Consider the following 71125-nt stretch of genomic DNA (forward strand, 5'->3'; position numbering starts at 1 on the left):
GGCAACAGTGTCTGCCTCTCAGTGCTGGCACACTTAGGTGAGTGAGGGGAGGTGGCAGGCCCGTCTAGGGTCTGCCGCTGCCCACATCCTCTTCCTCTCTGTCCCATCCACCAAGTTATCTTTTTTTTATTTATTTTTTTACTTTTATTTATTTAGCTTGGCAGCACAGGAACAGGTGAGCTACATACAGGACAAGTATAATCAGAGCAATGCAGGTAATACAAACATATAAAGCAAATTCAAAACCAGTTTGTGCACATGTGGCAGACATCCAAGGTGGGTGTGGGGGCAGTGAGTGAACAATTCCGGAGGTTGTGCGGGAATAGCAGGGGGAGAGGACTGGAGATGTAGAGTCCGAGGCAGAATCAATGGGAGCCATGTATGAACGAAACCTTGACCAAACATCTCTGGGTCTTTAGTGGGTTGGCTGTTGTATAGCCCAGGATTCTTCGGTGTCCGATGCCCATGTGACCGCCCTGAGCCACTGTGCATGGGTGGGTGTGGTAGGCCGAAGCCAGCAGAGTAAAATAGAGCGTACAGCAAGTGGCATGCAAAGTCCAGCCAGGTTTTTGGAATCTCAGCGGAGCTCAGAAAAGTCATGGAAAAGACAACTCATTGGGGATAGGGTAATAGGGTGATCGAGGATAGCTGACATAGTAGCACATACTGCGCTCCAAAATTGAGTGAGACGGGGGCAGGACCAAATCATGTGGATATAGCCAGCGTTGTCGCAGCCACACCTGGGGCACCTTGGGGACAAGTCATTTGAAATGTGGTGTAGTCTGCTCGGGGTGTAGTGGTATCTGTGGTGCACCTTGAATTGGATCAATTTAAAGCGGGAGTTAAAGGATACCTGATGAATACATGCACACATTCGGGCCCATCGTTCATCTGTGATTTCGAGACCAAGGTCATCCCCCCAGGTATGTCTTAACTTGGTAAATGTAGGGGCCGATCTAGCCTGTACCAGGGTGTAGAGTCTGGAAACTTTGCCCCTCATGGGGGTGGGAGAGGTAAGCTCCGTAACTGCAGGTTCATCAGGTGGCAGCACTGGGAAACTGGGGTATTTGTGTTTAAGGATTTTCCGGAGGGGTGACTACTGAAGCCAAGCGGATGGTCTCCGCTTCAAGGACAGTGGAAGATCTGGCCACTCTATGAAGTTACCCTGTTCGAAGAAGTCCCATAGTTGTTCATATCCAGGCTCTGCCCACCGGCGAACGATGACGGGAGGTACATGTGGGACCTCCGGGAGGAAGTTCCAAAGTGGAAAGTTACCATGAAAGGGGTGGGCGATGCCTAGTAATTACCATGTTTTAGATAGGGCCAGAGAAGTAGAGGCCGCCGGGTCAAGTGAGTCTAATACCCTCGGCATGGGCGTGATAACCAGGGAGCAAATATCACGATCGCTGATCGATAGCTTTTCGAGTCTGACATGAGGTGGGGGGTCCAATGTTTTAAACAAGTGTGAAGTGTATTGGAGTTGGGACACCAGCCAGTACTTAAGGAAGTCAGGAGCACCGAAGCCGCCAACCTCCATCGGGATGGTCAAGGTCTTGAGTTTAAGCCGGACCATGTCTGAGTGCCAAAGAAAGGTATTAAGGGTACGAGTCAGCACCCGGAAGAACCAGCCGCTCGGCCACTGGGGGATATTGGCGAACCTGTACAGAAGCTGGGGTAATACTACCATTTTTAGTATCCCTATCCTGCCGGCAAGTGAGATCGGGAGCCTACTCCAGCGACTTTTGTCGTAAGGCTAGTGAGGTATTTTTGGTAGTTCTCTTCAAAAACCTGTTCGAATCGGCGAGACACTACTATGCCCAGGTAGGTAAAGCTTGACTGGGCCCATGTGAATCGCTGGGTATCAGGAGGGGGGCGTGTGCAGGCAGTGAGCGGCAAAAGGGTAGATTTAGAGCAATTTACTTTGAGGCCAGAAACTTGTCCAAAAAGGATATCTTCCAATATCGGAGCCAAATTGGTGTCGGGGGAACGGATGAAGAGAAGGGCATCATCAGCATACAGGGTTACTATGACCGCGAAAGGTTCCATCTCTATGGCAAAGACCAGAGGAGAGAAGGGACAGCCCTGCCTAGTGCCCCTAGTTATTTGGAAAAGGGGGGAGCATCGGTCCTCAGTACGAACCCTGGCCACTGGGTTGGAGTACAGCAGCCCGACCCAGGAAAGGAAGCGGGGCAGAATTTGCATTTTTTAAGAACCCGCCAGAGATTCTCCCACGAGACAGAATCGAAGGCTTTTTGCATATCGAGTGCCACTGCTACTGCATGCAGATTTGGGTTAATCCTGCTTATAATGTTGAAGAGACGCCTCAGGTTCAGAGAGGTGGAGCGTCCCGGAATAAATCCTGCTTGATCGGGGTGAATGATATGCGGCATGTAGGGGGCAAGGCGTAGGGCTAGTAATTTGGCGTACCCGTTGATAAGCGAGAGTGGACTATAAGAGCAGCATTGAGTGGGGGGTTTACCGGGCTTCAGCAAAACGGTTATTGTGGCTTCACAGAGCGAAGGGGGAAACAGACCTACCTCCACTGATTCCTCCCAGAGGGCCATTAGGCGAGGGAGTAGGAGTGATTTGAAGTGTTAATAGAATTCAACGGGAATGCCATCTGAGCCTGGGGATTTCCCTGATGAGAGTGAGTCTATGGCATCCAAGAATTCCCCGGTGGTGAATGGATTCTCGAGACATCCAATGGTCTCAGGGGAGAGGATCGAGAGGGGAAGCTTATCTAGGGAAGACTAGATCTCCGCTGTCGGGACATTGTCTGCATTGGCATATAGGGATTCGTAGAAAGAGAGGAATTCAGAGTTAATATCTTGCAGGGACGTGGCTAGGGTACCATCGGGTCTCTCCACTCCAGGGATGGGAGGGGCACCAAATTCTCGGTGGAGAAGCCTGGCCAGAAGATGGCCTGGGCGTTGACACTCGCCGTATTTCCTCGCAAGTCCCGGGCTGTCCAGGAACCTCAGTTCGCGGTCCGCAAGAAAACGGAATGTGTCAAGTTCCGTACCGATTGATGCCAGGAGTTCCGGAGTTTGGTGTAGCGAGCATTGAGCTTCCAGTGCGGACAGCATGGCTTTGCTTTCAGCAATATTTCTGTGAATTGTTTTAAGGATGCTGTTCTCCTTAGACAGGGCAATACCTCTTATATAAGCTTTGAAAGATTCCCAGAGGGTGGCCTGTGAGGACACTGTGTTGGTGTTAATTTCGAAGAACTCCTCAATGGCGGTCTCCAGCTCTGAGCTGAAGACGGGGTCGAGGAGAGAGTGAGGTTTCATTATCCAGTGTCTGCTGCGGTCACGATCCGGGCCCCAACAAAGGGTAATAGTCACCGGTGAATGAACAGAGAGGGTTCTGGGAAGGATCGATAGGTGAGATATGTTCCTTATAAGTATGTCACACACTAGCCATCTATCGATTCAGGAATATGAGTCATGCACCGAAGAGTAGAAGGAGTAGGAGCGGGAGTCGGGATAGAGAAGCCTCCATGCGTCCACCAGGGAAAGACTGGGGAGAGATGACAGTGTAGTGTAGGCTGCTTTGGAAAGTCGGCGAGGTCTGGAGCCGTATCTGTCAAGGTCTACGTCAAATATCGTATTAAAATCACCTCCCCAGAGGATTATTGTTAGCAGGAAGCTGTCAAGGAGAGACGTGAGATGTGAATAGAACTCCAGGTCGTCGATATTGGATCCATAGATGTTTAATAGGACCACCTCCTTATTCTGCAGACTACCATGGACTAACACATATCTGCCCAGGGGGTCGATCTGTGTAGATATGGGGTTAAATTTAAGGCTCCTGTGAATTAGAGTCATAACTCCCCGGCTTTGGGTAGAATAATTAGTAAAGTACCTCTGAGGGCCCCACATTTTGGCAAATCTTTCACAATACTCGGTGTAGGCGTGCGTTTCTTGTAAAAACAGTATTTTGACCCAATGGCGTTTGGCCTGAAGCTGTAGTTGTTTCATCTTCTTATAGTTTCCCAGCCCCCGCACATTCCAACTCATGAATGTCAAGTTATCCTCAGTTGACAGTCCAGAGGTGGTCATTAGAAGTGACGGATTAACGGGGTGGTGCTCCCCATGATCGGTGCACCATTTGATCAGCCTTGCAATAATAACTGAACAATATTGCCCCATACTCTACCTCCCCTGTGGATACCAAGCCTTTTTTAACATAAAACCCAACAACGCCCACCCCCTCCGACGTCCCGCCCCCAAACAAACAGAGGAATGACAACCCCATGCCCAAACAACCAAATCCAAACCAATGGCATCAACGCCGGGGGGCCTGTGAGCTGGCCTGGCGGCGGTGCTCCGGACCGGAAGGCAATTTAAGGATAAGCATGGTGCCTAGTGATGACATCTTGTGCCACCCGGGTAGGACTCCACCTGGGTGGAAAGGGCATGATCGCAAAATATAGAAACAATTTTCTCACGTATGGGGGAAGTAGCCCCCTAATCAATCAACTAGACCAGGAAGGTGACTGAATTTAACAGCAACTAATAGAGTAAACTAGCAACAGTGGATGAGCGCTGCGGAGAGAAATTGAACCAGAGAGGCGTTCAGTGATAACTACGAGAGTCTCCCATGGGATTATGAGGCCAGCCCTAAGGACCAGAACATACATGTCATAGACCGAAAAACTCGAGTAGGCGGAAGACAGCCCCTTCTCACGCTCATCCACCGGGTAGACATTTCTGTACCAAGTCGGAGTCCCAAATCATGAACAATCAGCCAATAAACATAACATTGACAATGTGTGTTTCAAAAGGGGGTCAGCCGGGGAAATGTTCATCGATAAATCTGGAGGCCTCCTCAGGGATTGTGAAGAAGTAGACCTGGTTGGAATGTTCAATGCTCAATTTAGCGGGGTATAACATGGAGTATTTGACCTGCAGGTCTCGAAGCCTCCTCTTTACTGCCAGGAAGGTTTTGCGTTCACGTTGGACTGCCACCGAGAAATCAGGATATAGATGGATCCTGGCAGCGCCCAGAATGAGTTCACCCTTGGCTCTAGCCGGCCTGAGCAGGGCGTCACGGTCACGGAAGTTTAGAACTCTACCTATAATGGGTCGTAGTGGTGCACCCGGTCTGGGCTTTGCAGTGAGGGCACGGTGGGCTCTCTCGATCGCGAACTATGGGGAGAGTTTTGGAGTCTAACAATTTTAGTAGAGTGCACTCTAAGTAATCCTCCATGGGTACCTTTATGCCATCTTCGGGTACTCCGATAATGCGGAGGTTGTTACGTCTCCAGCGTGATTCGAGGTCCTCGTTCTTTTTCTCAACCTCGGCGACACGGCCAGAAAGTGTGGAGACCTCCGCCCTTAGAGAGCTCAAGTTATCCTTGGTGGTACTCACTCGTGTCTCGATCTCGGCAACCCGGCCGTCGGTCCTCTCCATATGAGCCTTGATAGAGGATATAGTGCCATTCATGTCGTCAAGCTCTCTGTGGAGCGTGGTGAACACCTCCCGGATGTATTCCATCATTTTTTGAGCGTCTGCCGGGTCCGAGGTCGAGGGGTTAGATGGTTCCTACCCGGACACCTCCCCCACCGGCCCCAACGGGGTTTTTGTGAAAATGTTAATTGAGCATTGCTTCTTTCCAGCTCCCTTGGTCATGGCACCAGGCGGAGGGTGGGCCCGAAGGCCTGGGCGGGCGGCAGGAGTGTCGAGGCAGGTCGGGAGGCAGAGGGCAGGACACAGAGGATGGTCGGACAGGCTATTCAGAGCATTCGGGCGCCCAGAGGACGACAGGGTTGAAGTGGAAAGTAGTGCTGTAATAGGATGTGGAGTCTCTGGTCACCACTGCCCGCCAGTTCGCAGGTCCGGGGGGGATCTCCCTGGCCGGCAGTGGTATGAGGGCACTGAGTGGTCAGTGAGTGGATCCCCTGGTGTCGACCGCCCCGAAGATCACGGGTGAAGGCCAAGAACCGGAGATCAGTGTGCCGTGACAGGGGTGGAAGTAGGAGCAGCTATGGGCACTGATGTGGTTGAGCAAACTGGGGAGTCCACTTCCTGTGTCGGAGGAGAGGTCCGCCAAGGCTCCCAGCAAGGCAGTGGTGGACCACAGAGGGGTTAGCAGGACGCCCACGGCCAGGCAGCGAGGAGACAGTCACTGCAGGGGTCTTCGATCCCAGTATATCCAAGTAAAGCAGAGGGTCCAGTCACTGCGCGCCGCGGTAGGGGGGACCAGCCTGGTGCACCACTAACCATGGTCTGTGTGGTGTCCCAACTGATATATGTGGCGCAATGAGCGGGAGGTGTATCACCACGGCGAATACCCCATGCAGGCACTACGGTGGAGAGCAGTAGGATCCACACCAAGAGAAGAGGTCCCAATCCAAGGGCCAGCAGCGGGCAGCGTGTGCCAACACCTAAGTGGTGCACGGGTTAATAGATGACGGCGCCCGAGGAGTCTGTGTCCCCCCCGACAGGGCCCACCAGGTCGCGTTAGGAGCGGGGGCCCTGTGCGTCTGGCAGGGTAGCAGGGCAGCGGAGCGTGACGACAGCCACAGTGGGTCCCGGCACAGAAGGTCCAGGTTCCGGTCGTGAGTCCAGGGAGGGAGGCGACGCGTGCCAGCACCGGCAGCACTACAGTGCGGATGGGCAGAGTGTCTGGTGGGACCCGAAGGGACTCACCGCAGTAGCCAGGAGCGGGAGCGTCCCGCAATCCGGTCCCAGAACAGGAAGCCTCCTCTCCGGATCCACAAGAGGCACTGATAGGCAGCACGCCGCCCTGGGAGAGGCGGCGGAGCAACAGCTCTACATTTGGGGTTGCACCCCGGGGTCCAGTCAGGGGGCTGGTGTCTGCGCACAGGCCGCAACGGTTCCTCGAGGAGTGGGGAGAAGGTGACGCCGCACCGCACAGTGCCCCTCCCCCCAGTAGGCCCCGGATCCTCAGAGTCAAGCCAAATGACTCTGGAGCAGAGGAGCGGGGCAGAACGGCGCCAGCTCCCGGCCCAATTTCAAAGCACTGGATCTCTGCGATAGGGTTGATTCAGGACGCGGGGTTCGAGCAGCACACGCCCGGGTCCTGCAGCAATTTAATAGGGTGGCTGGCCCAGGTTTTAATAGGGCACCAAAGGAGGATTCAAACAGGAAGGCGCCCCACGAAGCGGAGTTCACAATCAGGCGGCCATCTTCTATGAGAGCTACAGCGCCCCCCTCCCCAACCAAGTTATCTGAGTTGTGATGTGATAGAGATGCACAGAGGGATACAGAGAAAAAAAAGATTTCAGTACAGGGAGACAGGATTCAGAATGAGAAGGCAAAAGAGTGGGGACATAATTGAAGAATGCATGAGGAAATAAAGTGGACTGAACTGGAAAACAAAAGGGATTTATACTGAATGGTAAGTGTTATTACTTGGCTAGACTAGCTAATTTGGTTGCATCCTGCCTGAAGCTATTTTCTGACATGGCATTGCATTTTTACTGGCATCAAGGGTAAATTAAAGCCAGTATGATGAGCGTTCCTATATCGCTATACTGGCATATATGGGTGCAGCCAGTCGTGACATGTTTTCTTATTGTGGCATGGCATTTTTACTGACAACGTCAGCAGGACTATGTTCTTATGTATGGATACTGGCATATAAGGGCAAACCACATCAAGGATAGTGGCCCATCACAGCCTCTGAGCGACTAGATCTCATTGCAGTACACTTGCTGTGGAAGCAGACACATGCATGTATGTACGCATGTACAAATGCGTAGACTGTGGCTAGTGTCTGCACTTTGCACAACCACATACACACTCTAATTTCACTTTCTTCTATCATTGGGCTTTGGTAGCTCTGCACTAGTGGTGGAGTTATGAGCTATTAATCCGCGGATTTATGTGCCTCTATTGCTCTTCTTAGGTACTCCTCCACTTATCGATGCTCCATGGAATGTGTCCCTGTTGAGTCTAGCATGATCTCTAGATTAAAAACTGTTACATAGTACCCACTGAACCCTTGCTTTTCAGCTCTTTTGTCTCATCACAAGTATAATCATCCAACCGATTCTTGAGGCCCTGCTTCGCTGTAGCTGTTCCAGGAGACACCTGGTCCTTTGCAAAAGAATAGTGCGAAAACCGTACAGAAACATCTGACCTCTTGAAGACTGGTGTGCACCTTACTTCCTCCCACTTTCCGGCAGGAGATTTATTTATTGATTACGGTAGCGCCACCCACGCTGCAGCATCGCGCTCTCCCTCTGTAAGGCGGCAGAGGTCCCTTAGCATCTACTCTCTTCTTGGGGCACATTTCTTCTGACCGGCGGCGGATGCCGCCTCTTCTGCATTTTACTTTTGCAGCGGATGCTGCTTCATGCGTGTTCTGGTTTGGAGCTGCTATCGCGGAGCTGGGCACTTTCTCCCTCGGCGGGAGCAGGCAAAACACTTGATGGCCGATGCCGCAGTGCTGCAGGCTGACCCGCACTCCGGCTGCACAAGCACTCTCTTCACACACGGCTGCGGCCAGGGAGGGTCTGCCGGTGGGTCACTGGGCATCCACTCTCTCCTTTTCTTGTGGCAGTGGGTGCTGCTTCCTTTTCTTTCTCCTGCGGGCAACAGATTGTGCTGCAGGGGTCCGTCTTCCTCGTCGCCATTGGTGGGGGGCGACAGTGGACACACGGCCAGCATCACAAGTGCTGGGGGTGCCAGCATCTTGGTAGATTGCCGGGATCACCCAGACTTTCTGTTGTTGCAGGACAGGATCCCAATGGCCCATGGGGACATGGGCCTGGGCGCACTGTGGATGCCGGGAGCATCCTGGATGGAGGGTGGCCTGGGTGGACCCAGGGCACCATGCTGAACTGGGGGGCCCCTATGGGACTCCCGAGAATGGGAACTTACCACCGTTGCTGGCACCCGTAATATCCCGGTAACACACGGATTTCAGGCACCGGTAATGGTAAGGTGAGTTTGCTGGTAGCCGGCCGGTGGCTCAGGCGGGTTACCGGCCAACTCATAATGAGGCCCAATGTCTTTTGGACTGACATACTCCTGCCCGTATTGGAAGTGAAAGAGCTTGAGGGACTGGTTAATCTTCTTTATGGCCAAAGCTGTCTGAACTGGTCAGGGTGCGGAGTAACAGCTCTCCTCTAGCCCTACACCAGCTTAGGTTTCCTAGGAGTCAGCCGTTAGTAAAACTCTATGTATGGAGCCACTGGTGATGATGGTTGACCAGCTGGGATTCTTCATGAAGCAGTGTGTGCAAGATGCCCATATTTATCTAATGGTGTCAACCGAGGAGAGCATCCGGCAGCTCAAACAACCCTCCCAGAACATTAGAGACTGGAAGAGGACAAACGCAGCCCTTCCAAGACTCAGTTCTTGTTCTATCCCTTAGCTCTGCCTGGGAGAGTTCACTTTACATATTGTTTCTGCGCCAATATATTCTACAGTTAAGTCCTGGGCTTCTTTGTGTTCCCAGACTGTCCCTTGCAAAGCATGTTGTATTCACTATCTAATCTGATGAACAAAATCTACAGCTACTGAAATGTATGTCACCTCTTTGCCTAAAGATGGTTTTAGGACAGTAGTTCAGGGACTGGTGTGATTAAGAGTGGACTGTATGAATTATCTTCTGTATTTCCACGCAAAGTCAAATCTGGCACCCCTAAGGCGGTCTAACATACTGAAGCCCTGCTTGTATATGCATTAAGGATGTTAGGTCAAATTTCTCCTGGTCACTGCGTCACAATGGGGGGCAAGCAACATGATAAATAAAGCTCTATATTGTTTTAAAAACTTTACAACTGTTCAGCCCAGTGTTTCTGTCTATTTGGATTAATTCATATTATATGTAATCAGGTCATCTAGAAGAAAAACGTTGATTCTCTATTAAAAACAAACATTAAAAAGTGGATCCTTTCCTTTTCTAAGGGGGCTTGTGCAGTGTGGAACGCATCTGAACCTGTGCTGTGCACTGTTACCGTGCACTCTGAATTCTCGTCCACCATGTTTTAAAAGACTTTTTGAGGAGTGCTCCTGCAGCTTGAATTGCAATTGGATGTTTTGGATTTATTAAGAAATTACTGTATTTGTGATTATTTAGTACGTGTATGTTGCAGTTCTCTATTTCTCTGGAAATTGCCCTCTGGTTCCTTTTGGGCGGGAAAAGTGTTCACAATACCAAATAACAATAATAAAGACAATTCCCTTGCATAAGATTGCTCAGGCCTGCTGTGGCCAGCACACAGCCATACTGCCCAGGCACCCTCTTGCAACCAACTCGTTAAAATGCCATTATCGGTCACAGGTTGATACATCTGTAGGGTTGGTCACAATATGCACAACCAGAAATACACTTCACACACGCATGCTCAAGCCCTCTAACGATATTCATTTTCTCTGAGACAAGTGATGACATTCAACCAATGGCGTTCCTGGGCTGCTGAGTTACTGGGGTGCCTTCTGGCTGCTCTGTGGTAATTGCATCGGCAGAGCCCCAAACCAACACATGGCAGAGGACACCTGGGAGACAGTCACACAGCTGTCTATTGAGTCTATGTGATGCTGGAAGCTCAAACAGGATGCATGTCTTTAAAGCACCGCATCCACGTGCTTCTCTCTGTCTTCCTCTGGCACGTGCACTGCTGTGCTATAGCCGCCATCCTGCGCCCCCTGTGTCATACTGGGCCCCCTATGTGTCGTCCTCTTTGGGTGTGTGATTCAAATTCATGTGGCTCTCTGGGCATTGCATTTTCCAGGGAAAACAATATCTCTTCTGTTGCTGATAAATCGTTCAGGTGTGTGGCGCATGGTATGAGGTGCATAGGTGGTGGTAGTGATCTAATACAGGGACACTCACCTGTGCCAGGTGCGGGCACAGGTGGTTGATGCAGCACTGGAGACAGATCCACGTTTACAAAGGATTTTGGATTGATTTGGGGCACTCAAAATGAAACAATACATTCCTTTAAAACTTCAAAAGATGGGGAGTGTCCATGGAGTAAGACATATATATTAACGGGATCTTGGTCGCAAGTTTAATCCAGTGTACAATGATCTGTCTGACTTCACTGGCATGGAAGGAGCCAGCTGGCTTAAATGTTACTGTGTTGATATGCCGTGCTTCAGCACCCCCTTCCATGCGCTATCATAATAATGGGAAAGAAAAGCACACGTACAGTTCCGTTTCCGTAGTGTAGTGGTTATCACGTTCGCCTCACACGCGAAAGGTCCCCGGTTCGAAACCGGGCGGAAACACTTTTAGCGAAAGCCTCTTTAATCCTCACTTTTCATCTTCCATAGTGAAGTCCATATGCACAACGTGATATGAACGAACACTATTTTAAAAACTATTTAGTAGCAAAATTAATACAGATTACATTTTTTATAGTGATAGTATGTAAAGAACACGGAACAAAATAAAGTCAGACGAAACTAAGACCGACTTTCGTTCATGATGTATTCGAATTGTAAATACTAGGAGCGGGAATGAATGAAATAAAGGGAAATAAAATTGAGATTCCGAAAAGCGTCTCATTTCAGTGAAAAATGTGAGGTTCCACCGAGATTTGAACTCGGATCGCTGAATTCAAAGTCCAGAGTGCTAACCATTACACCATGGAACCATACACTTAGTGCCACGGTACCCCTAATTTTTAGCTAAGCACAGGTGCCCTGAAATCTGCAGTACTACGAGATTTATGATAGCCTAATACACCCTTTCCCGATATCAGTAATTCTTAATCATTGGGACTTTGTATTATACTTATGTCTTTGTAAAGAGCTTGTCACGGAGAATGAGTACCTCAGGGAGCACTGAGCAGAGGTTGAAACCCCTTAACATATGCACCTTACCATCTCACCTGCATGGGATTTCATGACTCTTTCTTGCCTTTGGACCAGTCATAGAATACAGGCCTGGAACATTATGTTTATTCCCCATTGCCGTCATGATGCCATTCTGGAAAATGACTTGAAATGGCTGTTGCATTGGGCTCTGTTCAGAAAAGACTCTTGGGTTTTCTCCTCAATTACCATATCTCCAAGTGAGATTAGGCAATTTAGTATCTAGCACAGTCTCTGAACATTTCGAATTTTACAGCTTGTGAAAGATTGATATGATTGTATGAGTGTGGATTATACACAACAGTATGATGTGTTGGCCTTACTACAATGAAATAGGAATAATGTAAGGAATAGTTGAAAAGACTCTTGCTGGGGTGGACTGGGTTGTTGGCTCTTCTGCCGAGTACACCAGGCTGCCCCAGTGCCCACCCATTGGTCTAGCACAAACGCAATCTCACTAGAACCCATTGCTTGGTTCAAAACGGAGTGAAGATCCCAGGCACGTACCCCATATGTTTCAGTAAAGAGCCAGCCTCCCTTTGAACCATGCCTGCTGAGCCTCCTTAAAGCCCCACATCTTGTTCCAGTAGAGATTCAGTATTCTTGGGACACCCCCACCCCCTTGCCCAGCTGCCAAGTTTTCAGTCTATGTATGTGTGACATTTACATATTTGGAATGTACTTAACTGTTGGGGGGCCGCAGGTGGACACACTGCCGGCCTCTCACGTGCTGGGGGAGCCAGCACCTTGGTAGTTTGCCAGGATCACCCGAACTTACTATTGTTGCAGGCCGGGACCATGATGGCCCATGGGGACATGGGCTTGAGGTGCCGGGGGCACTGTGGATGCCGGGAGCATCCTGGGTGGAGGGTGGCCTGGGCGGACCCAGGGCACCATGCTGATGCAGGAGGCCCAGACCAGCGAGACCTGCAGGACCGTGATCACATGGTGTGGGCCTGCAGGCCAGGGCTGGGGACTGGCAGCTGAAAATATTTAACTGTTTCCAAAATCCAGGTCTCACTCCTGCAACCTTCCTGAACCTCCCGCTCAGGACGAATTGTGTATCTCTGGTTTTGGGCTGTGGGGAGTGACATTATCTAATTCTTTTCACCAGCCGGGGCTGGAAACTGCAAACGGGGGCTGCTCTTTTTCCAGCCCTATGTGTCCACCTGCCGTGTTAGGCTAAACACGGGGCTAATTGCTCGTGGTCATTTCCTCTGTAAAGAGGATGTTTCTCTGCTCGATCGTTGGTGTGACATCCATCGCTGACAAGACATAAACAAAATGGCCCCCGGGTCTCTGAAGTCACCTGGAAGGTGTGAAGAAGACCTTGCCCTTCCAATCGTGAGTCCCTCTCCCTCGGGACAGCCACCCCTTCCTGTCCTGCTGCCTTTCTCCACCTGGGTTACCTTTGCTTTGTGACCCTTGTGTTTGCCGCCCTGTGAATTGGAGTTGGAGGGGCCTTGGCCCTCCACCATGTTATTGCCTGGTGCCCTCATGCCCCCCTTTCAGGGTGGGTGTGCCATCTCTCTAACATATGACGTCGGGTGCTGCTATGCCCTCATCCCGAGCTTTAACCTGCTGTTGGCCTGGCATTTATCCTCGCCTGAAGCCCATAACAAATTAAGCCCAGGCATAATTATTTACAAAATATTAATATTCAACATGCAAGTCCACACAGACGATCAGTAGCGTACGTGCTTCAACACTTCTGTCCTCCAGCACCCAGCTCATTCTAATGCCATCAGCTCTCTTTTCAACATTGTACTACTTTTGACTGGCCGCAACGGCCAGAAGGGGTTGTCGCCCCTTCGCTGCCCCCATCCTCCTCCTCTTTGCTTCTTCTTTTTTTCTTTTAATAAAACCATGCTCTCTCAATCCGTCGTTAAAATTCAATAATATGTCTGAGCCCACCTGAGATAGGTCAACCCCATCTTTATCGTAGTATCCTGGTACACCCCAATTTATTAGGCCATCCCTAAACATTGAGAAACATGCTCCCCTGCAAAACTTTGTCATGTCCATATTCCATTTTTTCTGGCACTTCTCCACAGCCATGTGTGAATTTGCACCCCTCCATATTTATCTGGGCACGATTCTGGCCATATGAGTCCACAAGCGCCCCCTTCCTCGCTCAATGCCCAGAACGTGGCGCACATTTCCTTAAGCAGCTGCCTTCTTCCCAGCTGTGCCACATCGTTCCCCCCCAGATGGGTTATTATTGTCTCTGGGGGTCACTCTTCACCCAGTAGCGGCTCTCTGACCTCCACCCGGCAATCCATGTGGGACCTTGTCCCAGGAAGCTCTTCTTATTATGCCTCTGAAGATGTTAACACCTCCCATCAGCGTACTGGAACTCTCTACCGGGAGGTCCCCTGCGAAAGAGTGTTTCACCGGCAGCCCTGATATGACAAAGCCACTGTCACATTAGGGTGTCGATCACCAGAGTCATTTTGAAGCATGCAGACATGGATAGTGGGTGCAGTTAGAGTACCACGAGATCAGGCTTAGGTCAAGAGAGGGGTTTTACTGTTTTGGATTCTGTCAGGCCTCCCTACGCATCCTTCCCTCTCCCCACTCTCTGCAGACACAGGCACTCTATATATGACATTGGAAGACAAGGTACACATGTCATAGCAGCCTGGATTGGACACTGACTACATTCTTGTTTTGGGCCAATCTGCTGTAGAATGTTGCCTTTATAAAGGCAGGAAATGTGGTCCTCAGTTGATTCATCTTTGGATTCTCAGAAGAAGGAGAGGAAGGATTCATTGGAAATGTGTTGGGAATGGTTAGTTTATACCAAAGTTCTCTGCCATAGAGCTGAAGACAGAAGGCTTCAGGGCAGAGGCAAGCTCTACTCTCTAACCCACCCAAGGGCACATTTGGGGTGACCAGCTTGCGCAATCTAGCCAATCATTTTTGAAAAGTCTGCACTGTACCATTTGAGCACTTCGAGCGGACTCAACCTGTCTCAGCGCCCATGATCTCGTGGGACCACCAATTGAAACGGCTTGACACTGACTCGATCCAGAAAGAGCTCCAATAAGCCTGACTCGATGCTGCTGAGCCCCAATCACAATAGACATGCGCATTTGAAGAATCTTTGTCCCCCTTGTCTGCCTCGGCACCTCAGTAACTTTTAAGCCACCTTTCTTAGCCATTTAAAAGACATATCCTTGAACATTGAAATGTGCTGCTAAAATCATTGGCCAGCACCCCTGTCTTCACACTGAATGCCCCTTTATTCCCATAGTGTGTATTCTCTCCGTTTCCTTTAGAGAGGTGGGTCTTTATTGTTTTTAATTTGTTGTATGCACTGTACGTATTTCCTAAAGTTCCTGTTTTTGTAGAACCTTGGTTGGGCATTTATTCATGTTGGTACCACCATACTATTGGTGTTTGTGTGCAAATGTAACAGCTCAAACGCCTCAGAAAGAATTTAGACTGCCCTTTGCCACAGTTACCAAAAGAGGCATAGGGGGTATACCTGTCGGGTGTGTCGGCTTCCCCTTTATGACTGCGCTCATTGCTGGTTTAGTAGCAGTCTGGGGCTGAGTAGGTGTTTTGGACACTACTCACCCCTGTGCTCCTACAGAGCAATAGTCATTTCGTCACCCCGAATGTAAAATTTTCTGTTATGCCCCAGCAAGGTTTGTGCCATACAAAACACAATACATACATGCAATAAAACATGCCTGTGCTATGCTATAAGATCCTTGTGCACTGCCACAGTGAGGCGTTATGTATTGCCGTATGCTGAAATGAATGTACTACTGCTTGCAGACGGCGGCGAATCAAGTGCACAGTTTTACTTTGACTATGTACATGTTAAGAGCGTTGAAACAAAGTTTAAAAAAAACACATCAACGAATAGGTTATGATAATTTACAGCTATTTTTAAAGAAAACATTTAATGAATTCTATTTTTCCCTTTTAAAGAACTCCTTCGAGGCACTTCAGAGAAGTCACGTGGAATGTTTGCCTGCCCAATCCTGCCTGCTGCTGCTGCTTCCCATGATCACTTTGTTCTATGCTATCTATATTTGTCAGTCACCATCTCTCCAGGGGTTTTGTTTACTGTGAACCCCATTCGCGGTATTGCTGAGGCAGCTCCGGCTGTTTGTTGTCTAGACAGGGCCCCAGTCTGGTAATGTGAACTAGTCACAAGAAGGATAGTCTTGAAACGTGAGCGACGGAATATGTTCAATGTAGTGAGATGCGACATAAAATTATAGTCCTCTTTACCAGAAACCCAAAGAGGATGTAACAGTATATCCTTTAAATGTTGGCGTTCATGCGTACCCCAAAAAATATATGCACCTGGAGATGCCGGGGATTGAACCCGGGGCCTCATACATGCAAAGCATGCGCTCTACCACTGAGCTACATCCCCTCACGTAAAACACACCATCGTAATATCTGTGCCGTCCGACCCTCGGCCCAGTAATTCTGCAAATGAAATCTAGTTTGTAGAAAAGGTTCGGCAGTGAAATCGAAAGTGATAATCGATGCAGGACCGAGATTGTTTCTGCTATAGGGACTGCTGGTGGCTGTGCTACATCCCTTTACGATAACGTTCCACTAATGTTAGAGTCGGCACGGAGTTTTTTGTATGTGGGAACTGTTTTCATTCTCTATCTCTGTTCTACTTTGGGATGTTTCCTCTTTCGCCTCGCCACAGAAATCAGAAGGAATGTGTCAGGCTTTCGTTTGCCACCACATTCTCATCACCTGGTATAGAGCGAACTTCCCACAATCTTTCTTCTGTTTTATCTCTGTCCGCAGAATATCGATTTTCAGGGATTACAGCTGGCTTCACTAGCAGGAATATGTGTCACTGGTGTTGTGCCACAGAGGGCCGATCCAATAGCAAAGCACCACCACGTGACTGCTTGGCACCATGTGCTGCTGCTTTTAAACAAGCACTGGCAATGCCAACAGTTTGGACTTTTATCTAGGCCTGGGAAAGGCACTTGCCAGGCACCACCCTAGTGGTATTAACTGGCCACTGATGGTACCAGCAGCAAAATGGTGTGTGTACCTGGGTATCTAATAATAGTGCCGGCAAACGTCTAATACTTAAATCTTAAAACACAAGCCATCACAGTAGGCTTTGTCAATGCATGTTTTTATCAAGACTTCAGTGAAGGACACGCATGGTGCTTGTGAATGTAGACTTGGTTACGACATTTTAATTACACCGGTGGCACTTTACTCCTGCAATTAAGACATTAGCCCTCAGAAGACTGCTTTGAAAAAACACTGGCAGACATTTCGAGTGCAAAGCTAGATGGTAAGTCTTGATTAAAGTTAACTCAAAGAGTTCCCATAATTAGGAGTTTTGGGTCTGGAGGGGCAGGACTGGGTGGGAATGGCCACATGGCCATGGCAGTCAATGGGTGGGCAAATAACTAAACAACACTTACAAGCTTTGGTTCCCTCCTCAGATGCCTTTTTCCCCGATCTGGACTCTAATGCAATAGTTTCAGCATATAGGTGGGTGCCACCTAATAGCCCAAAGTAATAAAGGATCTAGGTGGCAACAGTGTCTGCCTCTCAGTGCTGGCACACTTAGGTGAGTGAGGGGAGGTGGCAGGCCCGTCTATGGTCTGCCGCTGCCCACATCCTCTTCCTCTCTGTCCCATCCACCAAGTTATCTTTTTTTTATTTATTTTTTTACTTTTATTTATTTAGCTTGGCAGCACAGGAACAGGTGAGCTACATACAGGACAAGTATAATCAGAGCAATGCAGGTAATACAAACATATAAAGCAAATTCAAAACCAGTTTGTGCACATGTGGCAGACATCCAAGGTGGGTGTGGGGGCAGTGAGTGAACAATTCCGGAGGTTGTGCGGGAATAGCAGGGGGAGAGGACTGGAGATGTAGAGTCCGAGGCAGAATCAATGGGAGCCATGTATGAACGAAACCTTGACCAAACATCTCTGGGTCTTTAGTGGGTTGGCTGTTGTATAGCCCAGGATTCTTCGGTGTCCGATGCCCATGTGACCGCCCTGAGCCACTGTGCATGGGTGGGTGTGGTAGGCCGAAGCCAGCAGAGTAAAATAGAGCGTACAGCAAGTGGCATGCAAAGTCCAGCCAGGTTTTTGGAATCTCAGCGGAGCTCAGAAAAGTCATGGAAAAGACAACTCATTGGGGATAGGGTAATAGGGTGATCGAGGATAGCTGACATAGTAGCACATACTGCGCTCCAAAATTGAGTGAGACGGGGGCAGGACCAAATCATGTGGATATAGCCAGCGTTGTCGCAGCCACACCTGGGGCACCTTGGGGACAAGTCATTTGAAATGTGGTGTAGTCTGCTCGGGGTGTAGTGGTATCTGTGGTGCACCTTGAATTGGATCAATTTAAAGCGGGAGTTAAAGGATACCTGATGAATACATGCACACATTCGGGCCCATCGTTCATCTGTGATTTCGAGACCAAGGTCATCCCCCCAGGTATGTCTTAACTTGGTAAATGTAGGGGCCGATCTAGCCTGTACCAGGGTGTAGAGTCTGGAAACTTTGCCCCTCATGGGGGTGGGAGAGGTAAGCTCCGTAACTGCAGGTTCATCAGGTGGCAGCACTGGGAAACTGGGGTATTTGTGTTTAAGGATTTTCCGGAGGGGTGACTACTGAAGCCAAGCGGATGGTCTCCGCTTCAAGGACAGTGGAAGATCTGGCCACTCTATGAAGTTACCCTGTTCGAAGAAGTCCCATAGTTGTTCATATCCAGGCTCTGCCCACCGGCAAACGATGACGGGAGGTACATGTGGGACCTCCGGGAGGAAGTTCCAAAGTGGAAAGTTACCATGAAAGGGGTGGGCGATGCCTAGTAATTACCATGTTTTAGATAGGGCCAGAGAAGTAGAGGCCGCCGGGTCAAGTGAGTCTAATACCCTCGGCATGGGCGTGATAACCAGGGAGCAAATATCACGATCGCTGATCGATAGCTTTTCGAGTCTGACATGAGGTGGGGGGTCCAATGTTTTAAACAAGTGTGAAGTGTATTGGAGTTGGGACACCAGCCAGTACTTAAGGAAGTCAGGAGCACCGAAGCCGCCAACCTCCATCGGGATGGTCAAGGTCTTGAGTTTAAGCCGGACCATGTCTGAGTGCCAAAGAAAGGTATTAAGGGTACGAGTCAGCACCCGGAAGAACCAGCCGCTCGGCCACTGGGGGATATTGGCGAACCTGTACAGAAGCTGGGGTAATACTACCATTTTTAGTATCCCTATCCTGCCGGCAAGTGAGATCGGGAGCCTACTCCAGCGACTTTTGTCGTAAGGCTAGTGAGGTATTTTTGGTAGTTCTCTTCAAAAACCTGTTCGAATCGGCGAGACACTACTATGCCCAGGTAGGTAAAGCTTGACTGGGCCCATGTGAATCGCTGGGTATCAGGAGGGGGGCGTGTGCAGGCAGTGAGCGGCAAAAGGGTAGATTTAGAGCAATTTACTTTGAGGCCAGAAACTTGTCCAAAAAGGATATCTTCCAATATCGGAGCCAAATTGGTGTCGGGGGAACGGATGAAGAGAAGGGCATCATCAGCATACAGGGATACTATGTCCGCGAAAGGTTCCATCTCTATGGCAAAGACCAGAGGAGAGAAGGGACAGCCCTGCCTAGTGCCCCTAGTTATTTGGAAAAGGGGGGAGCATCGGTCCTCAGTACGAACCCTGGCCACTGGGTTGGAGTACAGCAGCCCGACCCAGGAAAGGAAGTGGGGCAGAATTTGCATTTTTTAAGAACCCGCCAGAGATTCTCCCACGAGACAGAATCGAAGGCTTTTTGCATATCGAGTGCCACTGCTACTGCATGCAGATTTGGGTTAATCCTGCTTATAATGTTGAAGAGACGCCTCAGGTTCAGAGAGGTGGAGCGTCCCGGAATAAATCCCGCTTGATCGGGGTGAATGATATGCGGCATGTAGGGGGCAAGGCGTAGGGCTAGTAATTTGGCGTACCCGTTGATAAGCGAGAGTGGACTATAAGAGCAGCATTGAGTGGGGGGTTTACCGGGCTTCAGCAAAACGGTTATTGTGGCTTCACAGAGCGAAGGGGGAAACAGACCTACCTCCACTGATTCCTCCCAGAGGGCCATTAGGCGAGGGAGTAGGAGTGATTTGAAGTGTTAATAGAATTCAACGGGAATGCCATCTGAGCCTGGGGATTTCCCTGATGAGAGTGAGTCTATGGCATCCAAGAATTCCCCGGTGGTGAATGGATTCTCGAGACATCCAATGGTCTCAGGGGAGAGGATCGAGAGGGGAAGCTTATCTAGGGAAGACTAGATCTCCGCTGTCGGGACATTGTCTGCATTGGCATATAGGGATTCGTAGAAAGAGAGGAATTCAGAGTTAATATCTTGCAGGGACGTGGCTAGGGTACCATCGGGTCTCTCCACTCCAGGGATGGGAGGGGCACCAAATTCTCGGTGGAGAAGCCTGGCCAGAAGATGGCCTGGGCGTTGACACTCGCCGTATTTCCTCGCAAGTCCCGGGCTGTCCAGGAACCTCAGTTCGCGGTCCGCAAGAAAACGGAATGTGTCAAGTTCCGTACCGATTGATGCCAGGAGTTCCGGAGTTTGGTGTAGCGAGCATTGAGCTTCCAGTGCGGACAGCATGGCTTTGCTTTCAGCAATATTTCTGTGAATTGTTTTAAGGATGCTGTTCTCCTTAGACAGGGCAATACCTCTTATATAAGCTTTGAAAGATTCCCAGAGGGTGGCCTGTGAGGACACTGTGTTGGTGTTAATTTCGAAGAACTCCTCAATGGCGGTCTCCAGCTCTGAGCTGAAGACGGGGTCGAGGAGAGAGTGAGGTTTCATTATCCAGTGTCTGCTGCGGTCACGATCCGGGCCCCAACAAAGGGTAATAGTCACCGGTGAATGAACAGAGAGGGTTCTGGGAAGGATCGATAGGTGAGATATGTTCCTTATAAGTATGTCACACACTAGCCATCTATCGATTCAGGAATATGAGTCATGCACCGAAGAGTAGAAGGAGTAGGAGCGGGAGTCGGGATAGAGAAGCCTCCATGCGTCCACCAGGGAAAGACTGGGGAGAGATGACAGTGTAGTGTAGGCTGCTTTGGAAAGTCGGCGAGGTCTGAAGCCGTATCTGTCAAGGTCTACGTCAAATATCGTATTAAAATCACCTCCCCAGAGGATTATTGTTAGCAGGAAGCTGTCAAGGAGAGACGTGAGATGTGAATAGAACTCCAGGTCGTCGATATTGGATCCATAGATGTTTAATAGGACCACCTCCTTATTCTGCAGACTACCATGGACTAACACATATCTGCCCAGGGGGTCGATCTGTGTAGATATGGGGTTAAATTTAAGGCTCCTGTGAATTAGAGTCATAACTCCCCGGCTTTGGGTAGAATAATTAGTAAAGTACCTCTGAGGGCCCCACATTTTGGCAAATCTTTCACAATACTCGGTGTAGGCGTGCGTTTCTTGTAAAAACAGTATTTTGACCCAATGGCGTTTGGCCTGAAGCTGTAGTTGTTTCATCTTCTTATAGTTTCCCAGCCCCCGCACATTCCAACTCATGAATGTCAAGTTATCCTCAGTTGACAGTCCAGAGGTGGTCATTAGAAGTGACGGATTAACGGGGTGGTGCTCCCCATGATCGGTGCACCATTTGATCAGCCTTGCAATAATAACTGAACAATATTGCCCCATACTCTACCTCCCCTGTGGATACCAAGCCTTTTTTAACATAAAACCCAACAACGCCCACCCCCTCCGACGTCCCGCCCCCAAACAAACAGAGGAATGACAACCCCATGCCCAAACAACCAAATCCAAACCAATGGCATCAACGCCGGGGGGCCTGTGAGCTGGCCTGGCGGCGGTGCTCCGGACCGGAAGGCAATTTAAGGATAAGCATGGTGCCTAGTGATGACATCTTGTGCCACCCGGGTAGGACTCCACCTGGGTGGAAAGGGCATGATCGCAAAATATAGAAACAATTTTCTCACGTATGGGGGAAGTAGCCCCCTAATCAATCAACTAGACCAGGAAGGTGACTGAATTTAACAGCAACTAATAGAGTAAACTAGCAACAGTGGATGAGCGCTGCGGAGAGAAATTGAACCAGAGAGGCGTTCAGTGATAACTACGAGAGTCTCCCATGGGATTATGAGGCCAGCCCTAAGGACCAGAACATACATGTCATAGACCGAAAAACTCGAGTAGGCGGAAGACAGCCCCTTCTCACGCTCATCCACCGGGTAGACATTTCTGTACCAAGTCGGAGTCCCAAATCATGAACAATCAGCCAATAAACATAACATTGACAATGTGTGTTTCAAAAGGGGGTCAGCCGGGGAAATGTTCATCGATAAATCTGGAGGCCTCCTCAGGGATTGTGAAGAAGTAGACCTGGTTGGAATGTTCAATGCTCAATTTAGCGGGGTATAACATGGAGTATTTGACCTGCAGGTCTCGAAGCCTCCTCTTTACTGCCAGGAAGGTTTTGCGTTCACGTTGGACTGCCACCGAGAAATCAGGATATAGATGGATCCTGGCAGCGCCCAGAATGAGTTCACCCTTGGCTCTAGCCGGCCTGAGCAGGGCGTCACGGTCACGGAAGTTTAGAACTCTACCTATAATGGGTCGTAGTGGTGCGCCCGGTCTGGGCTTTGCAGTGAGGGCACGGTGGGCTCTCTCGATCGCGAACTATGGGGAGAGTTTTGGAGTCTAACAATTTTAGTAGAGTGCACTCTAAGTAATCCTCCATGGGTACCTTTATGCCATCTTCGGGTACTCCGATAATGCGGACGTTGTTACGTCTCCAGCGTGATTCGAGGTCCTCGTTCTTTTTCTCAACCTCGGCGACACGGCCAGAAAGTGTGGAGACCTCCGCCCTTAGAGAGCTCAAGTTATCCTTGGTGGTACTCACTCGTGTCTCGATCTCGGCAACCCGGCCGTCGGTCCTCTCCATATGAGCCTTGATAGAGGATATAGTGCCATTCATGTCGTCAAGCTCTCTGTGGAGCGTGGTGAACACCTCCCGGATGTATTCCATCATTTTTTGAGCGTCTGCCGGGTCCGAGGTCGAGGGGTTAGATGGTTCCTACCCGGACACCTCCCCCACCGGCCCCAACGGGGTTTTTGTGAAAATGTTAATTGAGCATTGCTTCTTTCCAGCTCCCTTGGTCATGGCACCAGGCGGAGGGTGGGCCCGAAGGCCTGGGCGGGCGGCAGGAGTGTCGAGGCAGGTCGGGAGGCAGAGGGCAGGACACAGAGGATGGTCGGACAGGCTATTCAGAGCATTCGGGCGCCCAGAGGACGACAGGGTTGAAGTGGAAAGTAGTGCTGTAATAGGATGTGGAGTCTCTGGTCACCACTGCCCGCCAGTTCGCAGGTCCGGGGGGGATCTCCCTGGCCGGCAGTGGTATGAGGGCACTGAGTGGTCAGTGAGTGGATCCCCTGGTGTCGACCGCCCCGAAGATCACGGGTGAAGGCCAAGAACCGGAGATCAGTGTGCCGTGACAGGGGTGGAAGTAGGAGCAGCTATGGGCACTGATGTGGTTGAGCAAACTGGGGAGTCCACTTCCTGTGTCGGAGGAGAGGTCCGCCAAGGCTCCCAGCAAGGCAGTGGTGGACCACAGAGGGGTTAGCAGGACGCCCACGGCCAGGCAGCGAGGAGACAGTCACTGCAGGGGTCTTCGATCCCAGTATATCCAAGTAAAGCAGAGGGTCCAGTCACTGCGCGCCGCGGTAGGGGGGACCAGCCTGGTGCACCACTAACCATGGTCTGTGTGGTGTCCCAACTGATATATGTGGCGCAATGAGCGGGAGGTGTATCACCACGGCGAATACCCCATGCAGGCACTACGGTGGAGAGCAGTAGGATCCACACCAAGAGAAGAGGTCCCAATCCAAGGGCCAGCAGCGGGCAGCGTGTGCCAACACCTAAGTGGTGCACGGGTTAATAGATGACGGCGCCCGAGGAGTCTGTGTCCCCCCCGACAGGGCCCACCAGGTCGCGTTAGGAGCGGGGGCCCTGTGCGTCTGGCAGGGTAGCAGGGCAGCGGAGCGTGACGACAGCCACAGTGGGTCCCGGCACAGAAGGTCCAGGTTCCGGTCGTGAGTCCAGGGAGGGAGGCGACGCGTGCCAGCACCGGCAGCACTACAGTGCGGATGGGCAGAGTGTCTGGTGGGACCCGAAGGGACTCACCGCAGTAGCCAGGAGCGGGAGCGTCCCGCAATCCGGTCCCAGAACAGGAAGCCTCCTCTCCGGATCCACAAGAGGCACTGATAGGCAGCACGCCGCCCTGGGAGAGGCGGCGGAGCAACAGCTCTACATTTGGGGTTGCACCCCGGGGTCCAGTCAGGGGGCTGGTGTCTGCGCACAGGCCGCAACGGTTCCTCGAGGAGTGGGGAGAAGGTGACGCCGCACCGCACAGTGCCCCTCCCCCCAGTAGGCCCCGGATCCTCAGAGTCAAGCCAAATGACTCTGGAGCAGAGGAGCGGGGCAGAACGGCGCCAGCTCCCGGCCCAATTTCAAAGCACTGGATCTCTGCGATAGGGTTGATTCAGGACGCGGGGTTCGAGCAGCACACGCCCGGGTCCTGCAGCAATTTAATAGGGTGGCTGGCCCAGGTTTTAATAGGGCACCAAAGGAGGATTCAAACAGGAAGGCGCCCCACGAAGCGGAGTTCACAATCAGGCGGCCATCTTCTATGAGAGCTACAGCGCCCCCCTCCCCAACCAAGTTATCTGAGTTGTGATGTGATAGAGATGCACAGAGGGATACAGAGAAAAAAAAGATTTCAGTACAGGGAGACAGGATTCAGAATGAGAAGGCAAAAGAGTGGGGACATAATTGAAGAATGCATGAGGAAATAAAGTGGACTGAACTGGAAAACAAAAGGGATTTATACTGAATGGTAAGTGTTATTACTTGGCTAGACTAGCTAATTTGGTTGCATCCTGCCTGAAGCTATTTTCTGACATGGCATTGCATTTTTACTGGCATCAAGGGTAAATTAAAGCCAGTATGATGAGCGTTCCTATATCGCTATACTGGCATATATGGGTGCAGCCAGTCGTGACATGTTTTCTTATTGTGGCATGGCATTTTTACTGACAACGTCAGCAGGACTATGTTCTTATGTATGGATACTGGCATATAAGGGCAAACCACATCAAGGATAGTGGCCCATCACAGCCTCTGAGCGACTAGATCTCATTGCAGTACACTTGCTGTGGAAGCAGACACATGCATGTATGTACGCATGTACAAATGCGTAGACTGTGGCTAGTGTCTGCACTTTGCACAACCACATACACACTCTAATTTCACTTTCTTCTATCATTGGGCTTTGGTAGCTCTGCACTAGTGGTGGAGTTATGAGCTATTAATCCGCGGATTTATGTGCCTCTATTGCTCTTCTTAGGTACTCCTCCACTTATCGATGCTCCATGGAATGTGTCCCTGTTGAGTCTAGCATGATCTCTAGATTAAAAACTGTTACATAGTACCCACTGAACCCTTGCTTTTCAGCTCTTTTGTCTCATCACAAGTATAATCATCCAACCGATTCTTGAGGCCCTGCTTCGCTGTAGCTGTTCCAGGAGACACCTGGTCCTTTGCAAAAGAATAGTGCGAAAACCGTACAGAAACATCTGACCTCTTGAAGACTGGTGTGCACCTTACTTCCTCCCACTTTCCGGCAGGAGATTTATTTATTGATTACGGTAGCGCCACCCACGCTGCAGCATCGCGCTCTCCCTCTGTAAGGCGGCAGAGGTCCCTTAGCATCTACTCTCTTCTTGGGGCACATTTCTTCTGACCGGCGGCGGATGCCGCCTCTTCTGCATTTTACTTTTGCAGCGGATGCTGCTTCATGCGTGTTCTGGTTTGGAGCTGCTATCGCGGAGCTGGGCACTTTCTCCCTCGGCGGGAGCAGGCAAAACACTTGATGGCCGATGCCGCAGTGCTGCAGGCTGACCCGCACTCCGGCTGCACAAGCACCCTCTTCACACACGGCTGCGGCCAGGGAGGGTCTGCCGGTGGGTCACTGGGCATCCACTCTCTACTTTTCTTGTGGCAGTGGGTGCTGCTTCCTTTTCTTTCTCCTGCGGGCAACAGATTGTGCTGCAGGGGTCCGTCTTCCTCGTCGCCATTGGTGGGGGGCGACAGTGGACACACGGCCAGCATCACAAGTGCTGGGGGTGCCAGCATCTTGGTAGATTGCCGGGATCACCCAGACTTTCTGTTGTTGCAGGACAGGATCCCAATGGCCCATGGGGACATGGGCCTGGGCGCACTGTGGATGCCGGGAGCATCCTGGATGGAGGGTGGCCTGGGTGGACCCAGGGCACCATGCTGAACTGGGGGGCCCCTATGGGACTCCCGAGAATGGGAACTTACCACCGTTGCTGGCACCCGTAATATCCCGGTAACACACGGATTTCAGGCACCGGTAATGGTAAGGTGAGTTTGCTGGTAGCCGGCCGGTGGCTCAGGCGGGTTACCGGCCAACTCATAATGAGGCCCAATGTCTTTTGGACTGACATACTCCTGCCCGTATTGGAAGTGAAAGAGCTTGAGGGACTGGTTAATCTTCTTTATGGCCAAAGCTGTCTGAACTGGTCAGGGTGCGGAGTAACAGCTCTCCTCTAGCCCTACACCAGCTTAGGTTTCCTAGGAGTCAGCCGTTAGTAAAACTCTATGTATGGAGCCACTGGTGATGATGGTTGACCAGCTGGGATTCTTCATGAAGCAGTGTGTGCAAGATGCCCATATTTATCTAATGGTGTCAACCGAGGAGAGCATCCGGCAGCTCAAACAACCCTCCCAGAACATTAGAGACTGGAAGAGGACAAACGCAGCCCTTCCAAGACTCAGTTCTTGTTCTATCCCTTAGCTCTGCCTGGGAGAGTTCACTTTACATATTGTTTCTGCGCCAATATATTCTACAGTTAAGTCCTGGGCTTCTTTGTGTTCCCAGACTGTCCCTTGCAAAGCATGTTGTATTCACTATCTAATCTGATGAACAAAATCTACAGCTACTGAAATGTATGTCACCTCTTTGCCTAAAGATGGTTTTAGGACAGTAGTTCAGGGACTGGTGTGATTAAGAGTGGACTGTATGAATTATCTTCTGTATTTCCACGCAAAGTCAAATCTGGCACCCCTAAGGCGGTCTAACATACTGAAGCCCTGCTTGTATATGCATTAAGGATGTTAGGTCAAATTTCTCCTGGTCACTGCGTCACAATGGGGGGCAAGCAACATGATAAATAAAGCTCTATATTGTTTTAAAAACTTTACAACTGTTCAGCCCAGTGTTTCTGTCTATTTGGATTAATTCATATTATATGTAATCAGGTCATCTAGAAGAAAAACGTTGATTCTCTATTAAAAACAAACATTAAAAAGTGGATCCTTTCCTTTTCTAAGGGGGCTTGTGCAGTGTGGAACGCATCTGAACCTGTGCTGTGCACTGTTACCGTGCACTCTGAATTCTCGTCCACCATGTTTTAAAAGACTTTTTGAGGAGTGCTCCTGCAGCTTGAATTGCAATTGGATGTTTTGGATTTATTAAGAAATTACTGTATTTGTGATTATTTAGTACGTGTATGTTGCAGTTCTCTATTTCTCTGGAAATTGCCCTCTGGTTCCTTTTGGGCGGGAAAAGTGTTCACAATACTAAATAACAATAATAAAGACAATTCCCTTGCATAAGATTGCTCAGGCCTGCTGTGGCCAGCACACAGCCATACTGCCCAGGCACCCTCTTGCAACCAACTCGTTAAAATGCCATTATCGGTCACAGGTTGATACATCTGTAGGGTTGGTCACAATATGCACAACCAGAAATACACTTCACACACGCATGCTCAAGCCCTCTAACGATATTCATTTTCTCTGAGACAAGTGATGACATTCAACCAATGGCGTTCCTGGGCTGCTGAGTTACTGGGGTGCCTTCTGGCTGCTCTGTGGTAATTGCATCGGCAGAGCCCCAAACCAACACATGGCAGAGGACACCTGGGAGACAGTCACACAGCTGTCTATTGAGTCTATGTGATGCTGGAAGCTCAAACAGGATGCATGTCTTTAAAGCACCGCATCCACGTGCTTCTCTCTGTCTTCCTCTGGCACGTGCACTGCTGTGCTATAGCCGCCATCCTGCGCCCCCTGTGTCATACTGGGCCCCCTATGTGTCGTCCTCTTTGGGTGTGTGATTCAAATTCATGTGGCTCTCTGGGCATTGCATTTTCCAGGGAAAACAATATCTCTTCTGTTGCTGATAAATCGTTCAGGTGTGTGGCGCATGGTATGAGGTGCATAGGTGGTGGTAGTGATCTAATACAGGGACACTCACCTGTGCCAGGTGCGGGCACAGGTGGTTGATGCAGCACTGGAGACAGATCCACGTTTACAAAGGATTTTGGATTGATTTGGGGCACTCAAAATGAAACAATACATTCCTTTAAAACTTCAAAAGATGGGGAGTGTCCATGGAGTAAGACATATATATTAACGGGATCTTGGTCGCAAGTTTAATCCAGTGTACAATGATCTGTCTGACTTCACTGGCATGGAAGGAGCCAGCTGGCTTAAATGTTACTGTGTTGATATGCCGTGCTTCAGCACCCCCTTCCATGCGCTATCATAATAATGGGAAAGAAAAGCACACGTACAGTTCCGTTTCCGTAGTGTAGTGGTTATCACGTTCGCCTCACACGCGAAAGGTCCCCGGTTCGAAACCGGGCGGAAACACTTTTAGCGAAAGCCTCTTTAATCCTCACTTTTCATCTTCCATAGTGAAGTCCATATGCACAACGTGATATGAACGAACACTATTTTAAAAACTATTTAGTAGCAAAATTAATACAGATTACATTTTTTATAGTGATAGTATGTAAAGAACACGGAACAAAATAAAGTCAGACGAAACTAAGACCGACTTTCGTTCATGATGTATTCGAATTGTAAATACTAGGAGCGGGAATGAATGAAATAAAGGGAAATAAAATTGAGATTCCGAAAAGCGTCTCATTTCAGTGAAAAATGTGAGGTTCCACCGAGATTTGAACTCGGATCGCTGGATTCAAAGTCCAGAGTGCTAACCATTACACCATGGAACCATACACTTAGTGCCACGGTACCCCTAATTTTTAGCTAAGCACAGGTGCCCTGAAATCTGCAGTACTACGAGATTTATGATAGCCTAATACACCCTTTCCCGATATCAGTAATTCTTAATCATTGGGACTTTGTATTATACTTATGTCTTTGTAAAGAGCTTGTCACGGAGAATGAGTACCTCAGGGAGCACTGAGCAGAGGTTGAAACCCCTTAACATATGCACCTTACCATCTCACCTGCATGGGATTTCATGACTCTTTCTTGCCTTTGGACCAGTCATAGAATACAGGCCTGGAACATTATGTTTATTCCCCATTGCCGTCATGATGCCATTCTGGAAAATGACTTGAAATGGCTGTTGCATTGGGCTCTGTTCAGAAAAGACTCTTGGGTTTTCTCCTCAATTACCATATCTCCAAGTGAGATTAGGCAATTTAGTATCTAGCACAGTCTCTGAACATTTCGAATTTTACAGCTTGTGAAAGATTGATATGATTGTATGAGTGTGGATTATACACAACAGTATGATGTGTTGGCCTTACTACAATGAAATAGGAATAATGTAAGGAATAGTTGAAAAGACTCTTGCTGGGGTGGACTGGGTTGTTGGCTCTTCTGCCGAGTACACCAGGCTGCCCCAGTGCCCACCCATTGGTCTAGCACAAAGGCAATCTCACTAGAACCCATTGCTTGGTTCAAAACGGAGTGAAGATCCCAGGCACGTACCCCATATGTTTCAGTAAAGAGCCAGCCTCCCTTTGAACCATGCCTGCTGAGCCTCCTTAAAGCCCCACATCTTGTTCCAGTAGAGATTCAGTATTCTTGGGACACCCCCACCCCCTTGCCCAGCTGCCAAGTTTTCAGTCTATGTATGTGTGACATTTACATATTTGGAATGTACTTAACTGTTGGGGGGCCGCAGGTGGACACACTGCCGGCCTCTCACGTGCTGGGGGAGCCAGCACCTTGGTAGTTTGCCAGGATCACCCGAACTTACTATTGTTGCAGGCCGGGACCATGATGGCCCATGGGGACATGGGCTTGAGGTGCCGGGGGCACTGTGGATGCCGGGAGCATCCTGGGTGGAGGGTGGCCTGGGCGGACCCAGGGCACCATGCTGATGCAGGAGGCCCAGACCAGCGAGACCTGCCGGACCGTGATCACATGGTGTGGGCCTGCAGGCCAGGGCTGGGGACTGGCAGCTGAAAATATTTAACTGTTTCCAAAATCCAGGTCTCACTCCTGCAACCTTCCTGAACCTCCCGCTCAGGACGAATTGTGTATCTCTGGTTTTGGGCTGTGGGGAGTGACATTATCTAATTCTTTTCACCAGCCGGGGCTGGAAACTGCAAACGGGGGCTGCTCTTTTTCCAGCCCTATGTGTCCACCTGCCGTGTTAGGCTAAACACGGGGCTAATTGCTCATGGTCATTTCCTCTGTAAAGAGGATGTTTCTCTGCTCGATCGTTGGTGTGACATCCATCGCTGACAAGACATAAACAAAATGGCCCCCGGGTCTCTGAAGTCACCTGGAAGGTGTGAAGAAGACCTTGCCCTTCCAATCGTGAGTCCCTCTCCCTCGGGACAGCCACCCCTTCCTGTCCTGCTGCCTTTCTCCACCTGGGTTACCTTTGCTTTGTGACCCTTGTGTTTGCCGCCCTGTGAATTGGAGTTGGAGGGGCCTTGGCCCTCCACCATGTTATTGCCTGGTGCCCTCATGCCCCCCTTTCAGGGTGGGTGTGCCATCTCTCTAACATATGACGTCGGGTGCTGCTATGCCCTCATCCCGAGCTTTAACCTGCTGTTGGCCTGGCATTTATCCTCGCCTGAAGCCCATAACAAATTAAGCCCAGGCATAATTATTTACAAAATATTAATATTCAACATGCAAGTCCACACAGACGATCAGTAGCGTACGTGCTTCAACACTTCTGTCCTCCAGCACCCAGCTCATTCTAATGCCATCAGCTCTCTTTTCAACATTGTACTACTTTTGACTGGCCGCAACGGCCAGAAGGGGTTGTCGCCCCTTCGCTGCCCCCATCCTCCTCCTCTTTGCTTCTTCTTTTTTTCTTTTAATAAAACCATGCTCTCTCAATCCGTCGTTAAAATTCAATAATATGTCTGAGCCCACCTGAGATAGGTCAACCCCATCTTTATCGTAGTATCCTGGTACACCCCAATTTATTAGGCCATCCCTAAACATTGAGAAACATGCTCCCCTGCAAAACTTTGTCATGTCCATATTCCATTTTTTCTGGCACTTCTCCACAGCCATGTGTGAATTTGCACCCCTCCATATTTATCTGGGCACGATTCTGGCCATATGAGTCCACAAGCGCCCCCTTCCTCGCTCAATGCCCAGAACGTGGCGCACATTTCCTTAAGCAGCTGCCTTCTTCCCAGCTGTGCCACATCGTTCCCCCCCAGATGGGTTATTATTGTCTCTGGGGGTCACTCTTCACCCAGTAGCGGCTCTCTGACCTCCACCCGGCAATCCATGTGGGACCTTGTCCCAGGAAGCTCTTCTTATTATGCCTCTGAAGATGTTAACACCTCCCATCAGCGTACTGGAACTCTCTACCGGGAGGTCCCCTGCGAAAGAGTGTTTCACCGGCAGCCCTGATATGACAAAGCCACTGTCACATTAGGGTGTCGATCACCAGAGTCATTTTGAAGCATGCAGACATGGATAGTGGGTGCAGTTAGAGTACCACGAGATCAGGCTTAGGTCAAGAGAGGGGTTTTACTGTTTTGGATTCTGTCAGGCCTCCCTACGCATCCTTCCCTCTCCCCACTCTCTGCAGACACAGGCACTCTATATATGACATTGGAAGACAAGGTACACATGTCATAGCAGCCTGGATTGGACACTGACTACATTCTTGTTTTGGGCCAATCTGCTGTAGAATGTTGCCTTTATAAAGGCAGGAAATGTGGTCCTCAGTTGATTCATCTTTGGATTCTCAGAAGAAGGAGAGGAAGGATTCATTGGAAATGTGTTGGGAATGGTTAGTTTATACCAAAGTTCTCTGCCATAGAGCTGAAGACAGAAGGCTTCAGGGCAGAGGCAAGCTCTACTCTCTAACCCACCCAAGGGCACATTTGGGGTGACCAGCTTGCGCAATCTAGCCAATCATTTTTGAAAAGTCTGCACTGTACCATTTGAGCACTTCGAGCGGACTCAACCTGTCTCAGCGCCCATGATCTCGTGGGACCACCAATTGAAACGGCTTGACACTGACTCGATCCAGAAAGAGCTCCAATAAGCCTGACTCGATGCTGCTGAGCCCCAATCACAATAGACATGCGCATTTGAAGAATCTTTGTCCCCCTTGTCTGCCTCGGCACCTCAGTAACTTTTAAGCCACCTTTCTTAGCCATTTAAAAGACATATCCTTGAACATTGAAATGTGCTGCTAAAATCATTGGCCAGCACCCCTGTCTTCACACTGAATGCCCCTTTATTCCCATAGTGTGTATTCTCTCCGTTTCCTTTAGAGAGGTGGGTCTTTATTGTTTTTAATTTGTTGTATGCACTGTACGTATTTCCTAAAGTTCCTGTTTTTGTAGAACCTTGGTTGGGCATTTATTCATGTTGGTACCACCATACTATTGGTGTTTGTGTGCAAATGTAACAGCTCAAACGCCTCAGAAAGAATTTAGACTGCCCTTTGCCACAGTTACCAAAAGAGGCATAGGGGGTATACCTGTCGGGTGTATCGGCTTCCCCTTTATGACTGCGCTCATTGCTGGTTTAGTAGCAGTCTGGGGCTGAGTAGGTGTTTTGGACACTACTCACCCCTGTGCTCCTACAGAGCAATAGTCATTTCGTCACCCCGAATGTAAAATTTTCTGTTATGCCCCAGCAAGGTTTGTGCCATACAAAACACAATACATACATGCAATAAAACATGCCTGTGCTATGCTATAAGATCCTTGTGCACTGCCACAGTGAGGCGTTATGTATTGCCGTATGCTGAAATGAATGTACTACTGCTTGCAGACGGCGGCGAATCAAGTGCACAGTTTTACTTTGACTATGTACATGTTAAGAGCGTTGAAACAAAGTTTAAAAAAAACACATCAACGAATAGGTTATGATAATTTACAGCTATTTTTAAAGAAAACATTTAATGAATTCTATTTTTCCCTTTTAAAGAACTCCTTCGAGGCACTTCAGAGAAGTCACGTGGAATGTTTGCCTGCCCAATCCTGCCTGCTGCTGCTGCTTCCCATGATCACTTTGTTCTATGCTATCTATATTTGTCAGTCACCATCTCTCCAGGGGTTTTGTTTACTGTGAACCCCATTCGCGGTATTGCTGAGGCAGCTCCGGCTGTTTGTTGTCTAGACAGGGCCCCAGTCTGGTAATGTGAACTAGTCACAAGAAGGATAGTCTTGAAACGTGAGCGACGGAATATGTTCAATGTAGTGAGATGCGACATAAAATTATAGTCCTCTTTACCAGAAACCCAAAGAGGATGTAACAGTATATCCTTTAAATGTTGGCGTTCATGCGTACCCCAAAAAATATATGCACCTGGAGATGCCGATCCCCGGGGCCTCATACATGCAAAGCATGCGCTCTACCACTGAGCTACATCCCCTCACCTAAAACACACCATCGTAATATCTGTGCCGTCCGACCCTCGGCCCAGTAATTCTGCAAATGAAATCTAGTTTGTAGAAAAGGTTCGGCAGTGAAATCGAAAGTGATAATCGATGCAGGACCGAGATTGTTTCTGCTATAGGGACTGCTGGTGGCTGTGCTACATCCCTTTACGATAACGTTCCACTAATGTTAGAGTCGGCACGGAGTTTTTTGTATGTGGGAACTGTTTTCATTCTCTATCTCTGTTCTACTTTGGGATGTTTCCTCTTTCGCCTCGCCACAGAAATCAGAAGGAATGTGTCAGGCTTTCGTTTGCCACCACATTCTCATCACCTGGTATAGAGCGAACTTCCCACAATCTTTCTTCTGTTTTATCTCTGTCCGCAGAATATCGATTTTCAGGGATTACAGCTGGCTTCACTAGCAGGAATATGTGTCACTGGTGTTGTGCCACAGAGGGCCGATCCAATAGCAAAGCACCACCACGTGACTGCTTGGCACCATGTGCTGCTGCTTTTAAACAAGCACTGGCAATGCCAACAGTTTGGACTTTTATCTAGGCCTGGGAAAGGCACTTGCCAGGCACCACCCTAGTGGTATTAACTGGCCACTGATGGTACCAGCAGCAAAATGGTGTGTGTACCTGGGTATCTAATAATAGTGCCGGCAAACGTCTAATACTTAAATCTTAAAACACAAGCCATCACAGTAGGCTTTGTCAATGCATGTTTTTATCAAGACTTCAGTGAAGGACACGCATGGTGCTTGTGAATGTAGACTTGGTTACGACATTTTAATTACACCGGTGGCACTTTACTCCTGCAATTAAGACATTAGCCCTCAGAAGACTGCTTTGAAAAAACACTGGCAGACATTTCGAGTGCAAAGCTAGATGGTAAGTCTTGATTAAAGTTAACTCAAAGAGTTCCCATAATTAGGAGTTTTGGGTCTGGAGGGGCAGGACTGGGTGGGAATGGCCACATGGCCATGGCAGTCAATGGGTGGGCAAATAACTAAACAACACTTACAAGCTTTGGTTCCCTCCTCAGATGCCTTTTTCCCCGATCTGGACTCTAATGCAATAGTTTCAGCATATAGGTGGGTGCCACCTAATAGCCCAAAGTAATAAAGGATCTAGGTGGCAACAGTGTCTGCCTCTCAGTGCTGGCACACTTAGGTGAGTGAGGGGAGGTGGCAGGCCCGTCTAGGGTCTGCCGCTGCCCACATCCTCTTCCTCTCTGTCCCATCCACCAAGTTATCTTTTTTTTATTTATTTTTTTACTTTTATTTATTTAGCTTGGCAGCACAGGAACAGGTGAGCTACATACAGGACAAGTATAATCAGAGCAATGCAGGTAATACAAACATATAAAGCAAATTCAAAACCAGTTTGTGCACATGTGGCAGACATCCAAGGTGGGTGTGGGGGCAGTGAGTGAACAATTCCGGAGGTTGTGCGGGAATAGCAGGGGGAGAGGACTGGAGATGTAGAGTCCGAGGCAGAATCAATGGGAGCCATGTATGAACGAAACCTTGACCAAACATCTCTGGGTCTTTAGTGGGTTGGCTGTTGTATAGCCCAGGATTCTTCGGTGTCCGATGCCCATGTGACCGCCCTGAGCCACTGTGCATGGGTGGGTGTGGTAGGCCGAAGCCAGCAGAGTAAAATAGAGCGTACAGCAAGTGGCATGCAAAGTCCAGCCAGGTTTTTGGAATCTCAGCGGAGCTCAGAAAAGTCATGGAAAAGACAACTCATTGGGGATAGGGTAATAGGGTGATCGAGGATAGCTGACATAGTAGCACATACTGCGCTCCAAAATTGAGTGAGACGGGGGCAGGACCAAATCATGTGGATATAGCCAGCGTTGTCGCAGCCACACCTGGGGCACCTTGGGGACAAGTCATTTGAAATGTGGTGTAGTCTGCTCGGGGTGTAGTGGTATCTGTGGTGCACCTTGAATTGGATCAATTTAAAGCGGGAGTTAAAGGATACCTGATGAATACATGCACACATTCGGGCCCATCGTTCATCTGTGATTTCGAGACCAAGGTCATCCCCCCAGGTATGTCTTAACTTGGTAAATGTAGGGGCCGATCTAGCCTGTACCAGGGTGTAGAGTCTGGAAACTTTGCCCCTCATGGGGGTGGGAGAGGTAAGCTCCGTAACTGCAGGTTCATCAGGTGGCAGCACTGGGAAACTGGGGTATTTGTGTTTAAGGATTTTCCGGAGGGGTGACTACTGAAGCCAAGCGGATGGTCTCCGCTTCAAGGACAGTGGAAGATCTGGCCACTCTATGAAGTTACCCTGTTCGAAGAAGTCCCATAGTTGTTCATATCCAGGCTCTGCCCACCGGCAAACGATGACGGGAGGTACATGTGGGACCTCCGGGAGGAAGTTCCAAAGTGGAAAGTTACCATGAAAGGGGTGGGCGATGCCTAGTAATTACCATGTTTTAGATAGGGCCAGAGAAGTAGAGGCCGCCGGGTCAAGTGAGTCTAATACCCTCGGCATGGGCGTGATAACCAGGGAGCAAATATCACGATCGCTGATCGATAGCTTTTCGAGTCTGACATGAGGTGGGGGGTCCAATGTTTTAAACAAGTGTGAAGTGTATTGGAGTTGGGACACCAGCCAGTACTTAAGGAAGTCAGGAGCACCGAAGCCGCCAACCTCCATCGGGATGGTCAAGGTCTTGAGTTTAAGCCGGACCATGTCTGAGTGCCAAAGAAAGGTATTAAGGGTACGAGTCAGCACCCGGAAGAACCAGCCGCTCGGCCACTGGGGGATATTGGCGAACCTGTACAGAAGCTGGGGTAATACTACCATTTTTAGTATCCCTATCCTGCCGGCAAGTGAGATCGGGAGCCTACTCCAGCGACTTTTGTCGTAAGGCTAGTGAGGTATTTTTGGTAGTTCTCTTCAAAAACCTGTTCGAATCGGCGAGACACTACTATGCCCAGGTAGGTAAAGCTTGACTGGGCCCATGTGAATCGCTGGGTATCAGGAGGGGGGCGTGTGCAGGCAGTGAGCGGCAAAAGGGTAGATTTAGAGCAATTTACTTTGAGGCCAGAAACTTGTCCAAAAAGGATATCTTCCAATATCGGAGCCAAATTGGTGTCGGGGGAACGGATGAAGAGAAGGGCATCATCAGCATACAGGGATACTATGTCCGCGAAAGGTTCCATCTCTATGGCAAAGACCAGAGGAGAGAAGGGACAGCCCTGCCTAGTGCCCCTAGTTATTTGGAAAAGGGGGGAGCATCGGTCCTCAGTACGAACCCTGGCCACTGGGTTGGAGTACAGCAGCCCGACCCAGGAAAGGAAGCGGGGCAGAATTTGCATTTTTTAAGAACCCGCCAGAGATTCTCCCACGAGACAGAATCGAAGGCTTTTTGCATATCGAGTGCCACTGCTACTGCATGCAGATTTGGGTTAATCCTGCTTATAATGTTGAAGAGACGCCTCAGGTTCAGAGAGGTGGAGCGTCCCGGAATAAATCCCGCTTGATCGGGGTGAATGATATGCGGCATGTAGGGGGCAAGGCGTAGGGCTAGTAATTTGGCGTACCCGTTGATAAGCGAGAGTGGACTATAAGAGCAGCATTGAGTGGGGGGTTTACCGGGCTTCAGCAAAACGGTTATTGTGGCTTCACAGAGCGAAGGGGGAAACAGACCTACCTCCACTGATTCCTCCCAGAGGGCCATTAGGCGAGGGAGTAGGAGTGATTTGAAGTGTTAATAGAATTCAACGGGAATGCCATCTGAGCCTGGGGATTTCCCTGATGAGAGTGAGTCTATGGCATCCAAGAATTCCCCGGTGGTGAATGGATTCTCGAGACATCCAATGGTCTCAGGGGAGAGGATCGAGAGGGGAAGCTTATCTAGGGAAGACTAGATCTCCGCTGTCGGGACATTGTCTGCATTGGCATATAGGGATTCGTAGAAAGAGAGGAATTCAGAGTTAATATCTTGCAGGGACGTGGCTAGGGTACCATCGGGTCTCTCCACTCCAGGGATGGGAGGGGCACCAAATTCTCGGTGGAGAAGCCTGGCCAGAAGATGGCCTGGGCGTTGACACTCGCCGTATTTCCTCGCAAGTCCCGGGCTGTCCAGGAACCTCAGTTCGCGGTCCGCAAGAAAACGGAATGTGTCAAGTTCCGTACCGATTGATGCCAGGAGTTCCGGAGTTTGGTGTAGCGAGCATTGAGCTTCCAGTGCGGACAGCATGGCTTTGCTTTCAGCAATATTTCTGTGAATTGTTTTAAGGATGCTGTTCTCCTTAGACAGGGCAATACCTCTTATATAAGCTTTGAAAGATTCCCAGAGGGTGGCCTGTGAGGACACTGTGTTGGTGTTAATTTCGAAGAACTCCTCAATGGCGGTCTCCAGCTCTGAGCTGAAGACGGGGTCGAGGAGAGAGTGAGGTTTCATTATCCAGTGTCTGCTGCGGTCACGATCCGGGCCCCAACAAAGGGTAATAGTCACCGGTGAATGAACAGAGAGGGTTCTGGGAAGGATCGATAGGTGAGATATGTTCCTTATAAGTATGTCACACACTAGCCATCTATCGATTCAGGAATATGAGTCATGCACCGAAGAGTAGAAGGAGTAGGAGCGGGAGTCGGGATAGAGAAGCCTCCATGCGTCCACCAGGGAAAGACTGGGGAGAGATGACAGTGTAGTGTAGGCTGCTTTGGAAAGTCGGCGAGGTCTGAAGCCGTATCTGTCAAGGTCTACGTCAAATATCGTATTAAAATCACCTCCCCAGAGGATTATTGTTAGCAGGAAGCTGTCAAGGAGAGACGTGAGATGTGAATAGAACTCCAGGTCGTCGATATTGGATCCATAGATGTTTAATAGGACCACCTCCTTATTCTGCAGACTACCATGGACTAACACATATCTGCCCAGGGGGTCGATCTGTGTAGATATGGGGTTAAATTTAAGGCTCCTGTGAATTAGAGTCATAACTCCCCGGCTTTGGGTAGAATAATTAGTAAAGTACCTCTGAGGGCCCCACATTTTGGCAAATCTTTCACAATACTCGGTGTAGGCGTGCGTTTCTTGTAAAAACAGTATTTTGACCCAATGGCGTTTGGCCTGAAGCTGTAGTTGTTTCATCTTCTTATAGTTTCCCAGCCCCCGCACATTCCAACTCATGAATGTCAAGTTATCCTCAGTTGACAGTCCAGAGGTGGTCATTAGAAGTGACGGATTAACGGGGTGGTGCTCCCCATGATCGGTGCACCATTTGATCAGCCTTGCAATAATAACTGAACAATATTGCCCCATACTCTACCTCCCCTGTGGATACCAAGCCTTTTTTAACATAAAACCCAACAACGCCCACCCCCTCCGACGTCCCGCCCCCAAACAAACAGAGGAATGACAACCCCATGCCCAAACAACCAAATCCAAACCAATGGCATCAACGCCGGGGGGCCTGTGAGCTGGCCTGGCGGCGGTGCTCCGGACCGGAAGGCAATTTAAGGATAAGCATGGTGCCTAGTGATGACATCTTGTGCCACCCGGGTAGGACTCCACCTGGGTGGAAAGGGCATGATCGCAAAATATAGAAACAATTTTCTCACGTATGGGGGAAGTAGCCCCCTAATCAATCAACTAGACCAGGAAGGTGACTGAATTTAACAGCAACTAATAGAGTAAACTAGCAACAGTGGATGAGCGCTGCGGAGAGAAATTGAACCAGAGAGGCGTTCAGTGATAACTACGAGAGTCTCCCATGGGATTATGAGGCCAGCCCTAAGGACCAGAACATACATGTCATAGACCGAAAAACTCGAGTAGGCGGAAGACAGCCCCTTCTCACGCTCATCCACCGGGTAGACATTTCTGTACCAAGTCGGAGTCCCAAATCATGAACAATCAGCCAATAAACATAACATTGACAATGTGTGTTTCAAAAGGGGGTCAGCCGGGGAAATGTTCATCGATAAATCTGGAGGCCTCCTCAGGGATTGTGAAGAAGTAGACCTGGTTGGAATGTTCAATGCTCAATTTAGCGGGGTATAACATGGAGTATTTGACCTGCAGGTCTCGAAGCCTCCTCTTTACTGCCAGGAAGGTTTTGCGTTCACGTTGGACTGCCACCGAGAAATCAGGATATAGATGGATCCTGGCAGCGCCCAGAATGAGTTCACCCTTGGCTCTAGCCGGCCTGAGCAGGGCGTCACGGTCACGGAAGTTTAGAACTCTACCTATAATGGGTCGTAGTGGTGCGCCCGGTCTGGGCTTTGCAGTGAGGGCACGGTGGGCTCTCTCGATCGCGAACTATGGGGAGAGTTTTGGAGTCTAACAATTTTAGTAGAGTGCACTCTAAGTAATCCTCCATGGGTACCTTTATGCCATCTTCGGGTACTCCGATAATGCGGAGGTTGTTACGTCTCCAGCGTGATTCGAGGTCCTCGTTCTTTTTCTCAACCTCGGCGACACGGCCAGAAAGTGTGGAGACCTCCGCCCTTAGAGAGCTCAAGTTATCCTTGGTGGTACTCACTCGTGTCTCGATCTCGGCAACCCGGCCGTCGGTCCTCTCCATATGAGCCTTGATAGAGGATATAGTGCCATTCATGTCGTCAAGCTCTCTGTGGAGCGTGGTGAACACCTCCCGGATGTATTCCATCATTTTTTGAGCGTCTGCCGGGTCCGAGGTCGAGGGGTTAGATGGTTCCTACCCGGACACCTCCCCCACCGGCCCCAACGGGGTTTTTGTGAAAATGTTAATTGAGCATTGCTTCTTTCCAGCTCCCTTGGTCATGGCACCAGGCGGAGGGTGGGCCCGAAGGCCTGGGCGGGCGGCAGGAGTGTCGAGGCAGGTCGGGAGGCAGAGGGCAGGACACAGAGGATGGTCGGACAGGCTATTCAGAACATTCGGGCGCCCAGAGGACGACAGGGTTGAAGTGGAAAGTAGTGCTGTAATAGGATGTGGAGTCTCTGGTCACCACTGCCCGCCAGTTCGCAGGTCCGGGGGGGATCTCCCTGGCCGGCAGTGGTATGAGGGCACTGAGTGGTCAGTGAGTGGATCCCCTGGTGTCGACCGCCCCGAAGATCACGGGTGAAGGCCAAGAACCGGAGATCAGTGTGCCGTGACAGGGGTGGAAGTAGGAGCAGCTATGGGCACTGATGTGGTTGAGCAAACTGGGGAGTCCACTTCCTGTGTCGGAGGAGAGGTCCGCCAAGGCTCCCAGCAAGGCAGTGGTGGACCACAGAGGGGTTAGCAGGACGCCCACGGCCAGGCAGCGAGGAGACAGTCACTGCAGGGGTCTTCGATCCCAGTATATCCAAGTAAAGCAGAGGGTCCAGTCACTGCGCGCCGCGGTAGGGGGGACCAGCCTGGTGCACCACTAACCATGGTCTGTGTGGTGTCCCAACTGATATATGTGGCGCAATGAGCGGGAGGTGTATCACCACGGCGAATACCCCATGCAGGCACTACGGTGGAGAGCAGTAGGATCCACACCAAGAGAAGAGGTCCCAATCCAAGGGCCAGCAGCGGGCAGCGTGTGCCAACACCTAAGTGGTGCACGGGTTAATAGATGACGGCGCCCGAGGAGTCTGTGTCCCCCCCGACAGGGCCCACCAGGTCGCGTTAGGAGCGGGGGCCCTGTGCGTCTGGCAGGGTAGCAGGGCAGCGGAGCGTGACGACAGCCACAGTGGGTCCCGGCACAGAAGGTCCAGGTTCCGGTCGTGAGTCCAGGGAGGGAGGCGACGCGTGCCAGCACCGGCAGCACTACAGTGCGGATGGGCAGAGTGTCTGGTGGGACCCGAAGGGACTCACCGCAGTAGCCAGGAGCGGGAGCGTCCCGCAATCCGGTCCTAGAACAGGAAGCCTCCTCTCCGGATCCACAAGAGGCACTGATAGGCAGCACGCCGCCCTGGGAGAGGCGGCGGAGCAACAGCTCTACATTTGGGGTTGCACCCCGGGGTCCAGTCAGGGGGCTGGTGTCTGCGCACAGGCCGCAACGGTTCCTCGAGGAGTGGGGAGAAGGTGACGCCGCACCGCACAGTGCCCCTCCCCCCAGTAGGCCCCGGATCCTCAGAGTCAAGCCAAATGACTCTGGAGCAGAGGAGCGGGGCAGAACGGCGCCAGCTCCCGGCCCAATTTCAAAGCACTGGATCTCTGCGATAGGGTTGATTCAGGACGCGGGGTTCGAGCAGCACACGCCCGGGTCCTGCAGCAATTTAATAGGGTGGCTGGCCCAGGTTTTAATAGGGCACCAAAGGAGGATTCAAACAGGAAGGCGCCCCACGAAGCGGAGTTCACAATCAGGCGGCCATCTTCTATGAGAGCTACAGCGCCCCCCTCCCCAACCAAGTTATCTGAGTTGTGATGTGATAGAGATGCACAGAGGGATACAGAGAAAAAAAAGATTTCAGTACAGGGAGACAGGATTCAGAATGAGAAGGCAAAAGAGTGGGGACATAATTGAAGAATGCATGAGGAAATAAAGTGGACTGAACTGGAAAACAAAAGGGATTTATACTGAATGGTAAGTGTTATTACTTGGCTAGACTAGCTAATTTGGTTGCATCCTGCCTGAAGCTATTTTCTGACATGGCATTGCATTTTTACTGGCATCAAGGGTAAATTAAAGCCAGTATGATGAGCGTTCCTATATCGCTATACTGGCATATATGGGTGCAGCCAGTCGTGACATGTTTTCTTATTGTGGCATGGCATTTTTACTGACAACGTCAGCAGGACTATGTTCTTATGTATGGATACTGGCATATAAGGGCAAACCACATCAAGGATAGTGGCCCATCACAGCCTCTGAGCGACTAGATCTCATTGCAGTACACTTGCTGTGGAAGCAGACACATGCATGTATGTACGCATGTACAAATGCGTAGACTGTGGCTAGTGTCTGCACTTTGCACAACCACATACACACTCTAATTTCACTTTCTTCTATCATTGGGCTTTGGTAGCTCTGCACTAGTGGTGGAGTTATGAGCTATTAATCCGCGGATTTATGTGCCTCTATTGCTCTTCTTAGGTACTCCTCCACTTATCGATGCTCCATGGAATGTGTCCCTGTTGAGTCTAGCATGATCTCTAGATTAAAAACTGTTACATAGTACCCACTGAACCCTTGCTTTTCAGCTCTTTTGTCTCATCACAAGTATAATCATCCAACCGATTCTTGAGGCCCTGCTTCGCTGTAGCTGTTCCAGGAGACACCTGGTCCTTTGCAAAAGAATAGTGCGAAAACCGTACAGAAACATCTGACCTCTTGAAGACTGGTGTGCACCTTACTTCCTCCCACTTTCCGGCAGGAGATTTATTTATTGATTACGGTAGCGCCACCCACGCTGCAGCATCGCGCTCTCCCTCTGTAAGGCGGCAGAGGTCCCTTAGCATCTACTCTCTTCTTGGGGCACATTTCTTCTGACCGGCGGCGGATGCCGCCTCTTCTGCATTTTACTTTTGCAGCGGATGCTGCTTCATGCGTGTTCTGGTTTGGAGCTGCTATCGCGGAGCTGGGCACTTTCTCCCTCGGCGGGAGCAGGCAAAACACTTGATGGCCGATGCCGCAGTGCTGCAGGCTGACCCGCACTCCGGCTGCACAAGCACCCTCTTCACACACGGCTGCGGCCAGGGAGGGTCTGCCGGTGGGTCACTGGGCATCCACTCTCTCCTTTTCTTGTGGCAGTGGGTGCTGCTTCCTTTTCTTTCTCCTGCGGGCAACAGATTGTGCTGCAGGGGTCCGTCTTCCTCGTCGCCATTGGTGGGGGGCGACAGTGGACACACGGCCAGCATCACAAGTGCTGGGGGTGCCAGCATCTTGGTAGATTGCCGGGATCACCCAGACTTTCTGTTGTTGCAGGACAGGATCCCAATGGCCCATGGGGACATGGGCCTGGGCGCACTGTGGATGCCGGGAGCATCCTGGATGGAGGGTGGCCTGGGTGGACCCAGGGCACCATGCTGAACTGGGGGGCCCCTATGGGACTCCCGAGAATGGGAACTTACCACCGTTGCTGGCACCCGTAATATCCCGGTAACACACGGATTTCAGGCACCGGTAATGGTAAGGTGAGTTTGCTGGTAGCCGGCCGGTGGCTCAGGCGGGTTACCGGCCAACTCATAATGAGGCCCAATGTCTTTTGGACTGACATACTCCTGCCCGTATTGGAAGTGAAAGAGCTTGAGGGACTGGTTAATCTTCTTTATGGCCAAAGCTGTCTGAACTGGTCAGGGTGCGGAGTAACAGCTCTCCTCTAGCCCTACACCAGCTTAGGTTTCCTAGGAGTCAGCCGTTAGTAAAACTCTATGTATGGAGCCACTGGTGATGATGGTTGACCAGCTGGGATTCTTCATGAAGCAGTGTGTGCAAGATGCCCATATTTATCTAATGGTGTCAACCGAGGAGAGCATCCGGCAGCTCAAACAACCCTCCCAGAACATTAGAGACTGGAAGAGGACAAACGCAGCCCTTCCAAGACTCAGTTCTTGTTCTATCCCTTAGCTCTGCCTGGGAGAGTTCACTTTACATATTGTTTCTGCGCCAATATATTCTACAGTTAAGTCCTGGGCTTCTTTGTGTTCCCAGACTGTCCCTTGCAAAGCATGTTGTATTCACTATCTAATCTGATGAACAAAATCTACAGCTACTGAAATGTATGTCACCTCTTTGCCTAAAGATGGTTTTAGGACAGTAGTTCAGGGACTGGTGTGATTAAGAGTGGACTGTATGAATTATCTTCTGTATTTCCACGCAAAGTCAAATCTGGCACCCCTAAGGCGGTCTAACATACTGAAGCCCTGCTTGTATATGCATTAAGGATGTTAGGTCAAATTTCTCCTGGTCACTGCGTCACAATGGGGGGCAAGCAACATGATAAATAAAGCTCTATATTGTTTTAAAAACTTTACAACTGTTCAGCCCAGTGTTTCTGTCTATTTGGATTAATTCATATTATATGTAATCAGGTCATCTAGAAGAAAAACGTTGATTCTCTATTAAAAACAAACATTAAAAAGTGGATCCTTTCCTTTTCTAAGGGGGCTTGTGCAGTGTGGAACGCATCTGAACCTGTGCTGTGCACTGTTACCGTGCACTCTGAATTCTCGTCCACCATGTTTTAAAAGACTTTTTGAGGAGTGCTCCTGCAGCTTGAATTGCAATTGGATGTTTTGGATTTATTAAGAAATTACTGTATTTGTGATTATTTAGTACGTGTATGTTGCAGTTCTCTATTTCTCTGGAAATTGCCCTCTGGTTCCTTTTGGGCGGGAAAAGTGTTCACAATACTAAATAACAATAATAAAGACAATTCCCTTGCATAAGATTGCTCAGGCCTGCTGTGGCCAGCACACAGCCATACTGCCCAGGCACCCTCTTGCAACCAACTCGTTAAAATGCCATTATCGGTCACAGGTTGATACATCTGTAGGGTTGGTCACAATATGCACAACCAGAAATACACTTCACACACGCATGCTCAAGCCCTCTAACGATATTCATTTTCTCTGAGATAAGTGATGACATTCAACCAATGGCGTTCCTGGGCTGCTGAGTTACTGGGGTGCCTTCTGGCTGCTCTGTGGTAATTGCATCGGCAGAGCCCCAAACCAACACATGGCAGAGGACACCTGGGAGACAGTCACACAGCTGTCTATTGAGTCTATGTGATGCTGGAAGCTCAAACAGGATGCATGTCTTTAAAGCACCGCATCCACGTGCTTCTCTCTGTCTTCCTCTGGCACGTGCACTGCTGTGCTATAGCCGCCATCCTGCGCCCCCTGTGTCATACTGGGCCCCCTATGTGTCGTCCTCTTTGGGTGTGTGATTCAAATTCATGTGGCTCTCTGGGCATTGCATTTTCCAGGGAAAACAATATCTCTTCTGTTGCTGATAAATCGTTCAGGTGTGTGGCGCATGGTATGAGGTGCATAGGTGGTGGTAGTGATCTAATACAGGGACACTCACCTGTGCCAGGTGCGGGCACAGGTGGTTGATGCAGCACTGGAGACAGATCCACGTTTACAAAGGATTTTGGATTGATTTGGGGCACTCAAAATGAAACAATACATTCCTTTAAAACTTCAAAAGATGGGGAGTGTCCATGGAGTAAGACATATATATTAACGGGATCTTGGTCGCAAGTTTAATCCAGTGTACAATGATCTGTCTGACTTCACTGGCATGGAAGGAGCCAGCTGGCTTAAATGTTACTGTGTTGATATGCCGTGCTTCAGCACCCCCTTCCATGCGCTATCATAATAATGGGAAAGAAAAGCACACGTACAGTTCCGTTTCCGTAGTGTAGTGGTTATCACGTTCGCCTCACACGCGAAAGGTCCCCGGTTCGAAACCGGGCGGAAACACTTTTAGCGAAAGCCTCTTTAATCCTCACTTTTCATCTTCCATAGTGAAGTCCATATGCACAACGTGATATGAACGAACACTATTTTAAAAACTATTTAGTAGCAAAATTAATACAGATTACATTTTTTATAGTGATAGTATGTAAAGAACACGGAACAAAATAAAGTCAGACGAAACTAAGACCGACTTTCGTTCATGATGTATTCGAATTGTAAATACTAGGAGCGGGAATGAATGAAATAAAGGGAAATAAAATTGAGATTCCGAAAAGCGTCTCATTTCAGTGAAAAATGTGAGGTTCCACCGAGATTTGAACTCGGATCGCTGGATTCAAAGTCCAGAGTGCTAACCATTACACCATGGAACCATACACTTAGTGCCACGGTACCCCTAATTTTTAGCTAAGCACAGGTGCCCTGAAATCTGCAGTACTACGAGATTTATGATAGCCTAATACACCCTTTCCCGATATCAGTAATTCTTAATCATTGGGACTTTGTATTATACTTATGTCTTTGTAAAGAGCTTGTCACGGAGAATGAGTACCTCAGGGAGCACTGAGCAGAGGTTGAAACCCCTTAACATATGCACCTTACCATCTCACCTGCATGGGATTTCATGACTCTTTCTTGCCTTTGGACCAGTCATAGAATACAGGCCTGGAACATTATGTTTATTCCCCATTGCCGTCATGATGCCATTCTGGAAAATGACTTGAAATGGCTGTTGCATTGGGCTCTGTTCAGAAAAGACTCTTGGGTTTTCTCCTCAATTACCATATCTCCAAGTGAGATTAGGCAATTTAGTATCTAGCACAGTCTCTGAACATTTCGAATTTTACAGCTTGTGAAAGATTGATATGATTGTATGAGTGTGGATTATACACAACAGTATGATGTGTTGGCCTTACTACAATGAAATAGGAATAATGTAAGGAATAGTTGAAAAGACTCTTGCTGGGGTGGACTGGGTTGTTGGCTCTTCTGCCGAGTACACCAGGCTGCCCCAGTGCCCACCCATTGGTCTAGCACAAAGGCAATCTCACTAGAACCCATTGCTTGGTTCAAAACGGAGTGAAGATCCCAGGCACGTACCCCATATGTTTCAGTAAAGAGCCAGCCTCCCTTTGAACCATGCCTGCTGAGCCTCCTTAAAGCCCCACATCTTGTTCCAGTAGAGATTCAGTATTCTTGGGACACCCCCACCCCCTTGCCCAGCTGCCAAGTTTTCAGTCTATGTATGTGTGACATTTACATATTTGGAATGTACTTAACTGTTGGGGGGCCGCAGGTGGACACACTGCCGGCCTCTCACGTGCTGGGGGAGCCAGCACCTTGGTAGTTTGCCAGGATCACCCGAACTTACTATTGTTGCAGGCCGGGACCATGATGGCCCATGGGGACATGGGCTTGAGGTGCCGGGGGCACTGTGGATGCCGGGAGCATCCTGGGTGGAGGGTGGCCTGGGCGGACCCAGGGCACCATGCTGATGCAGGAGGCCCAGACCAGCGAGACCTGCCGGACCGTGATCACATGGTGTGGGCCTGCAGGCCAGGGCTGGGGACTGGCAGCTGAAAATATTTAACTGTTTCCAAAATCCAGGTCTCACTCCTGCAACCTTCCTGAACCTCCCGCTCAGGACGAATTGTGTATCTCTGGTTTTGGGCTGTGGGGAGTGACATTATCTAATTCTTTTCACCAGCCGGGGCTGGAAACTGCAAACGGGGGCTGCTCTTTTTCCAGCCCTATGTGTCCACCTGCCGTGTTAGGCTAAACACGGGGCTAATTGCTCATGGTCATTTCCTCTGTAAAGAGGATGTTTCTCTGCTCGATCGTTGGTGTGACATCCATCGCTGACAAGACATAAACAAAATGGCCCCCGGGTCTCTGAAGTCACCTGGAAGGTGTGAAGAAGACCTTGCCCTTCCAATCGTGAGTCCCTCTCCCTCGGGACAGCCACCCCTTCCTGTCCTGCTGCCTTTCTCCACCTGGGTTACCTTTGCTTTGTGACCCTTGTGTTTGCCGCCCTGTGAATTGGAGTTGGAGGGGCCTTGGCCCTCCACCATGTTATTGCCTGGTGCCCTCATGCCCCCCTTTCAGGGTGGGTGTGCCATCTCTCTAACATATGACGTCGGGTGCTGCTATGCCCTCATCCCGAGCTTTAACCTGCTGTTGGCCTGGCATTTATCCTCGCCTGAAGCCCATAACAAATTAAGCCCAGGCATAATTATTTACAAAATATTAATATTCAACATGCAAGTCCACACAGACGATCAGTAGCGTACGTGCTTCAACACTTCTGTCCTCCAGCACCCAGCTCATTCTAATGCCATCAGCTCTCTTTTCAACATTGTACTACTTTTGACTGGCCGCAACGGCCAGAAGGGGTTGTCGCCCCTTCGCTGCCCCCATCCTCCTCCTCTTTGCTTCTTCTTTTTTTCTTTTAATAAAACCATGCTCTCTCAATCCGTCGTTAAAATTCAATAATATGTCTGAGCCCACCTGAGATAGGTCAACCCCATCTTTATCGTAGTATCCTGGTACACCCCAATTTATTAGGCCATCCCTAAACATTGAGAAACATGCTCCCCTGCAAAACTTTGTCATGTCCATATTCCATTTTTTCTGGCACTTCTCCACAGCCATGTGTGAATTTGCACCCCTCCATATTTATCTGGGCACGATTCTGGCCATATGAGTCCACAAGCGCCCCCTTCCTCGCTCAATGCCCAGAACGTGGCGCACATTTCCTTAAGCAGCTGCCTTCTTCCCAGCTGTGCCACATCGTTCCCCCCCAGATGGGTTATTATTGTCTCTGGAGGTCACTCTTCACCCAGTAGCGGCTCTCTGACCTCCACCCGGCAATCCATGTGGGACCTTGTCCCAGGAAGCTCTTCTTATTATGCCTCTGAAGATGTTAACACCTCCCATCAGCGTACTGGAACTCTCTACCGGGAGGTCCCCTGCGAAAGAGTGTTTCACCGGCAGCCCTGATATGACAAAGCCACTGTCACATTAGGGTGTCGATCACCAGAGTCATTTTGAAGCATGCAGACATGGATAGTGGGTGCAGTTAGAGTACCACGAGATCAGGCTTAGGTCAAGAGAGGGGTTTTACTGTTTTGGATTCTGTCAGGCCTCCCTACGCATCCTTCCCTCTCCCCACTCTCTGCAGACACAGGCACTCTATATATGACATTGGAAGACAAGGTACACATGTCATAGCAGCCTGGATTGGACACTGACTACATTCTTGTTTTGGGCCAATCTGCTGTAGAATGTTGCCTTTATAAAGGCAGGAAATGTGGTCCTCAGTTGATTCATCTTTGGATTCTCAGAAGAAGGAGAGGAAGGATTCATTGGAAATGTGTTGGGAATGGTTAGTTTATACCAAAGTTCTCTGCCATAGAGCTGAAGACAGAAGGCTTCAGGGCAGAGGCAAGCTCTACTCTCTAACCCACCCAAGGGCACATTTGGGGTGACCAGCTTGCGCAATCTAGCCAATCATTTTTGAAAAGTCTGCACTGTACCATTTGAGCACTTCGAGCGGACTCAACCTGTCTCAGCGCCCATGATCTCGTGGGACCACCAATTGAAACGGCTTGACACTGACTCGATCCAGAAAGAGCTCCAATAAGCCTGACTCGATGCTGCTGAGCCCCAATCACAATAGACATGCGCATTTGAAGAATCTTTGTCCCCCTTGTCTGCCTCGGCACCTCAGTAACTTTTAAGCCACCTTTCTTAGCCATTTAAAAGACATATCCTTGAACATTGAAATGTGCTGCTAAAATCATTGGCCAGCACCCCTGTCTTCACACTGAATGCCCCTTTATTCCCATAGTGTGTATTCTCTCCGTTTCCTTTAGAGAGGTGGGTCTTTATTGTTTTTAATTTGTTGTATGCACTGTACGTATTTCCTAAAGTTCCTGTTTTTGTAGAACCTTGGTTGGGCATTTATTCATGTTGGTACCACCATACTATTGGTGTTTGTGTGCAAATGTAACAGCTCAAACGCCTCAGAAAGAATTTAGACTGCCCTTTGCCACAGTTACCAAAAGAGGCATAGGGGGTATACCTGTCGGGTGTATCGGCTTCCCCTTTATGACTGCGCTCATTGCTGGTTTAGTAGCAGTCTGGGGCTGAGTAGGTGTTTTGGACACTACTCACCCCTGTGCTCCTACAGAGCAATAGTCATTTCGTCACCCCGAATGTAAAATTTTCTGTTATGCCCCAGCAAGGTTTGTGCCATACAAAACACAATACATACATGCAATAAAACATGCCTGTGCTATGCTATAAGATCCTTGTGCACTGCCACAGTGAGGCGTTATGTATTGCCGTATGCTGAAATGAATGTACTACTGCTTGCAGACGGCGGCGAATCAAGTGCACAGTTTTACTTTGACTATGTACATGTTAAGAGCGTTGAAACAAAGTTTAAAAAAAACACATCAACGAATAGGTTATGATAATTTACAGCTATTTTTAAAGAAAACATTTAATGAATTCTATTTTTCCCTTTTAAAGAACTCCTTCGAGGCACTTCAGAGAAGTCACGTGGAATGTTTGCCTGCCCAATCCTGCCTGCTGCTGCTGCTTCCCATGATCACTTTGTTCTATGCTATCTATATTTGTCAGTCACCATCTCTCCAGGGGTTTTGTTTACTGTGAACCCCATTCGCGGTATTGCTGAGGCAGCTCCGGCTGTTTGTTGTCTAGACAGGGCCCCAGTCTGGTAATGTGAACTAGTCACAAGAAGGATAGTCTTGAAACGTGAGCGACGGAATATGTTCAATGTAGTGAGATGCGACATAAAATTATAGTCCTCTTTACCAGAAACCCAAAGAGGATGTAACAGTATATCCTTTAAATGTTGGCGTTCATGCGTACCCCAAAAAATATATGCACCTGGAGATGCCGGGGATTGAACCCGGGGCCTCATACATGCAAAGCATGCGCTCTACCACTGAGCTACATCCCCTCACCTAAAACACACCATCGTAATATCTATGCCGTCTGACCCTCGGCCCAGTAATTCTGCAAATGAAATCTAGTTTGTAGAAAAGGTTCGGCAGTGAAATCGAAAGTGATAATCGATGCAGGACCGAGATTGTTTCTGCTATAGGGACTGCTGGTGGCTGTGCTACATCCCTTTACGATAACGTTCCACTAATGTTAGAGTCGGCACGGAGTTTTTTGTATGTGGGAACTGTTTTCATTCTCTATCTCTGTTCTACTTTGGGATGTTTCCTCTTTCGCCTCGCCACAGAAATCAGAAGGAATGTGTCAGGCTTTCGTTTGCCTCCACATTCTCATCACCTGGTATAGAGCGAACTTCCCACAATCTTTCTTCTGTTTTATCTCTGTCCGCAGAATATCGATTTTCAGGGATTACAGCTGGCTTCACTAGCAGGAATATGTGTCACTGGTGTTGTGCCACAGAGGGCCGATCCAATAGCAAAGCACCACCACGTGACTGCTTGGCACCATGTGCTGCTGCTTTTAAACAAGCACTGGCAATGCCAACAGTTTGGACTTTTATCTAGGCCTGGGAAAGGCACTTGCCAGGCACCACCCTAGTGGTATTAACTGGCCACTGATGGTACCAGCAGCAAAATGGTGTGTGTACCTGGGTATCTAATAATAGTGCCGGCAAACGTCTAATACTTAAATCTTAAAACACAAGCCATCACAGTAGGCTTTGTCAATGCATGTTTTTATCAAGACTTCAGTGAAGGACACGCATGGTGCTTGTGAATGTAGACTTGGTTACGACATTTTAATTACACCGGTGGCACTTTACTCCTGCAATTAAGACATTAGCCCTCAGAAGACTGCTTTGAAAAAACACTGGCAGACATTTCGAGTGCAAAGCTAGATGGTAAGTCTTGATTAAAGTTAACTCAAAGAGTTCCCATAATTAGGAGTTTTGGGTCTGGAGGGGCAGGACTGGGTGGGAATGGCCACATGGCCATGGCAGTCAATGGGTGGGCAAATAACTAAACAACACTTACAAGCTTTGGTTCCCTCCTCAGATGCCTTTTTCCCCGATCTGGACTCTAATGCAATAGTTTCAGCATATAGGTGGGTGCCACCTAATAGCCCAAAGTAATAAAGGATCTAGGTGGCAACAGTGTCTGCCTCTCAGTGCTGGCACACTTAGGTGAGTGAGGGGAGGTGGCAGGCCCGTCTAGGGTCTGCCGCTGCCCACATCCTCTTCCTCTCTGTCCCATCCACCAAGTTATCTTTTTTTTATTTATTTTTTTACTTTTATTTATTTAGCTTGGCAGCACAGGAACAGGTGAGCTACATACAGGACAAGTATAATCAGAGCAATGCAGGTAATACAAACATATAAAGCAAATTCAAAACCAGTTTGTGCACATGTGGCAGACATCCAAGGTGGGTGTGGGGGCAGTGAGTGAACAATTCCGGAGGTTGTGCGGGAATAGCAGGGGGAGAGGACTGGAGATGTAGAGTCCGAGGCAGAATCAATGGGAGCCATGTATGAACGAAACCTTGACCAAACATCTCTGGGTCTTTAGTGGGTTGGCTGTTGTATAGCCCAGGATTCTTCGGTGTCCGATGCCCATGTGACCGCCCTGAGCCACTGTGCATGGGTGGGTGTGGTAGGCCGAAGCCAGCAGAGTAAAATAGAGCGTACAGCAAGTGGCATGCAAAGTCCAGCCAGGTTTTTGGAATCTCAGCGGAGCTCAGAAAAGTCATGGAAAAGACAACTCATTGGGGATAGGGTAATAGGGTGATCGAGGATAGCTGACATAGTAGCACATACTGCGCTCCAAAATTGAGTGAGACGGGGGCAGGACCAAATCATGTGGATATAGCCAGCGTTGTCGCAGCCACACCTGGGGCACCTTGGGGACAAGTCATTTGAAATGTGGTGTAGTCTGCTCGGGGTGTAGTGGTATCTGTGGTGCACCTTGAATTGGATCAATTTAAAGCGGGAGTTAAAGGATACCTGATGAATACATGCACACATTCGGGCCCATCGTTCATCTGTGATTTCGAGACCAAGGTCATCCCCCCAGGTATGTCTTAACTTGGTAAATGTAGGGGCCGATCTAGCCTGTACCAGGGTGTAGAGTCTGGAAACTTTGCCCCTCATGGGGGTGGGAGAGGTAAGCTCCGTAACTGCAGGTTCATCAGGTGGCAGCACTGGGAAACTGGGGTATTTGTGTTTAAGGATTTTCCGGAGGGGTGACTACTGAAGCCAAGCGGATGGTCTCCGCTTCAAGGACAGTGGAAGATCTGGCCACTCTATGAAGTTACCCTGTTCGAAGAAGTCCCATAGTTGTTCATATCCAGGCTCTGCCCACCGGCAAACGATGACGGGAGGTACATGTGGGACCTCCGGGAGGAAGTTCCAAAGTGGAAAGTTACCATGAAAGGGGTGGGCGATGCCTAGTAATTACCATGTTTTAGATAGGGCCAGAGAAGTAGAGGCCGCCGGGTCAAGTGAGTCTAATACCCTCGGCATGGGCGTGATAACCAGGGAGCAAATATCACGATCGCTGATCGATAGCTTTTCGAGTCTGACATGAGGTGGGGGGTCCAATGTTTTAAACAAGTGTGAAGTGTATTGGAGTTGGGACACCAGCCAGTACTTAAGGAAGTCAGGAGCACCGAAGCCGCCAACCTCCATCGGGATGGTCAAGGTCTTGAGTTTAAGCCGGACCATGTCTGAGTGCCAAAGAAAGGTATTAAGGGTACGAGTCAGCACCCGGAAGAACCAGCCGCTCGGCCACTGGGGGATATTGGCGAACCTGTACAGAAGCTGGGGTAATACTACCATTTTTAGTATCCCTATCCTGCCGGCAAGTGAGATCGGGAGCCTACTCCAGCGACTTTTGTCGTAAGGCTAGTGAGGTATTTTTGGTAGTTCTCTTCAAAAACCTGTTCGAATCGGCGAGACACTACTATGCCCAGGTAGGTAAAGCTTGACTGGGCCCATGTGAATCGCTGGGTATCAGGAGGGGGGCGTGTGCAGGCAGTGAGCGGCAAAAGGGTAGATTTAGAGCAATTTACTTTGAGGCCAGAAACTTGTCCAAAAAGGATATCTTCCAATATCGGAGCCAAATTGGTGTCGGGGGAACGGATGAAGAGAAGGGCATCATCAGCATACAGGGATACTATGTCCGCGAAAGGTTCCATCTCTATGGCAAAGACCAGAGGAGAGAAGGGACAGCCCTGCCTAGTGCCCCTAGTTATTTGGAAAAGGGGGGAGCATCGGTCCTCAGTACGAACCCTGGCCACTGGGTTGGAGTACAGCAGCCCGACCCAGGAAAGGAAGCGGGGCAGAATTTGCATTTTTTAAGAACCCGCCAGAGATTCTCCCACGAGACAGAATCGAAGGCTTTTTGCATATCGAGTGCCACTGCTACTGCATGCAGATTTGGGTTAATCCTGCTTATAATGTTGAAGAGACGCCTCAGGTTCAGAGAGGTGGAGCGTCCCGGAATAAATCCCGCTTGATCGGGGTGAATGATATGCGGCATGTAGGGGGCAAGGCGTAGGGCTAGTAATTTGGCGTACCCGTTGATAAGCGAGAGTGGACTATAAGAGCAGCATTGAGTGGGGGGTTTACCGGGCTTCAGCAAAACGGTTATTGTGGCTTCACAGAGCGAAGGGGGAAACAGACCTACCTCCACTGATTCCTCCCAGAGGGCCATTAGGCGAGGGAGTAGGAGTGATTTGAAGTGTTAATAGAATTCAACGGGAATGCCATCTGAGCCTGGGGATTTCCCTGATGAGAGTGAGTCTATGGCATCCAAGAATTCCCCGGTGGTGAATGGATTCTCGAGACATCCAATGGTCTCAGGGGAGAGGATCGAGAGGGGAAGCTTATCTAGGGAAGACTAGATCTCCGCTGTCGGGACATTGTCTGCATTGGCATATAGGGATTCGTAGAAAGAGAGGAATTCAGAGTTAATATCTTGCAGGGACGTGGCTAGGGTACCATCGGGTCTCTCCACTCCAGGGATGGGAGGGGCACCAAATTCTCGGTGGAGAAGCCTGGCCAGAAGATGGCCTGGGCGTTGACACTCGCCGTATTTCCTCGCAAGTCCCGGGCTGTCCAGGAACCTCAGTTCGCGGTCCGCAAGAAAACGGAATGTGTCAAGTTCCGTACCGATTGATGCCAGGAGTTCCGGAGTTTGGTGTAGCGAGCATTGAGCTTCCAGTGCGGACAGCATGGCTTTGCTTTCAGCAATATTTCTGTGAATTGTTTTAAGGATGCTGTTCTCCTTAGACAGGGCAATACCTCTTATATAAGCTTTGAAAGATTCCCAGAGGGTGGCCTGTGAGGACACTGTGTTGGTGTTAATTTCGAAGAACTCCTCAATGGCGGTCTCCAGCTCTGAGCTGAAGACGGGGTCGAGGAGAGAGTGAGGTTTCATTATCCAGTGTCTGCTGCGGTCACGATCCGGGCCCCAACAAAGGGTAATAGTCACCGGTGAATGAACAGAGAGGGTTCTGGGAAGGATCGATAGGTGAGATATGTTCCTTATAAGTATGTCACACACTAGCCATCTATCGATTCAGGAATATGAGTCATGCACCGAAGAGTAGAAGGAGTAGGAGCGGGAGTCGGGATAGAGAAGCCTCCATGCGTCCACCAGGGAAAGACTGGGGAGAGATGACAGTGTAGTGTAGGCTGCTTTGGAAAGTCGGCGAGGTCTGAAGCCGTATCTGTCAAGGTCTACGTCAAATATCGTATTAAAATCACCTCCCCAGAGGATTATTGTTAGCAGGAAGCTGTCAAGGAGAGACGTGAGATGTGAATAGAACTCCAGGTCGTCGATATTGGATCCATAGATGTTTAATAGGACCACCTCCTTATTCTGCAGACTACCATGGACTAACACATATCTGCCCAGGGGGTCGATCTGTGTAGATATGGGGTTAAATTTAAGGCTCCTGTGAATTAGAGTCATAACTCCCCGGCTTTGGGTAGAATAATTAGTAAAGTACCTCTGAGGGCCCCACATTTTGGCAAATCTTTCACAATACTCGGTGTAGGCGTGCGTTTCTTGTAAAAACAGTATTTTGACCCAATGGCGTTTGGCCTGAAGCTGTAGTTGTTTCATCTTCTTATAGTTTCCCAGCCCCCGCACATTCCAACTCATGAATGTCAAGTTATCCTCAGTTGACAGTCCAGAGGTGGTCATTAGAAGTGACGGATTAACGGGGTGGTGCTCCCCATGATCGGTGCACCATTTGATCAGCCTTGCAATAATAACTGAACAATATTGCCCCATACTCTACCTCCCCTGTGGATACCAAGCCTTTTTTAACATAAAACCCAACAACGCCCACCCCCTCCGACGTCCCGCCCCCAAACAAACAGAGGAATGACAACCCCATGCCCAAACAACCAAATCCAAACCAATGGCATCAACGCCGGGGGGCCTGTGAGCTGGCCTGGCGGCGGTGCTCCGGACCGGAAGGCAATTTAAGGATAAGCATGGTGCCTAGTGATGACATCTTGTGCCACCCGGGTAGGACTCCACCTGGGTGGAAAGGGCATGATCGCAAAATATAGAAACAATTTTCTCACGTATGGGGGAAGTAGCCCCCTAATCAATCAACTAGACCAGGAAGGTGACTGAATTTAACAGCAACTAATAGAGTAAACTAGCAACAGTGGATGAGCGCTGCGGAGAGAAATTGAACCAGAGAGGCGTTCAGTGATAACTACGAGAGTCTCCCATGGGATTATGAGGCCAGCCCTAAGGACCAGAACATACATGTCATAGACCGAAAAACTCGAGTAGGCGGAAGACAGCCCCTTCTCACGCTCATCCACCGGGTAGACATTTCTGTACCAAGTCGGAGTCCCAAATCATGAACAATCAGCCAATAAACATAACATTGACAATGTGTGTTTCAAAAGGGGGTCAGCCGGGGAAATGTTCATCGATAAATCTGGAGGCCTCCTCAGGGATTGTGAAGAAGTAGACCTGGTTGGAATGTTCAATGCTCAATTTAGCGGGGTATAACATGGAGTATTTGACCTGCAGGTCTCGAAGCCTCCTCTTTACTGCCAGGAAGGTTTTGCGTTCACGTTGGACTGCCACCGAGAAATCAGGATATAGATGGATCCTGGCAGCGCCCAGAATGAGTTCACCCTTGGCTCTAGCCGGCCTGAGCAGGGCGTCACGGTCACGGAAGTTTAGAACTCTACCTATAATGGGTCGTAGTGGTGCGCCCGGTCTGGGCTTTGCAGTGAGGGCACGGTGGGCTCTCTCGATCGCGAACTATGGGGAGAGTTTTGGAGTCTAACAATTTTAGTAGAGTGCACTCTAAGTAATCCTCCATGGGTACCTTTATGCCATCTTCGGGTACTCCGATAATGCGGAGGTTGTTACGTCTCCAGCGTGATTCGAGGTCCTCGTTCTTTTTCTCAACCTCGGCGACACGGCCAGAAAGTGTGGAGACCTCCGCCCTTAGAGAGCTCAAGTTATCCTTGGTGGTACTCACTCGTGTCTCGATCTCGGCAACCCGGCCGTCGGTCCTCTCCATATGAGCCTTGATAGAGGATATAGTGCCATTCATGTCGTCAAGCTCTCTGTGGAGCGTGGTGAACACCTCCCGGATGTATTCCATCATTTTTTGAGCGTCTGCCGGGTCCGAGGTCGAGGGGTTAGATGGTTCCTACCCGGACACCTCCCCCACCGGCCCCAACGGGGTTTTTGTGAAAATGTTAATTGAGCATTGCTTCTTTCCAGCTCCCTTGGTCATGGCACCAGGCGGAGGGTGGGCCGGAAGGCCTGGGCGGGCGGCAGGAGTGTCGAGGCAGGTCGGGAGGCAGAGGGCAGGACACAGAGGATGGTCGGACAGGCTATTCAGAGCATTCGGGCGCCCAGAGGACGACAGGGTTGAAGTGGAAAGTAGTGCTGTAATAGGATGTGGAGTCTCTGGTCACCACTGCCCGCCAGTTCGCAGGTCCGGGGGGGATCTCCCTGGCCGGCAGTGGTATGAGGGCACTGAGTGGTCAGTGAGTGGATCCCCTGGTGTCGACCGCCCCGAAGATCACGGGTGAAGGCCAAGAACCGGAGATCAGTGTGCCGTGACAGGGGTGGAAGTAGGAGCAGCTATGGGCACTGATGTGGTTGAGCAAACTGGGGAGTCCACTTCCTGTGTCGGAGGAGAGGTCCGCCAAGGCTCCCAGCAAGGCAGTGGTGGACCACAGAGGGGTTAGCAGGACGCCCACGGCCAGGCAGCGAGGAGACAGTCACTGCAGGGGTCTTCGATCCCAGTATATCCAAGTAAAGCAGAGGGTCCAGTCACTGCGCGCCGCGGTAGGGGGGACCAGCCTGGTGCACCACTAACCATGGTCTGTGTGGTGTCCCAACTGATATATGTGGCGCAATGAGCGGGAGGTGTATCACCACGGCGAATACCCCATGCAGGCACTACGGTGGAGAGCAGTAGGATCCACACCAAGAGAAGAGGTCCCAATCCAAGGGCCAGCAGCGGGCAGCGTGTGCCAACACCTAAGTGGTGCACGGGTTAATAGATGACGGCGCCCGAGGAGTCTGTGTCCCCCCCGACAGGGCCCACCAGGTCGCGTTAGGAGCGGGGGCCCTGTGCGTCTGGCAGGGTAGCAGGGCAGCGGAGCGTGACGACAGCCACAGTGGGTCCCGGCACAGAAGGTCCAGGTTCCGGTCGTGAGTCCAGGGAGGGAGGCGACGCGTGCCAGCACCGGCAGCACTACAGTGCGGATGGGCAGAGTGTCTGGTGGGACCCGAAGGGACTCACCGCAGTAGCCAGGAGCGGGAGCGTCCCGCAATCCGGTCCTAGAACAGGAAGCCTCCTCTCCGGATCCACAAGAGGCACTGATAGGCAGCACGCCGCCCTGGGAGAGGCGGCGGAGCAACAGCTCTACATTTGGGGTTGCACCCCGGGGTCCAGTCAGGGGGCTGGTGTCTGCGCACAGGCCGCAACGGTTCCTCGAGGAGTGGGGAGAAGGTGACGCCGCACCGCACAGTGCCCCTCCCCCCAGTAGGCCCCGGATCCTCAGAGTCAAGCCAAATGACTCTGGAGCAGAGGAGCGGGGCAGAACGGCGCCAGCTCCCGGCCCAATTTCAAAGCACTGGATCTCTGCGATAGGGTTGATTCAGGACGCGGGGTTCGAGCAGCACACGCCCGGGTCCTGCAGCAATTTAATAGGGTGGCTGGCCCAGGTTTTAATAGGGCACCAAAGGAGGATTCAAACAGGAAGGCGCCCCACGAAGCGGAGTTCACAATCAGGCGGCCATCTTCTATGAGAGCTACAGCGCCCCCCTCCCCAACCAAGTTATCTGAGTTGTGATGTGATAGAGATGCACAGAGGGATACAGAGAAAAAAAAGATTTCAGTACAGGGAGACAGGATTCAGAATGAGAAGGCAAAAGAGTGGGGACATAATTGAAGAATGCATGAGGAAATAAAGTGGACTGAACTGGAAAACAAAAGGGATTTATACTGAATGGTAAGTGTTATTACTTGGCTAGACTAGCTAATTTGGTTGCATCCTGCCTGAAGCTATTTTCTGACATGGCATTGCATTTTTACTGGCATCAAGGGTAAATTAAAGCCAGTATGATGAGCGTTCCTATATCGCTATACTGGCATATATGGGTGCAGCCAGTCGTGACATGTTTTCTTATTGTGGCATGGCATTTTTACTGACAACGTCAGCAGGACTATGTTCTTATGTATGGATACTGGCATATAAGGGCAAACCACATCAAGGATAGTGGCCCATCACAGCCTCTGAGCGACTAGATCTCATTGCAGTACACTTGCTGTGGAAGCAGACACATGCATGTATGTACGCATGTACAAATGCGTAGACTGTGGCTAGTGTCTGCACTTTGCACAACCACATACACACTCTAATTTCACTTTCTTCTATCATTGGGCTTTGGTAGCTCTGCACTAGTGGTGGAGTTATGAGCTATTAATCCGCGGATTTATGTGCCTCTATTGCTCTTCTTAGGTACTCCTCCACTTATCGATGCTCCATGGAATGTGTCCCTGTTGAGTCTAGCATGATCTCTAGATTAAAAACTGTTACATAGTACCCACTGAACCCTTGCTTTTCAGCTCTTTTGTCTCATCACAAGTATAATCATCCAACCGATTCTTGAGGCCCTGCTTCGCTGTAGCTGTTCCAGGAGACACCTGGTCCTTTGCAAAAGAATAGTGCGAAAACCGTACAGAAACATCTGACCTCTTGAAGACTGGTGTGCACCTTACTTCCTCCCACTTTCCGGCAGGAGATTTATTTATTGATTACGGTAGCGCCACCCACGCTGCAGCATCGCGCTCTCCCTCTGTAAGGCGGCAGAGGTCCCTTAGCATCTACTCTCTTCTTGGGGCACATTTCTTCTGACCGGCGGCGGATGCCGCCTCTTCTGCATTTTACTTTTGCAGCGGATGCTGCTTCATGCGTGTTCTGGTTTGGAGCTGCTATCGCGGAGCTGGGCACTTTCTCCCTCGGCGGGAGCAGGCAAAACACTTGATGGCCGATGCCGCAGTGCTGCAGGCTGACCCGCACTCCGGCTGCACAAGCACCCTCTTCACACACGGCTGCGGCCAGGGAGGGTCTGCCGGTGGGTCACTGGGCATCCACTCTCTCCTTTTCTTGTGGCAGTGGGTGCTGCTTCCTTTTCTTTCTCCTGCGGGCAACAGATTGTGCTGCAGGGGTCCGTCTTCCTCGTCGCCATTGGTGGGGGGCGACAGTGGACACACGGCCAGCATCACAAGTGCTGGGGGTGCCAGCATCTTGGTAGATTGCCGGGATCACCCAGACTTTCTGTTGTTGCAGGACAGGATCCCAATGGCCCATGGGGACATGGGCCTGGGCGCACTGTGGATGCCGGGAGCATCCTGGATGGAGGGTGGCCTGGGTGGACCCAGGGCACCATGCTGAACTGGGGGGCCCCTATGGGACTCCCGAGAATGGGAACTTACCACCGTTGCTGGCACCCGTAATATCCCGGTAACACACGGATTTCAGGCACCGGTAATGGTAAGGTGAGTTTGCTGGTAGCCGGCCGGTGGCTCAGGCGGGTTACCGGCCAACTCATAATGAGGCCCAATGTCTTTTGGACTGACATACTCCTGCCCGTATTGGAAGTGAAAGAGCTTGAGGGACTGGTTAATCTTCTTTATGGCCAAAGCTGTCTGAACTGGTCAGGGTGCGGAGTAACAGCTCTCCTCTAGCCCTACACCAGCTTAGGTTTCCTAGGAGACAGCCGTTAGTAAAACTCTATGTATGGAGCCACTGGTGATGATGGTTGACCAGCTGGGATTCTTCATGAAGCAGTGTGTGCAAGATGCCCATATTTATCTAATGGTGTCAACCGAGGAGAGCATCCGGCAGCTCAAACAACCCTCCCAGAACATTAGAGACTGGAAGAGGACAAACGCAGCCCTTCCAAGACTCAGTTCTTGTTCTATCCCTTAGCTCTGCCTGGGAGAGTTCACTTTACATATTGTTTCTGCGCCAATATATTCTACAGTTAAGTCCTGGGCTTCTTTGTGTTCCCAGACTGTCCCTTGCAAAGCATGTTGTATTCACTATCTAATCTGATGAACAAAATCTACAGCTACTGAAATGTATGTCACCTCTTTGCCTAAAGATGGTTTTAGGACAGTAGTTCAGGGACTGGTGTGATTAAGAGTGGACTGTATGAATTATCTTCTGTATTTCCACGCAAAGTCAAATCTGGCACCCCTAAGGCGGTCTAACATACTGAAGCCCTGCTTGTATATGCATTAAGGATGTTAGGTCAAATTTCTCCTGGTCACTGCGTCACAATGGGGGGCAAGCAACATGATAAATAAAGCTCTATATTGTTTTAAAAACTTTACAACTGTTCAGCCCAGTGTTTCTGTCTATTTGGATTAATTCATATTATATGTAATCAGGTCATCTAGAAGAAAAACGTTGATTCTCTATTAAAAACAAACATTAAAAAGTGGATCCTTTCCTTTTCTAAGGGGGCTTGTGCAGTGTGGAACGCATCTGAACCTGTGCTGTGCACTGTTACCGTGCACTCTGAATTCTCGTCCACCATGTTTTAAAAGACTTTTTGAGGAGTGCTCCTGCAGCTTGAATTGCAATTGGATGTTTTGGATTTATTAAGAAATTACTGTATTTGTGATTATTTAGTACGTGTATGTTGCAGTTCTCTATTTCTCTGGAAATTGCCCTCTGGTTCCTTTTGGGCGGGAAAAGTGTTCACAATACTAAATAACAATAATAAAGACAATTCCCTTGCATAAGATTGCTCAGGCCTGCTGTGGCCAGCACACAGCCATACTGCCCAGGCACCCTCTTGCAACCAACTCGTTAAAATGCCATTATCGGTCACAGGTTGATACATCTGTAGGGTTGGTCACAATATGCACAACCAGAAATACACTTCACACACGCATGCTCAAGCCCTCTAACGATATTCATTTTCTCTGAGACAAGTGATGACATTCAACCAATGGCGTTCCTGGGCTGCTGAGTTACTGGGGTGCCTTCTGGCTGCTCTGTGGTAATTGCATCGGCAGAGCCCCAAACCAACACATGGCAGAGGACACCTGGGAGACAGTCACACAGCTGTCTATTGAGTCTATGTGATGCTGGAAGCTCAAACAGGATGCATGTCTTTAAAGCACCGCATCCACGTGCTTCTCTCTGTCTTCCTCTGGCACGTGCACTGCTGTGCTATAGCCGCCATCCTGCGCCCCCTGTGTCATACTGGGCCCCCTATGTGTCGTCCTCTTTGGGTGTGTGATTCAAATTCATGTGGCTCTCTGGGCATTGCATTTTCCAGGGAAAACAATATCTCTTCTGTTGCTGATAAATCGTTCAGGTGTGTGGCGCATGGTATGAGGTGCATAGGTGGTGGTAGTGATCTAATACAGGGACACTCACCTGTGCCAGGTGCGGGCACAGGTGGTTGATGCAGCACTGGAGACAGATCCACGTTTACAAAGGATTTTGGATTGATTTGGGGCACTCAAAATGAAACAATACATTCCTTTAAAACTTCAAAAGATGGGGAGTGTCCATGGAGTAAGACATATATATTAACGGGATCTTGGTCGCAAGTTTAATCCAGTGTACAATGATCTGTCTGACTTCACTGGCATGGAAGGAGCCAGCTGGCTTAAATGTTACTGTGTTGATATGCCGTGCTTCAGCACCCCCTTCCATGCGCTATCATAATAATGGGAAAGAAAAGCACACGTACAGTTCCGTTTCCGTAGTGTAGTGGTTATCACGTTCGCCTCACACGCGAAAGGTCCCCGGTTCGAAACCGGGCGGAAACACTTTTAGCGAAAGCCTCTTTAATCCTCACTTTTCATCTTCCATAGTGAAGTCCATATGCACAACGTGATATGAACGAACACTATTTTAAAAACTATTTAGTAGCAAAATTAATACAGATTACATTTTTTATAGTGATAGTATGTAAAGAACACGGAACAAAATAAAGTCAGACGAAACTAAGACCGACTTTCGTTCATGATGTATTCGAATTGTAAATACTAGGAGCGGGAATGAATGAAATAAAGGGAAATAAAATTGAGATTCCGAAAAGCGTCTCATTTCAGTGAAAAATGTGAGGTTCCACCGAGATTTGAACTCGGATCGCTGGATTCAAAGTCCAGAGTGCTAACCATTACACCATGGAACCATACACTTAGTGCCACGGTACCCCTAATTTTTAGCTAAGCACAGGTGCCCTGAAATCTGCAGTACTACGAGATTTATGATAGCCTAATACACCCTTTCCCGATATCAGTAATTCTTAATCATTGGGACTTTGTATTATACTTATGTCTTTGTAAAGAGCTTGTCACGGAGAATGAGTACCTCAGGGAGCACTGAGCAGAGGTTGAAACCCCTTAACATATGCACCTTACCATCTCACCTGCATGGGATTTCATGACTCTTTCTTGCCTTTGGACCAGTCATAGAATACAGGCCTGGAACATTATGTTTATTCCCCATTGCCGTCATGATGCCATTCTGGAAAATGACTTGAAATGGCTGTTGCATTGGGCTCTGTTCAGAAAAGACTCTTGGGTTTTCTCCTCAATTACCATATCTCCAAGTGAGATTAGGCAATTTAGTATCTAGCACAGTCTCTGAACATTTCGAATTTTACAGCTTGTGAAAGATTGATATGATTGTATGAGTGTGGATTATACACAACAGTATGATGTGTTGGCCTTACTACAATGAAATAGGAATAATGTAAGGAATAGTTGAAAAGACTCTTGCTGGGGTGGACTGGGTTGTTGGCTCTTCTGCCGAGTACACCAGGCTGCCCCAGTGCCCACCCATTGGTCTAGCACAAAGGCAATCTCACTAGAACCCATTGCTTGGTTCAAAACGGAGTGAAGATCCCAGGCACGTACCCCATATGTTTCAGTAAAGAGCCAGCCTCCCTTTGAACCATGCCTGCTGAGCCTCCTTAAAGCCCCACATCTTGTTCCAGTAGAGATTCAGTATTCTTGGGACACCCCCACCCCCTTGCCCAGCTGCCAAGTTTTCAGTCTATGTATGTGTGACATTTACATATTTGGAATGTACTTAACTGTTGGGGGGCCGCAGGTGGACACACTGCCGGCCTCTCACCTGCTGGGGGAGCCAGCACCTTGGTAGTTTGCCAGGATCACCCGAACTTACTATTGTTGCAGGCCGGGACCATGATGGCCCATGGGGACATGGGCTTGAGGTGCCGGGGGCACTGTGGATGCCGGGAGCATCCTGGGTGGAGGGTGGCCTGGGCGGACCCAGGGCACCATGCTGATGCAGGAGGCCCAGACCAGCGAGACCTGCCGGACCGTGATCACATGGTGTGGGCCTGCAGGCCAGGGCTGGGGACTGGCAGCTGAAAATATTTAACTGTTTCCAAAATCCAGGTCTCACTCCTGCAACCTTCCTGAACCTCCCGCTCAGGACGAATTGTGTATCTCTGGTTTTGGGCTGTGGGGAGTGACATTATCTAATTCTTTTCACCAGCCGGGGCTGGAAACTGCAAACGGGGGCTGCTCTTTTTCCAGCCCTATGTGTCCACCTGCCGTGTTAGGCTAAACACGGGGCTAATTGCTCATGGTCATTTCCTCTGTAAAGAGGATGTTTCTCTGCTCGATCGTTGGTGTGACATCCATCGCTGACAAGACATAAACAAAATGGCCCCCGGGTCTCTGAAGTCACCTGGAAGGTGTGAAGAAGACCTTGCCCTTCCAATCGTGAGTCCCTCTCCCTCGGGACAGCCACCCCTTCCTGTCCTGCTGCCTTTCTCCACCTGGGTTACCTTTGCTTTGTGACCCTTGTGTTTGCCGCCCTGTGAATTGGAGTTGGAGGGGCCTTGGCCCTCCACCATGTTATTGCCTGGTGCCCTCATGCCCCCCTTTCAGGGTGGGTGTGCCATCTCTCTAACATATGACGTCGGGTGCTGCTATGCCCTCATCCCGAGCTTTAACCTGCTGTTGGCCTGGCATTTATCCTCGCCTGAAGCCCATAACAAATTAAGCCCAGGCATAATTATTTACAAAATATTAATATTCAACATGCAAGTCCACACAGACGATCAGTAGCGTACGTGCTTCAACACTTCTGTCCTCCAGCACCCAGCTCATTCTAATGCCATCAGCTCTCTTTTCAACATTGTACTACTTTTGACTGGCCGCAACGGCCAGAAGGGGTTGTCGCCCCTTCGCTGCCCCCATCCTCCTCCTCTTTGCTTCTTCTTTTTTTCTTTTAATAAAACCATGCTCTCTCAATCCGTCGTTAAAATTCAATAATATGTCTGAGCCCACCTGAGATAGGTCAACCCCATCTTTATCGTAGTATCCTGGTACACCCCAATTTATTAGGCCATCCCTAAACATTGAGAAACATGCTCCCCTGCAAAACTTTGTCATGTCCATATTCCATTTTTTCTGGCACTTCTCCACAGCCATGTGTGAATTTGCACCCCTCCATATTTATCTGGGCACGATTCTGGCCATATGAGTCCACAAGCGCCCCCTTCCTCGCTCAATGCCCAGAACGTGGCGCACATTTCCTTAAGCAGCTGCCTTCTTCCCAGCTGTGCCACATCGTTCCCCCCCAGATGGGTTATTATTGTCTCTGGGGGTCACTCTTCACCCAGTAGCGGCTCTCTGACCTCCACCCGGCAATCCATGTGGGACCTTGTCCCAGGAAGCTCTTCTTATTATGCCTCTGAAGATGTTAACACCTCCCATCAGCGTACTGGAACTCTCTACCGGGAGGTCCCCTGCGAAAGAGTGTTTCACCGGCAGCCCTGATATGACAAAGCCACTGTCACATTAGGGTGTCGATCACCAGAGTCATTTTGAAGCATGCAGACATGGATAGTGGGTGCAGTTAGAGTACCACGAGATCAGGCTTAGGTCAAGAGAGGGGTTTTACTGTTTTGGATTCTGTCAGGCCTCCCTACGCATCCTTCCCTCTCCCCACTCTCTGCAGACACAGGCACTCTATATATGACATTGGAAGACAAGGTACACATGTCATAGCAGCCTGGATTGGACACTGACTACATTCTTGTTTTGGGCCAATCTGCTGTAGAATGTTGCCTTTATAAAGGCAGGAAATGTGGTCCTCAGTTGATTCATCTTTGGATTCTCAGAAGAAGGAGAGGAAGGATTCATTGGAAATGTGTTGGGAATGGTTAGTTTATACCAAAGTTCTCTGCCATAGAGCTGAAGACAGAAGGCTTCAGGGCAGAGGCAAGCTCTACTCTCTAACCCACCCAAGGGCACATTTGGGGTGACCAGCTTGCGCAATCTAGCCAATCATTTTTGAAAAGTCTGCACTGTACCATTTGAGCACTTCGAGCGGACTCAACCTGTCTCAGCGCCCATGATCTCGTGGGACCACCAATTGAAACGGCTTGACACTGACTCGATCCAGAAAGAGCTCCAATAAGCCTGACTCGATGCTGCTGAGCCCCAATCACAATAGACATGCGCATTTGAAGAATCTTTGTCCCCCTTGTCTGCCTCGGCACCTCAGTAACTTTTAAGCCACCTTTCTTAGCCATTTAAAAGACATATCCTTGAACATTGAAATGTGCTGCTAAAATCATTGGCCAGCACCCCTGTCTTCACACTGAATGCCCCTTTATTCCCATAGTGTGTATTCTCTCCGTTTCCTTTAGAGAGGTGGGTCTTTATTGTTTTTAATTTGTTGTATGCACTGTACGTATTTCCTAAAGTTCCTGTTTTTGTAGAACCTTGGTTGGGCATTTATTCATGTTGGTACCACCATACTATTGGTGTTTGTGTGCAAATGTAACAGCTCAAACGCCTCAGAAAGAATTTAGACTGCCCTTTGCCACAGTTACCAAAAGAGGCATAGGGGGTATACCTGTCGGGTGTGTCGGCTTCCCCTTTATGACTGCGCTCATTGCTGGTTTAGTAGCAGTCTGGGGCTGAGTAGGTGTTTTGGACACTACTCACCCCTGTGCTCCTACAGAGCAATAGTCATTTCGTCACCCCGAATGTAAAATTTTCTGTTATGCCCCAGCAAGGTTTGTGCCATACAAAACACAATACATACATGCAATAAAACATGCCTGTGCTATGCTATAAGATCCTTGTGCACTGCCACAGTGAGGCGTTATGTATTGCCGTATGCTGAAATGAATGTACTACTGCTTGCAGACGGCGGCGAATCAAGTGCACAGTTTTACTTTGACTATGTACATGTTAAGAGCGTTGAAACAAAGTTTAAAAAAAACACATCAACGAATAGGTTATGATAATTTACAGCTATTTTTAAAGAAAACATTTAATGAATTCTATTTTTCCCTTTTAAAGAACTCCTTCGAGGCACTTCAGAGAAGTCACGTGGAATGTTTGCCTGCCCAATCCTGCCTGCTGCTGCTGCTTCCCATGATCACTTTGTTCTATGCTATCTATATTTGTCAGTCACCATCTCTCCAGGGGTTTTGTTTACTGTGAACCCCATTCGCGGTATTGCTGAGGCAGCTCCGGCTGTTTGTTGTCTAGACAGGGCCCCAGTCTGGTAATGTGAACTAGTCACAAGAAGGATAGTCTTGAAACGTGAGCGACGGAATATGTTCAATGTAGTGAGATGCGACATAAAATTATAGTCCTCTTTACCAGAAACCCAAAGAGGATGTAACAGTATATCCTTTAAATGTTGGCGTTCATGCGTACCCCAAAAAATATATGCACCTGGAGATGCCGGGGATTGAACCCGGGGCCTCATACATGCAAAGCATGCGCTCTACCACTGAGCTACATCCCCTCACGTAAAACACACCATCGTAATATCTGTGCCGTCCGACCCTCGGCCCAGTAATTCTGCAAATGAAATCTAGTTTGTAGAAAAGGTTCGGCAGTGAAATCGAAAGTGATAATCGATGCAGGACCGAGATTGTTTCTGCTATAGGGACTGCTGGTGGCTGTGCTACATCCCTTTACGATAACGTTCCACTAATGTTAGAGTCGGCACGGAGTTTTTTGTATGTGGGAACTGTTTTCATTCTCTATCTCTGTTCTACTTTGGGATGTTTCCTCTTTCGCCTCGCCACAGAAATCAGAAGGAATGTGTCAGGCTTTCGTTTGCCACCACATTCTCATCACCTGGTATAGAGCGAACTTCCCACAATCTTTCTTCTGTTTTATCTCTGTCCGCAGAATATCGATTTTCAGGGATTACAGCTGGCTTCACTAGCAGGAATATGTGTCACTGGTGTTGTGCCACAGAGGGCCGATCCAATAGCAAAGCACCACCACGTGACTGCTTGGCACCATGTGCTGCTGCTTTTAAACAAGCACTGGCAATGCCAACAGTTTGGACTTTTATCTAGGCCTGGGAAAGGCACTTGCCAGGCACCACCCTAGTGGTATTAACTGGCCACTGATGGTACCAGCAGCAAAATGGTGTGTGTACCTGGGTATCTAATAATAGTGCCGGCAAACGTCTAATACTTAAATCTTAAAACACAAGCCATCACAGTAGGCTTTGTCAATGCATGTTTTTATCAAGACTTCAGTGAAGGACACGCATGGTGCTTGTGAATGTAGACTTGGTTACGACATTTTAATTACACCGGTGGCACTTTACTCCTGCAATTAAGACATTAGCCCTCAGAAGACTGCTTTGAAAAAACACTGGCAGACATTTCGAGTGCAAAGCTAGATGGTAAGTCTTGATTAAAGTTAACTCAAAGAGTTCCCATAATTAGGAGTTTTGGGTCTGGAGGGGCAGGACTGGGTGGGAATGGCCACATGGCCATGGCAGTCAATGGGTGGGCAAATAACTAAACAACACTTACAAGCTTTGGTTCCCTCCTCAGATGCCTTTTTCCCCGATCTGGACTCTAATGCAATAGTTTCAGCATATAGGTGGGTGCCACCTAATAGCCCAAAGTAATAAAGGATCTAGGTGGCAACAGTGTCTGCCTCTCAGTGCTGGCACACTTAGGTGAGTGAGGGGAGGTGGCAGGCCCGTCTAGGGTCTGCCGCTGCCCACATCCTCTTCCTCTCTGTCCCATCCACCAAGTTATCTTTTTTTTATTTATTTTTTTACTTTTATTTATTTAGCTTGGCAGCACAGGAACAGGTGAGCTACATACAGGACAAGTATAATCAGAGCAATGCAGGTAATACAAACATATAAAGCAAATTCAAAACCAGTTTGTGCACATGTGGCAGACATCCAAGGTGGGTGTGGGGGCAGTGAGTGAACAATTCCGGAGGTTGTGCGGGAATAGCAGGGGGAGAGGACTGGAGATGTAGAGTCCGAGGCAGAATCAATGGGAGCCATGTATGAACGAAACCTTGACCAAACATCTCTGGGTCTTTAGTGGGTTGGCTGTTGTATAGCCCAGGATTCTTCGGTGTCCGATGCCCATGTGACCGCCCTGAGCCACTGTGCATGGGTGGGTGTGGTAGGCCGAAGCCAGCAGAGTAAAATAGAGCGTACAGCAAGTGGCATGCAAAGTCCAGCCAGGTTTTTGGAATCTCAGCGGAGCTCAGAAAAGTCATGGAAAAGACAACTCATTGGGGATAGGGTAATAGGGTGATCGAGGATAGCTGACATAGTAGCACATACTGCGCTCCAAAATTGAGTGAGACGGGGGCAGGACCAAATCATGTGGATATAGCCAGCGTTGTCGCAGCCACACCTGGGGCACCTTGGGGACAAGTCATTTGAAATGTGGTGTAGTCTGCTCGGGGTGTAGTGGTATCTGTGGTGCACCTTGAATTGGATCAATTTAAAGCGGGAGTTAAAGGATACCTGATGAATACATGCACACATTCGGGCCCATCGTTCATCTGTGATTTCGAGACCAAGGTCATCCCCCCAGGTATGTCTTAACTTGGTAAATGTAGGGGCCGATCTAGCCTGTACCAGGGTGTAGAGTCTGGAAACTTTGCCCCTCATGGGGGTGGGAGAGGTAAGCTCCGTAACTGCAGGTTCATCAGGTGGCAGCACTGGGAAACTGGGGTATTTGTGTTTAAGGATTTTCCGGAGGGGTGACTACTGAAGCCAAGCGGATGGTCTCCGCTTCAAGGACAGTGGAAGATCTGGCCACTCTATGAAGTTACCCTGTTCGAAGAAGTCCCATAGTTGTTCATATCCAGGCTCTGCCCACCGGCGAACGATGACGGGAGGTACATGTGGGACCTCCGGGAGGAAGTTCCAAAGTGGAAAGTTACCATGAAAGGGGTGGGCGATGCCTAGTAATTACCATGTTTTAGATAGGGCCAGAGAAGTAGAGGCCGCCGGGTCAAGTGAGTCTAATACCCTCGGCATGGGCGTGATAACCAGGGAGCAAATATCACGATCGCTGATCGATAGCTTTTCGAGTCTGACATGAGGTGGGGGGTCCAATGTTTTAAACAAGTGTGAAGTGTATTGGAGTTGGGACACCAGCCAGTACTTAAGGAAGTCAGGAGCACCGAAGCCGCCAACCTCCATCGGGATGGTCAAGGTCTTGAGTTTAAGCCGGACCATGTCTGAGTGCCAAAGAAAGGTATTAAGGGTACGAGTCAGCACCCGGAAGAACCAGCCGCTCGGCCACTGGGGGATATTGGCGAACCTGTACAGAAGCTGGGGTAATACTACCATTTTTAGTATCCCTATCCTGCCGGCAAGTGAGATCGGGAGCCTACTCCAGCGACTTTTGTCGTAAGGCTAGTGAGGTATTTTTGG

General features: G+C 49.5%; 11 non-coding genes across 11 annotated transcripts; 4 read left to right on the top strand and 7 right to left on the bottom strand.

The window, feature by feature from the left end:
• The first annotated feature begins 11138 nt into the window (after window positions 1-11138).
• Window positions 11139-11211, top strand: TRNAV-CAC (transfer RNA valine (anticodon CAC)). Its single transcript has one exon. It is a non-coding gene; the product is annotated as a tRNA-Val (tRNA).
• A 296-nt stretch (window positions 11212-11507) lies between these two features.
• Window positions 11508-11579, bottom strand: TRNAQ-UUG (transfer RNA glutamine (anticodon UUG)). Its single transcript has one exon. It is a non-coding gene; the product is annotated as a tRNA-Gln (tRNA).
• A 4544-nt stretch (window positions 11580-16123) lies between these two features.
• TRNAA-UGC (transfer RNA alanine (anticodon UGC)) lies at window positions 16124-16195 on the bottom strand. Its single transcript has one exon. It is a non-coding gene; the product is annotated as a tRNA-Ala (tRNA).
• Window positions 16196-28478: 12283 nt separating this feature from the next.
• Window positions 28479-28551, top strand: TRNAV-CAC (transfer RNA valine (anticodon CAC)). The gene has a single exon. It is a non-coding gene; the product is annotated as a tRNA-Val (tRNA).
• A 296-nt stretch (window positions 28552-28847) lies between these two features.
• On the bottom strand, window positions 28848-28919 carry TRNAQ-UUG (transfer RNA glutamine (anticodon UUG)). The gene has a single exon. It is a non-coding gene; the product is annotated as a tRNA-Gln (tRNA).
• A 16893-nt stretch (window positions 28920-45812) lies between these two features.
• Window positions 45813-45885, top strand: TRNAV-CAC (transfer RNA valine (anticodon CAC)). Its single transcript has one exon. It is a non-coding gene; the product is annotated as a tRNA-Val (tRNA).
• Window positions 45886-46181: 296 nt separating this feature from the next.
• TRNAQ-UUG (transfer RNA glutamine (anticodon UUG)) lies at window positions 46182-46253 on the bottom strand. The gene has a single exon. It is a non-coding gene; the product is annotated as a tRNA-Gln (tRNA).
• A 4544-nt stretch (window positions 46254-50797) lies between these two features.
• TRNAA-UGC (transfer RNA alanine (anticodon UGC)) lies at window positions 50798-50869 on the bottom strand. The gene has a single exon. It is a non-coding gene; the product is annotated as a tRNA-Ala (tRNA).
• Window positions 50870-63152: 12283 nt separating this feature from the next.
• Window positions 63153-63225, top strand: TRNAV-CAC (transfer RNA valine (anticodon CAC)). The gene has a single exon. It is a non-coding gene; the product is annotated as a tRNA-Val (tRNA).
• Window positions 63226-63521: 296 nt separating this feature from the next.
• Window positions 63522-63593, bottom strand: TRNAQ-UUG (transfer RNA glutamine (anticodon UUG)). The gene has a single exon. It is a non-coding gene; the product is annotated as a tRNA-Gln (tRNA).
• A 4544-nt stretch (window positions 63594-68137) lies between these two features.
• Window positions 68138-68209, bottom strand: TRNAA-UGC (transfer RNA alanine (anticodon UGC)). The gene has a single exon. It is a non-coding gene; the product is annotated as a tRNA-Ala (tRNA).
• Between the last annotated feature and the right edge of the window lie 2916 nt (window positions 68210-71125).

This window comes from Ambystoma mexicanum (assembly GCF_040938575.1).
Source record: "Ambystoma mexicanum isolate Mex_15411 chromosome 12 unlocalized genomic scaffold, UKY_AmexF1_1 Mex_chr12_unloc.2, whole genome shotgun sequence".
In the NCBI taxonomy this organism is placed as follows: Eukaryota; Metazoa; Chordata; class Amphibia; order Caudata; family Ambystomatidae; genus Ambystoma; species Ambystoma mexicanum.